Source organism: Ricinus communis, chromosome 3 (genome assembly GCF_019578655.1).
Source record: "Ricinus communis isolate WT05 ecotype wild-type chromosome 3, ASM1957865v1, whole genome shotgun sequence".
Taxonomy (NCBI): domain Eukaryota; kingdom Viridiplantae; phylum Streptophyta; class Magnoliopsida; order Malpighiales; family Euphorbiaceae; genus Ricinus; species Ricinus communis.
The window spans coordinates 5,617,055-5,689,143 of NC_063258.1; the positions used below are offsets into that span (position 1 = coordinate 5,617,055).

Genomic DNA, 72,089 nt, shown 5'->3' on the forward strand with positions numbered 1-72,089 from the left:
TAAACACATAAATTCTATTTTTTTTAACCTTTTAAATATCTTTAATTTTTCTTATTTATCCTAACAGACACCTGAATTTTATTTTTTAATAACATTTAAACACTTATGAGCTGTGCACATGAATGTGTTGAATAAAACCACATATGTCGAAAAGTGTTTAAATATCACAAAAAATAATTTTGAGAGTCTATTAGATTATATCAAAAATTAAAATATTAAAGTGATCAAATTCATAAACTTTAGGTGTGCATTTAGCATTCAGAACATAATAGCGTAAAATAGATTAACAAAAGAAGACCTCATATATTCATATAAAACTATATATGGTTGTTCTTTTATTCATTGATGCCATCCTACTTAAACATTTAGTAGATGTCGAAAATGTGTGCATAACCCATTAAATATGTATGAATGTTTGATTTTAGTTTGAATTTAGACTAAGTGAAAAGGAAAAATGTTACCTACTAAATATAATGGTATTTATCAATTTTCATTATTCAAGTGAAGGAACTTAATTAGATTAAGAAGTTTATCCTATGGAAAATTAACTTGATAAACTAGATCAAAATGATGATTTTTAACATGGGTGAAAGCTTACATGTAATATCAACTAAACATACCCAAAGAGAAGAGGGAAAAAAAGAAAACAAAAATTGAAAACTTTATCTCTCTCTAAAATAGCATAGTCAACCTCATGTCATGCTCTCTCTCACTTTTTGATGTTCCATAATAAACCAACACATATGCACCATTTTTCTTTCTTTATCTACCTCAGTGTGGATGTAGTTGCAGAAGTAGAGTGTGATCAATCCCCATCTCTTTTTGAAAATCCTCAAAACTCAAAAACTATAATAATTATAATAATACTACTTACTACTTACTACTTACTACTACTACATCATCATTTCACCCTCATCTAACCCATTCCAAAACAAGGACTCTCTCTCTTTATTAGCATCAATATACATACTATTTATAAACAACATCCACCACCCTTTGTTGTAAAGGTAACCACTTCCATTTCTCGAATCACCTCTTTCATGCTATTCTTGTTCCTGCTCAACCCAACACCATATTCTGAGCCCCATCCCATCTCAGGAAAAAGCAAGGAAAGAGAAGCAAATTTACTCCATTTTTTTTCCCTTGTATTTTGCTATCCACTTCCGCACCTAAACTAAATCTCTCCCCACTTTCATTGATAGAGGATCAGAAAATAAAGAAAAAGAAACTAACCCCTTTTTTGTTTATATATATATATATTTTTTGTTTTACTACTTCAAAACATGTGGATGATGGGTTATAGTGATGGTGGTGAGTTCAACATGACAGCAGATTCCTTCAATGGCAGGAAGCTTAGGCCTCTCATTCCAAGGACACCAGGGCCTAATTCTACAAACAACACTTCTAACTCTAGCCCTCCTACACTTAGCCGTCTTCATGGCACTGATTTCTTTTCACTAAATCACCATCTGGGTATGCGATATTTTCTGCACTTATATATCATTTTCTTGAGTTTGAATTACTTTGAATCTAATACATATTTCATGCCATTTTTCTTGGTGCAGCAACTATGGCTGATCAAAGCAAAAGAGATTTCCATACACAACCAGTTGTAGTGAGTTCAAGATGGAACCCAACACCAGAGCAGTTAAGGGCACTTGAAGAATTGTATAGAAGAGGGACTAGGACTCCAACAACAGAACAGATTGAACACATAACAAAGCAACTCAGAAGATATGGAAAGATTGAAGGGAAGAACGTATTCTACTGGTTCCAAAACCACAAGGCAAGAGAAAGGCAAAAACGTCGCCGTCAAATGGAATCTGCAGTCCCTGATCACGACCAGCAGCAGCAGCAACAACATCATGACATAGAAATCTTTGAAAGTAAAGAATCAGGTTTTGGATTCTATAAGAAAAACCTTTTGCACAGTTATTTCAAAAATCCTTGCTTGAAAAAAGATAGAAATGTTTTGATATGTATGGCTTTTTTCAAAATTCCATTTTGTTGTTAGTTAGAATTGTTTGATGGGTTACCTTTTAGAATTCCAATTGTTCTTTAGAGAGAGAGAGAGAGAGAGAGAGAAAGAGAGATGCTAAAAAAGTTGCATTCTTTTTGTTTTTCTTTTTGTCTACACAGAAGCAAATAGGACAGGTTATGAAGGTGAACAGACCAAGAACTGGCCTCCCTCTACTAACTGCAGTACACTACCAGAGGTCTATTCTTTTATCTTCCTTTGTCTTTACTTTCCCTATTGGAGTGCACTAACACAGTAAATACTCCTCTTTTCCTACTTCTATTATCTATAATATCCTCAAAAAGCCCACATAACATATGCAATTAACCTTTGATATAATCATAATTACCTTATGATTAAAATTCTTTCTTTTTTATAAATTTTCTTTTGTTCAAGAAAAAGAAAAGGAATATTATCAGAATTGAAAGTTGAGGTAGAGAAGAAGAAGATATGTCTATGCAATGATAGAAGCAACACAAACTTTGTATATGTTGGGAAATGAAAAGGGTTTAAAAGCTGCATTACTTCCTTTCTGTCGGGGCTGCTGTTATGAAACAAGCTAGGTTTTTTTTTTTTGGTTTTCTTTTTGGTTTTGTGCTTATTAGGGATTCATGGCATGGCATGGCATTTAGGCTAGTCATTTGGGAACCCTTTTATATTTTTTGGATTTTAGGGGCACCCATGATGCTGAAAAGACACTGCTAACCCCAAGAAACAATTTGGCTTCTACTTTCTCTGCACTAATTTTACGGCATTTGTAAGCTTATATAAGATTATTATGAATATATAATAAGTTGAAAGAATGTCCAAAAACTTTGTGCCATGAGTAATAAATAAAATGAGGAGAGGGAATTTGATGTGTTGCATGGTCATTTATTAATTTTCAGGAATCAATTTCAATACATAGAGCAGCTAAAGCGGCAGTGGCAGAATGTAGAGCAGGCGATGGATTGATCCAATTCGATGAAGTAGAATTTCAGCATAGAAGGAGCTTTATGGAGAGGAATGCCACGTGGCAGATGATGCAGTTGTCTTGTCCATCTCCCACCCACCTCATAAACACTAGCTCTAGTACTAGTACTAACACTACTTCTACAACTGCTACAACCCTAACAGCAGCAGCAACATCAACAGCCACAACAACAACATCGACAGCTCCAACAGCAGCAGCAACAAGAAGAACAATGGACCCAAAACTCATTAAAACTTCCCATGACCTTAATATCTTCATAGCCCCCTATTACAGAGAAAATGGGAATGGCCTTATTTACAATTATAACAACTTCAACAATAGTCATGTCATCAACGAACAAGATAATGGGTGTGGGGAATCTCAAACACTTCAACTCTTTCCTCTTCGTAGTGGTGGTGGTGGTGGTGATGGTAATGAAAGCATTAATGATAAAGAGACTGAGACATCAGCAGTTGCTGCAGCTATGAATGCCAACTTCACTCCTTACCAGTTTTTTGAGTTCCTTCCATTGAAAAACTAATGACCCACTAAGCATTTCTTTCTTTCTTTTCTTTTCTTTTTTTCCTTACCCTACTTTATGAGCATCCTGCTATGTATGTAAAAACGATGGGTTAGGCTATGGATTTTTGTATTTTTGTTGGAAATTGGGAACTGCATGAATGCCTTCTTTCCAAGCTGATAATGATGTTTACATTACATGGAATTGTAGTAATGGTTGATGTGGGGGTATGAAAGAAGTGGTTGCCCTAAAATGGATTTGGACCATGTTGGTTGAAGCAATGAAGAAACTACATTTAAGAGGGAATTTCATTTCAGAGATGTTAATGTTTGACATGATAGGCCTCATTTAGGTAACTGAAATGTGCATGTGTGATTGTTATATATGTTCTGTGTGAGAAAGAGAGAGAAAATTGTGTTCTTCAATGCAGAGAGTCCAAAATAGAATTAGATGTGAAAGTTTGATCTTGAAACTACTATGAATTTGGCTTGTGTTTCTCAGTCTTCTGTTTCATGTTTGGGATGTAACATATGTGATCTATATTCTATTACAAGCTGAGCATTTCCATCTCTTCTCTCTCCTTCTTTTGGAAAATAAGTTGTTTATACATTCTAAAAATTCGTTAGGAATTTAAAATTCATAGAATTGTCATAATCCATGGAATTAAGAACCTACGTTTTTGTTGAAATTCTCATTTCATGGACTTATATATCACTTACCCTCCACCCAGGAGTAATTGATTTTTTTTTTTTTAAATTAAGAATTCAAATCAGCTGTTGTTCTTGTGAAATTCAGTAAATCTTTTTCTATTTTATCCTTGTGTCAATCTTATTTAATATTAATTAGTTTTGCAAAATTTTATAAATCTTTCAAATATTTTTAAACTATAATTTTGTTATCATGACAATGTGTGAATGGAATAAGAGAATGTGACACAATTATTTCTATAACAATAAGTAATAATATTGAATATATCAATAAAAGGGTAATTTAGTTCCAATTATTATTTTTTATTTACAAATATGCATATTAAATACGTTCTTAATTCAAGTGAAATACCAAAAACATTAATTACTCTGAAATAAAGGTTGTAATATCATAGATTTTATCAAAACTCACATCCTATGCAGGTTTTTTTAGTCTCTTAAGACATTATGGTAGATAATATATTTTGAGTAGTTCATCCACATAAATTTATAGATTATTTTTAAGAGAAAAATCAAAGTTCCTCATAACAAATCAATAGAATTCGCAATCTATATTTAGATTAGGCGTAATGCATATTTAAATATCTAAACTTTGGTCAATTCAACTAAGTTAACAAACACTTGAATTCTATTTTTGTAACATCTTAAACACTTTTGATTTTTTGTTTAATCTACTAGACGTGATAATATTAAACACTTTGAGTAATATACGTGAACGTATTAAATATAGTCACGTGTCAAAAAGTGTTTATATATTATAGAAAAAATAAATTGAGATGCCTATTAAGTACTATAAAAAATGAAAGTGTTAAAAGCGATTAAATTGATAAAGTTCAATATATAAATATTCATTTAGCTTTAGATTAATTACATAATTAATTAATACAAAAATCTTGCTTATAAGAAAATTAATTACATGATGGATGGAGATATTTACACTGGTCTGTTTATTTATAATGTTACAAAACTATATGGAATATATGAAAAATAATGCTTTGTAATAGTAGCAAGTTGCAATCCAACGATCAACAGGCAATCTCGCAATCAAGCATCTTTTTTAAAAATGATATGTAAATAATTAATATTTTTTTTAATAAGAGATATAGTTAATTGAGTTAAATACTTTCAATGAATATATTAATTGGCACCTCAATTAAGAAAATAAATCTATCACTTTATCGCATATTGACTGTATCAATAATAGACTCTAAATATTATATTTGGTCGTTATGATTTTTATAAAATGTCTTTTTAACAATTTTAAATTTCTTTGATCCCTCAAAATTTTTTATGACAATTTTTGAACCCTCCAAATTTCTTAAAATATATTGGCTTAGATTTATAAAGTTGAATATTTTATTTTAATAATGAAATCGAACTTCTCATTGTGTATAACTAATTGTATTAATTATTTTATCACTAAATTAAATATATATATATATATTGATTATTTTTATTAATATTGTTTTATATGATAAAAATCTTAATTTCATTATAAACATATATCATTCAGCTTAAAACTCTGAACAAAAATTTGAAAGGATTGAAAAGATATAATTTATGAAATATTAAAAAGATCCGAGGGGTCAAAATTAAAAATAAAAAAATTGAAGAGACAATGAGATATTTTATAAAAATTAAATAAAATATTAGTACTAATTTTGCTAACATACATACATGCGTATCCACATTATCACGGAAGTATTTAAAAATAGTCAAATATATAATTTAAATATACAACAAGCTTCTCCAAGTAGATATATTTAGTCAAAGTACTAACGTAATAATATTAGTAAATAAGAAATACATATACCTCTCCCTTGGGGTTTATCAATTAAATGAAAAAGGAACTCATTATTTTTGCCAACTATAATTAGATTAAATATGTAAAGAAAAAGAATATCATATACACAAAAGAAACATAAGAGATTAAGAGTTGAACTTCTATATATAGCCAAATATATTCTCTATTATAATAATATTTAACAATAATATAATAAAGCAAAACACATATTTGATTATCTAAAATTTAATCATTAATCACTTGAATATTTTAACTAATTTTTAATTTAATCTAATAAATATTTAAACTATATTTTTATATATATTTTTTAAATACTTTTAGTTACTGTTTTAATATAACACACATATAAAATCTTTTCTATATAATATTTAAGTATCTATATACAATATATATGAAATTATTGAATAAAATTATATATCAAAATATATTTAAATAACACAAATGAAAAAACAAAAAAATTTCATAAAAAAATTAAAGTATCAAAACAATAAAATAACAAAAGTGAATGTGTCAAAATATGGATTTAACTTGTTATTAATAATAATAATAATAATAACAAACAAAGCCATGCAGAAATGTTATGAAAGGGCATGCAGACATTAGTTTTTGCTTATCTTCTGCAACCCTTGTAAGGAAAAAGAAGCTTATTTGCCTCTTATAGATCAGAGGTCCACTTACGTTGCCTCACTCAGGTCAGAAGTAAGCAAGTAATTAATAATACATATTTATGTGTATATATATACACACAGTGAAAGAAGAAAGAAGAAAGAAGAGAGAAGAGTGTCTGTAAATTGGAATGAAAATTGAATGCTTTTTATAACAATGAGAGAAGGGCTAAACATAGAGAGAGAGAGAGAGAGAGAGAGAGAGAGAGAGAGAGGCATATCTTTTGTAAAGATCGCGGTCGGTTCCTCGGCAATACGCATTGTCTCACTCCTCCTCCTACACTAATGATCTCTCTCTCTCTCTCTCACTTTCTTTCTTGCTGCAGCAGTCCAGCAGAAGGCAGCAGCAGTAGAGAGCAGCAGCCAGCCAGCCAGCCAGCCACAGGCAACCTTTCTTTCTTTCATGCATGCTATTGCTGGCTTGCTTTTTTCTTCTTCTTTTATTTTATTTTATTTTATTTTATTTTATTTTTTCCCATCCTTCCTTCCTTCTCTTACCTTGAAAATAGGGGTGATGATATCTCTCTTTTCTTATTACAAAATCCAAAAGTGAAGTCAAATGCTAACGTAACAGATTCTGAATGTGGGTCAAAAAGTATTACATTTTTATTTCTATATGATACATACCCTTTTACCTGGAAGTACTCCTTGCCAACTAGTTTTTATTACCATTGTCGTCATTGTTGACCAACTACTACTCTTTCTTTTTCTTTCTTTAAAAAGTTAAACATCTCATTTTAATTTATTATAATTTTTACCCATCTAATATGATATATAATATTCCTATAAAATTATGTTAGTAATTGTAATTATAACCTCAAAAAATTTTATAAAAATATTATATGTCACATTTAATAAGCAAAATTTGATATAAATTAAAGCGAGTTATATAGTATTACTCCATTTTCTCCCCTTATATATGCACATATTTCACGACAATGATAGACATAATAAAGGTTGGGGAGTTATTAGTTACTCTAATATATTGTATTTGATTATTGAGAGTTTTTGAATTATATAGTCTAATCTATATGGATTATTTATCTAATGGTAAAATTAGCATAGAAAATTCATTAAGATAGAAAAGCTTGAGCATTATGAATATGGTTTCAAAGTCTATAAACTCTTACCAACTCATACAAATAAGATGAAAATATGATTCGATTAGTTATTGTGACTAAATAAAACTACTAATGGAAGAAAAAGAAAAAGAAAATAATTTATGAAGAGTTGAAATTAGTTACCGTCCATGGTAAAAAAAATATCGATAACAATAAAAGAAAAAAAAGAGATGTCTATAGGTAATTGAAGTTTAATGATACATAGAACACAAACGTATTACCATAGTGTTACAAATTGGAAAGCTGACTTGCACTTGGCAATCCGACCTGACTTATTTGAAATCTAAATTGATATGGAAAGTTTACTATCCAAACACGAATAATTATGAGATTACAAAGAAATTCAGATTTAAAGCAATTCAAATTGAAGTGGTCTGAAAAGAAAGCACAATACAAAGCTAAGATGATTTGAGCTTTAACACTTTATTAGTAAAAACATAATAAAGTAATTCACATAGTATCTTTTTATTATGAAAAAATCACAATCTTTGCTAAATTTATACTCTTAAATTCTTATACTTTATCTATGTGTCTCTATTTATAAATAAGTAACATATTCTAAGTAGTTTTAAATAATGAAATATGTGCTAATTATTTAATACTAGACTATATACCTCATATATTTATTATAGAAATTATAAATGTTAGTCTATTTTTAAAATATTATTATTTAATATTAAATATTAAATTGTATTTATCAATTTCTTTTTATAATAGAAATAATAATAACGGTCATACAACGCACGGTGAAACGACTACTATATATTAATTTTTGAAACCTAAAATATTTTTGACATCTATTTTAATTTTTGACACATAAATCTTTTATTTTGACATGTATACTTATTTTTGACACATGAAATTTAAGCTTATATGTAATTTTTTAGATTTTTCTATTAATTAATTGATTCATAAGTTACATCTAATCCTAGAAAATAGCATATTGATTATATTTTAATATTATATTAACTAATAATAGTTTCCTAATCACATAATGATACTAATTATATCTTACAAATTTAAATACATAAGATTAATGAAACTTAAAGTTAAGAAAAAATTAATTTATATATTTAAATAATAATATTTTAGTAATGAAATGAGTTAACAACTTTAATATTGACACAACTCTTTTTTTGTTGTTGTCAGAATTCACACTACCTTAATAAATTTAACAGATAATTTTATTTAATATTAAAATTAAAAGTTGATAATGTTTTTTGGCAATTACGATTTAATGATTTGCAATTGTTGGATCCAAAGCTAAGGAATGAACTCAAATTCATTTTTTTTTTTTTTGCTTCTTTTTTTTCTTTTGTAAGAAACTATTTTGTGTTTAGAAAATAAATAAGTAGAAAACTAAGTAATGGAAACATAAAGTAGAAAATGAAAGCCGAAAATAATTTTTAGAACTAAACAATTTATCTTCTTTTATTTATTTTTTTTTGTTTGGAAGTGGACTTGTTTAATCAAGCCTTTCCCTTCTTATATTTTAAAAGTAATTTATTATTTATTTCATAATTTTTACTTTAATATACAAATTGCTTCATATGTTGATTTTTTAATAAATTAAATTCCTTTATTATCTTTTCAAAACTAACTACTAGTCTCCTACATTTAAAATCAATACAGGTAAAGGACTAAATTAAAAAAATAAAATTACAACTTAATCTTTAATTTTTAACAAATATGAAATTCAAATAAAATTAATCCTTTTATTATATTAAAGTGAAATTATTAACTTTAATGGAAGTAATGGTTAGTTTTACAATAATTTAATTTTAGTACTTAACAAAATTAATTAATTATCATTTTTACTTACTCTAATATTTAGCACAGTTCAATCTTAAGAATTTAAATATTTTAAAAATACTTATATTTAGAACCATATTATCAAATTAGCATATGATTTAATTTAAATTATTAAAATACAATACATATTTACAATTAGAGATACTTAATTGTGTTATTATTTTGATAGACACTAGAATTAAACTATGCTAAAAATGAAAATTTTACTTGACTTTAATAATAAAGATTAATTTTAAATGATCTTAATACTTAAGAAGTTTAAAGATCAAATTGCAATTTTATTTTTAAATTTAGTACTTTGACTGTATTGACTTTGACTGCATAATTTAGTAGTTAGTTTTATAAGAACATAAAAGAATTTTAGCATAATAAAACCAACACAGAAATCAATTCGTATAATAGAGTAAAAATCAGAAGGTAAAATGTATTTACCCCTAGTGATTTCAAAGTAATTTAAAAGTTAATACTCTCTTCATTTCTTTTTATTTGCCGTTATTTTGGAGTTGCACAAGAATTAATAAAACTACTTCCTCCATTAATTAGGCTACATTCTAAAAATAATTGTCTAAACTATCCTTTTTCTTTTTAATAGAATCACTCAAATTAAATGCATTACTTATCTCTTATGTTTAATAAGAATAGAATTGGAAAAAATGAAAAAGAAAGTCTTATCGGATTGGTAAATCCTAGAAAATGAAACTTAAAAGGAAACGGAGGGAGTATTAATCTAGGAGAAAAAAAGATAAACTATCCATTTTTTTTTTATAGAAATACTCAAATTAAATGCATTAGTTATTTCTAACTTTTATAAGGACAGTATTGGAAAGAAAAATTAAAATGTTATTGCAAATTATAAAATGATAAATATTTAAAAAAATTCTAAAAAACGTCACTTAAAAGAAATAGAGAGAGTATTTAATAAAGTAAGATTTAAGCATAAAATATCAAATCCGGCCAAATCAAGTATTAATTCAGCTTGGTGTTTATGACACCCGAAACTAATTCGTCAAACACGAAAGAAGATATGGGTTAAGGTTAAGATCTAATAAGTCCGGGTCAGTAAACAAAATGACTTGTTTATTACAGCTTGAAACGAGTCGTGTAACGGATTGACTCGCTAACTCATTGTAATCCGTTTAATTTTTCGTATCATATGTCGGGTCATATCAACCAGATCCAATTTATTTATAATTCGTAAGAATTTTAAAAGATAAAAGATAGAATAACTATATATAAATATAAAAGTAAATAAAAATAAAATAGCTAAAAAATAAAATATGACAAATAAAAACTAATTAATATGATAATCCTAATAAATTTTTTTATTTCTTTACTTTTGTATCACTCCTCTCATAAAAAAAATTCTAACAAAATAAATTGGTACTATTTATATAAATTTTAAAGATGCTCCTTGTAGTAGCTGAAAATTTTATTTATAATTTGATACTCTCTATACTAATTTGAAAAAAAAATGTAATTTTTCATATTAAATATATTAAATCTTATGTCATTTGTATAACACGTTAAACGAGTCAAGTTTATGATTCATACACGACCCATTTAAATAAACGTGTTATGCGTGTTCATGTCACCCGTTAAAAATTCGTGTTGTGTTAGGATTGAGATAAATTAACACTATTACTAAATTGGTTTTGTTTGTGTTGACCCTAATCAGGTCACCTGAATAGGTCAACTCGACAAAAACACGACCCACAGACACAATTTCACACTCCTAACTTGGCGTGGCTGTATTTGAACTTATTTAATGAAAATCATTTAATAAATAATTTATGCTTAATCTACAAAAGGCTCAGCTCACTATGCTGATGAGTTGATTCGTTTATAAACTGATAGACTAACTCGTAAATATAAAATTATAACTTGATAATGATTTTCATTAGAAAAAAATTCATATATTTTTATGCATAATAATTATAAAAATATTTACTAGGATAAAGTTATAAATTTTATTAAGTATATACCATAATTTGTATACAAATAATTTAAGTTTATTGATAGAAATTTAATTTTTAATTATAATCAATAAGTTTGTATAGTCCCCATCAAATTCATTTGTTATCATATAATATGAAACAATTTACTGAATTATACTCGATAAATAAAATTAAATCTAATTGGTAAAAGATTCATAATACTAACCGAAAATCTAATTAAAAGAAATGTTAAACTAATATTCAGTAAGAAATTCTTATCCAAAAGTGCTTAGACAATTTCTTACACGTAAACATAGGTTTCTACTTTCAAGTGGTCCCTTAGTAATGGCAGTATTATCAACATTAATATCAGCTGGCATCTGCCTTTTTTAATTGTTTCTCTTTTTTTTTTTCTTTTTTTCTTCAGAAGAATTATTGTTTCTCTCATAATAATTCCAAGTAATATATTTATGACCAATAGTACTATGTTGAATTGTGGGTTATTTCTATTGGAAGCCTTAACTGTAATTGTCTATCCAATACTGTCTATAAAACAATGGCATAAATATTATTTAATAAATTTTAAATATTGTATGAATATTTTACACTTGATATAGTAAAAAAGTTAAAAAGTCACATGAAAAATATAATTTTTAAAAATTCAAAGAAAATTGAATAGTAAAAGTATTTGTGACAGCCTGACTTAGAGAAACAGTCTGACGAGGGCGGAAAATAGACACTGGGGCAAAGATAGAATGTCTGGACAATGAGTGGCTTTTGGCAGGCTTCTAGGATAGCAGCACTCTAAGGTACGGGAGTACATGAATGAATCGAATTGCACATCGAAATAGGATGGGGAATGATTGATAACATATATGTAAAGAGTTGGAACTAATAACGTGAAACGCTTTTTGGTTGTTTGGCTGTGGAGTTATAGGAACTCCAAAATTAAACGTGTTTAATCCAGAAAAATTTTAAGATGGGGAATCTCCTGGAATGTTCTTGAACCCGGCAAAAAAATAAAACCGTGATGCCAGTAGGGGCTAAAACGAACAATATCTAATGTAATATAATTTATATAATTTATTTAAAAAAAAGCTAGAGTAAAAGTATTAACATATTCTAATAGTATAAATTCATGCAAACCCATCGAGGACTAGTCTTCATCAAGTGAAAAATGTGCTGTTTAAAATGCCAAAGAAGAAGATAGGAATTGAAAAGGGAACATCAATGCAACAAAATTGAAAGCCAAAACAGAATTGGGAGACAGTATTATTAATAATAATATGATTCTACGTATGCAATTGGCACAAAGATGTGACAGGTGAGTGGATGGGTTAATTGTACAATGGAAGCCATGGGAATGATTTTCAGCAAAGAAAAAAAGAAAATTATGAAATTGAGTAGGAAGAAGGGGAATGTGGAAAGTGGCAGAGTGAGAAAGAGACTGGCATAGGAAATTGACAACACCTAAGACTGTTAGACATATGTAGAGAAGCAGGTGGACCAGAAAGTTTCCCTCTTCTAGTTAAAGCCATCATGTGATCTTTCCTTTCCTTTCTTTTTTCCCTCTCCACTTTTATTTTTGAGCTTCTTTCTTTCCTCTCTGTTCTACTCTTATGATTTTTATATATCATGAGGTCATCATGTGATCTCTCATTCCCCTGTCCAAATTGCCAAACTTCAAGGTCTTCCTTCCTTTCTATTTATTTATTTGTTATATTCTGTCCTTTTCATAATATAGCACCCATGGAATTTTATGAACATTACTATATGGTCACTTTTTCTTTGTTTCTCTCTTTCTTTCTTTTTGTCTTTGTAGATGTCCAAAGAGTGAAAAATACAAGGCATTCCTTTACTTATATTTTACTCCATCTTTCTGCTATTTCCAGTTTTTTCTTTTACTTTTGTAATCATATTGTGTACTCCCCAATCCATAACTAATATACACCATAACTAATTAAAAAAAAATGATATAATCGGTTAATCACTTTATATATATTGTTTATTTATTAAATAAGATATACATATATTATAGATAGATATTATTGATGTAATTGAAGCTTTAATAAGAAGAATAAATAAGAAAATCAAAATTAACTTCTTATAAGTTTGTTGATTGAAACATGAATATCAAATAAATCAGCATCAAAGATATATTGATTCTAAACATTAGAATATTGAAAATAAAAAAAGAAGATAAAAATAATTCATTCTGTTTTGATCATGAAAAGAATGGAATGCAATTTTTATTTGTATCAACTAGAATCTAGGTTATTACAAATCAAAACAACTCCAATTAGATCATAATGACTATTCCGGCCGAGAATAATGAGATGTATTGAAATAAAGGATAATTTTATAAAATGAAATTAATTGTTAATAACTCTAGTAATTTAGTTAACCTAATTTCTAGATTATATGTTAAATTCTTTCATTCATTTTTAAAATTAAAAATAGAATCCTTTTTTTCTTCAGAAAAATATTCTATCGTAAATTAAAATTTAAAAGCTCCAAGAATCCAAAAACTCTCCAAAATCATCTCTTTTATCTTATCTATCACTTCATTTTGTCTATACAGTTTATCTAGGTATTATTTGATACGATCAGCAACTGATTGAAATTAAATCAACTATCAGCTAATGATTCCTAAATTTTTACTAAACGCTTTAATATAATTATTCAGTGAGAAACAATTATCACCTGCACAATTTAGTATGCCCGAAATCAAACTTGTTTTAACCAAAAGTCCCTGACAAGTACTGATGTGGTTCAACTAGCTGTCAATGCGCTTAATGAATTCCAGCAATGTCGTAGGAAGGAGCAAACTACAACTCATCAATCTTATTTTTCGCATGTATGAATGCTCCTGCTCATGGCTGAATAAAATTAAACATCACAGTCAACAGTACTTGATAATATAAGAACTTTGATTTCTTCTAATTCTTAATGCAAATCACTTCTTTCCTCAATTTCTTTTTTGGTAGTTTGAACTCATCTGGTGGAACTTTATGGTTGCTTATTTAAAATTTGAGATTTTATAATATTATATTTTGGTGATTTAACACAGACGCTTCAGAAATATTTTATTTCAATGACAAATTTAATGGTTGTGACGAAGTTCACGTTTTTTTGATATGCCTGAATTAGAACTTAAAATATTTAATTATTTTTTGGACAAACTTAAAAATATTATCTAGTTAAGATCTATCCAATAAGGCGTTGAGATAGAATGAAAAATCTAATCCAAATAAGAGAACTCTCAATTTAGTCTGGTTTGATTTTGAACAGTACTTGGTTGGATAAAGGTGTGCTTTGGCTAGGGAACATGTTTAAGCTTTGGTAAGTTAACATTTTCAAATAATACATAAATACTTCTTACTATTTAAATAATGTAAAAGTATTTTTTAATGAATTGTGATTTAATGGAACGAAGAATTTTATCCTAATTTTAAAAAAAATTGAGCCAATTTGGACATCAGCCAAAATGTCAAGGGTCTTTGTTGAACTTTTGTGTAATTTTGATATCAGGATGAACTAGGCGAAGCTAAAATAAGTTTATTCGAAATGAAGCCCAACCCATAAGTGGGCAAACTCTAACTATGGACAAATGGTCAATTTGCCCCTTAAATTTGTGTCAAGGGATCAAATAAATCCAATTTCATCTTTTTCCAATAATTAGACCCACAACTCCTATTTTGAGGTCAAATAAATCCAAATATTGACATATACAATACTTGCATTATAGGCATTTGTCAAAGAGCGTGAATTGAGTGTTTATTAATAAAACTGATTTTATTGATGTTATTGGTTTTACTGATTTGTTAAATGAAAATGGCGGAGTGTAATGGTGAATATACAGTTGCAACAGTGGTGGAAGTAAAATAATGGTGGCAGTGTTGCAAGAAAAAATTAATTGATTAAAGAAAAAAATAAAAAAAAATATGAGTGTTTTGTTATTTAAGAAGAAAAAGAAAACAAAAAATAAATATTTTAATATATTTTAATGTATCAAAAGAAAGTGAGATGCACATATAGAGATGAGCTAAAATTTGGGCTGACTTAGTTTTTAAATAGAAATTATGGATTTAATTGTTAGACAAAATGAGATTGGAGTAATTTGAGCTAAAAACACAACTTTAACGTCATATTGTCCTTTTGTCTCTCTATCTTTTATTAAATCTAAAAATTATTTTTATTGAGCTATTATAATCTTACGCTATGGATGGACCGAAAATGTTTTTAAAAAGAAAAATTTAAGAATATAAATTATTTTATTATTTTTAATACAATTTTACTTAATTTTAATGACCATTGCAAAAGTGTTAGATCAAAATCTTCTTTTTTTTTTTCTTAAATTCAACCCATTGGTGTAGTATTTTATTTAAAAGCAGTCATATGGTGTAACATTGTTCTGAAGAAAAAATGGAAAAGTAAATGCTGCTGTTGGTTTTTCTTTAATTTGTATATTTGTTTGTTTAAATGTTTAATAAGACATGCAATTGTAAAAGACATATACATCCTCTCGTTGTTTAATTTATGTACATAAGTTTCTAAATAAGAAGGGGAGAAAGGAGAACACATAAGAGTTTTTGCTGTTTCACTGAAGCTAACCTTTCTAAATCACAAATGAAAATTAAAAAAATTAATTAAAATTATAAAAAAATCTATACTTAGTATACCTCACAACTAATAGGAAAATAACGTGTATTTAGTACTAGATCATTGACACATATTATATTATTTAAAATTAATAAATATGTATCAATCATTTATCAGTTTCGTATATAGACGTGGACATACGCTAAGCTAAAATTATGTGTGTTTCAGCCTTTTAATTTTGATACATGACACCACGAAGAATCTGATTAAAATTAAGTGGCATGATAATATTTCATATTTATTTGATTGTCATGTGACTGCGACATTGCTCTTAAACTACTTAGATTGAATTATATTTCTTAACCCTAATCGCCATATATAATTACTTTTGACCGATCTCTTCCACTGGCTATAATTACCGTAATGGTTTAAAGTAAACTATTTCTTCACAATTAGAAAGATATAACAGCATTATCAAGGTACACGTTTGAATTTTTAGAGTTAGTTAGTTCTTCATACAAAAGTTCTTTCTGGATCTACTAAAACAAATTTCTTGTTACTTGATAAGTCGTCGGTTGAAATTTTTTCTAGCTCGATCCTGATTGGATGAGAGCGCTTGTGGGGAGACCTGATTGGATGAGAGCGCTTGTGGGGAGACCTGCGACAATCAAGTCGAACAGAGAAATAATAAAACAATAATAATGAGATTAAGGCTAGAATGAGTAATTTAAGATTTTATTTTGTATATCATATTTTTTTATATACGAGAGCAAATAGAGTTTTTTAGGGACCTATCTTTTTATTGGTTATTTGTTCTTTATTTTTATTGTCTTGGAGATCTCCTATTGGCTATGGTACAATGTTGTATGTTAATCCTCGCTACATGTCCTGTACTTTTTTTCTTCTCCATCAAATTGGGTCATGGACCACTCGATAAGTTTTTTAAGTTTAGATAGTACCAACTGTTCCTTTCATGATGAATAGGGATGATGGTTTGTATTTTACGGGAACCTATTAGATCTCATGGACTAATGTCTGGTCGTCATATATAACCAACCTTGATCTCCTCAGAAGATTGGTCGATCAATTGATACCTAGCTTCTATATTCAAGAGAGATAGTACAATAATCATTATGTTCTTTTCAACTATTATTTTTATGTATCGAGTTTAAAACCTAGCTATCACAATAATAATATCTTAATTATGTGTAACTTTACTAGAAATAATATGTGTAAAAACCATGGAACAGGACATGATAAAGCATGCATCTTCCTCTAGTCCTTCAAGATTTTCAGATTTTTACAGCAGCTTGCAAGTCTTTAAAATACAAACATATTAAATTTCTCATGCACCATTAACTCATATATGATATATACATGTCTAGAGAATTTAAGAACAATATTTAATTATTAAAAATCGAGAATAATTATATACGTTTTTGTTTATTTATTAGTTGAAGCCAGAAAAAATTAATGTCTATTTTCATTGTTTATTAATTAATTTGGACACAGTGTGTTCGTTTTGCAGTAGCAGCCTTATGCTTATGAGAATGAACATAACAAAACCTTTTTATACTTTTTTTTTAAATATATAATCTTAGGTTTTTATTTTGTTCTAATATAGAACTGTGACACCATGCTTAGAACCAATTATCTGCATTCAATTACTTAGCTGGTCAAATACTAAATTGAGGAGAATTAGTCCCTACATGATTATGATTTTCTTTAATATTATATTTTTCTTAAGAAATTTATTATTTAGAGTTTTGAATTCTCATTGTCTATGATCATTTATGGGGTATTGAATTCTTCCTCTATAGGAGTGGTGAAAAAAATAAAAATTAAAACAGACATTCAACAATCGAACTCGTTAAAAGATATTTATAAAATCGATATGTGGCTTAGAACCATCGAATTTTCGCAGAATTACAATCTATTGCTTCATCAATACAATCGATGACTGTTACAAGTAAAATTATTTATATGTACGTTTTGATGTTTGATGTCTATTTTTATCTTTTATATTAAAATATCCTTTTCAATTTTCATTTAATAGAATATTCAATTTTTTTTCTAAAAGAAAGTAAGACTTGTGACTAATTTGAAAAAACAAAATTGAAATTTTAAGATTTTCTTTTACCTTATTCCTCTATTTTTAGACACATCCATGTTTGCAACATGGAGAATAAATATTTGAAATTGAGCCTGAATTTTTAAGTCATAAATTATAAATGTAATTATTAATACTGGGGATTAAAGAAAGTTGGTACTAAAAGAAACCAATGAATCATAAAAATTGGTCTCTTGAGCCGGCATCAATATTCATGCCATTGCCAATAGCTACAAATGGCAAGAAAATTCCACTTGCAAACAGACGCTTGACTCATCTTTCACTAGACGGACAATTCTCCACCGTTGGATCACTATCCATAAAACATCTGGATCATTTTTCTTCTCCAATCACATATATAAATACCCATCATCACCCATGAGTCCTGCAACCCTAATTTGTTACGCCTTTAAAGGGAGAGTTAGTTAACAGTTAGAAAGTCCACTGGCATTCCCATTTTGCCCTTGGGCTGAAAACATTCAACTGGGCCGAACATGCGTGAAATTCTTCACATTCAAGGAGGGCAATGTGGGAATCAAATCGGATCAAAATTCTGGGAAGTTGTTTGTGATGAGCATGGGATTGATCCCACCGGCCGGTACACCGGAAATTCAGAATTGCAGGTGGAGAGGGTGAATGTGTACTACAATGAGGCTAACAATGGCCGGTATGTGCCGCGGGCTGTGCTTATGGACCTTGAGCCAGGCACTATGGATAGCATCAGGACAGGCCCATATGGGCAGATTTTTCGGCCCGATAACTTTGTTTTCGGACAGTCCGGGGCTGGAAACAACTGGGCCAAAGGCCATTACACTGAAGGTGCTGAGCTAATTGATTCAGTTCTTGATGTTGTGAGGAAGGAGGCAGAGAATTGTGATTGCTTACAAGGTTTGCTTTCTTGATTTCCTTTCATTCCTCCTTTGTTATAATTTTTCTTTTTATAAGGCATCTTTGTCAAATATGCAACTAGGCCTGCAGAGTAATGCTATATTTAATCAAGGGGTGACCAAATTGTAATGGTTAATTAAACATAGTGGGTGGCATTTTTATATGTGTGCTTACTTAAGTGTGCATTATTTGACTAATTGTAATGTTTAGCATAACTATAATGAGGAATTAAAGCATAGGTAATACTTACTAGGAATTGATTGAAGTCTGTTGCTTATGTAGAATTATAGATTTTCTTATAATTATAATGATAAATGTCTGAGATTATTTATAGCAACCGCCGGTAGTTGTTAGGACATTGAACAACTCGAGTTCATAATTACAACTCTTAATTTTAAAATAAACAGACTTAATATTTTTATTGTTTTTTTTTATTAATTATTCTTTTAATTTTTATTTATAGTAACTTAATTTGATTTTTTTTATAAAAAATTAATAAATTAAGTTATTTCTCAGATCTCTTCAAAATACTAACTTTTATTTAAACAATTCAATAATTTTTTTATTATGTTCTTTATATAATTAAAATAATATATGATGCCATATTTAATATCCTTACTTATTAATATAAAAACTACTTATTATCTAAATATAAATTTTATATGTAATATATGTTTAACATGTCTCATTAAAATTGTAATATATATTACACAATAAATAAAGTTTTAATTTAAAATCTATATCGGCAATTAAATATTTTATCAATAATAACTTATAATAATCTATCAAATACTTAATATTAATAATTTATCAGTTATTAATTATCGACTATCAACTATTTACTAACTATCAGTTATCAGCTACTAGCAATAGTTACTAGTTATCGACTATCAGCAACAGCTTAACCAAACAAGCCCTTAATCTTGGTTGGTTAATGGCAGTTATAATCAACTAGTATTATCATGCCGCTCAATAAAAGTTATTAATGCTTCCTTTAATTATTTCTTTTTCTTCCCAAATTACAGCATTAATTTGATTTAGTTAATTATTTTCGATGAATCAATGCAGGATTTCAAGTATGTCATTCTTTGGGCGGTGGGACTGGTTCTGGCATGGGAACTTTGCTAATTTCAAAAATGAGAGAAGAGTACCCAGATCGAATGATGCTTACATTCTCTGTTTTTCCATCTCCAAAGGTATCAGACACAGTGGTTGAGCCCTATAATGCTACACTTTCTGTTCATCAGTTGGTAGAGAATGCTGATGAATGTATGGTTCTTGATAATGAAGCACTCTATGATATTTGCTTCAGGACTCTCAAGCTCACTACTCCAAGCTGTAAGTAGTTCAATTCAACATCAACACAAGTCAATTAGGGCTCTTCATGAATTGGGTTTAGTTGGATTTTATACAAATTCAATCCAACCCAATTGCAAAAGATAATATCCAAATTTACCATCAAATCAATCTAATGAAAAGAAGAAGAAGTTACTTTGATGATTATGTTTAATCAATTCTTTTTCCCTCCACAGTTGGAGACTTGAATCATCTAATTTCCGCAACAATGAGTGGTGTAACCTGCTGCTTGCGGTTTCCGGGTCAGCTGAACTCAGACCTAAGAAAGCTAGCAGTAAACTTGATCCCATTTCCAAGACTTCACTTCTTCATGGTAGGATTTGCACCCCTGACATCTCGAGGATCGCAGCAGTACCGTTCACTTACAGTCGCCGAGCTAACACAGCAAATGTGGGACGCCAAGAACATGATGTGTGCAGCTGATCCTCGCCATGGGCGTTATCTCACAGCATCAGCAGTGTTCAGAGGCAAAATGAGCACTAAAGAAGTCGACGAGCAACTGATAAATGTGCAGAACAAGAACTCTTCCTACTTCGTCGAATGGATACCCAACAATGTCAAGTCTAGTGTCTGTGATATCCCGCCAAAAGGGCTCGCCATGGCCTCAACTTTTGTTGGGAATTCAACTTCCATTCAGGAAATGTTCAGAAGGGTGAGTGAGCAGTTCACTATCATGTTTAGAAGAAAGGCGTTCTTGCATTGGTATACTGGAGAAGGAATGGATGAAATGGAGTTTACAGAAGCTGAGAGCAACATGAATGATCTTATTGCTGAGTATCAACAGTATCAAGAAACTACTACTGATGAACATGATGACTACGAGGAAGATGACGGTGGCTCTGAGAACTGAATTTGTTCGGCTAATTTGTTGCTTCGTATGTTTCGAGCAGTGATCAATCAGTAGATTGAAGTTGTTTTCATGAAAGTTTTTATGGTGATGATAATGGATCGATGCTTGAAAAATTTTAAGTAATTTCTAATAGCTTTCCTCCAGGAGTTCATTGGTTATGTAAGACTTCCTCAAAATCATAAATGAAATTGCAATATTACTGTTTATTGGCTATTTTTATTGGATTTGTTTATTTTGTTTAAGATATCCCTTTTCCTGGATAGCTTAAAATTTTTGTTACTTTATGTACAATAAACAAATTGATTGAAGTAAATTAGTTTATCAAGAAATGCTAAATATAAGGGTGAAACATGCATCTTTTCCCTTGAGAAAGAACGAGTGAAGTGAAGAATAATATATTAATGAGAAGAACAATAAATGAAAATATAAAAATTAACAAAAAAGCTTAATACAAATATAACACCGTGATGACAAAAGGAGAAAAATCTTCACATCGAAAAGTTAGTATATGAATTTATTTATCACGTCATTAATAGACTCATTTAAAAAAATTAACAATATTTCATTTTGTCATTTTCATATCATTTTTATCTCTAAAATTAAATATTTGTTAATTTTTTAACTGTTTGTTAATTTTAGAGGTAAAATTTGTAGAAACTAATACAAGGAATAAGAAGAATAGAATATAGACATTTTTTTATTACTTTTGGAAGAAACAAGATACAACTATATATAGACTAATTAGCTTAACGAGCAAATAGTTTTTTGGTTATCCTACATTAAATACAATGCAATAAATAACCTATATATACTTAGCCACTAAGTATACTTAGTCAACAAGAACTTGATAAATAAGTACTTGATTAAGAAGTACTTAGACGTTAAGTATTTACACCACACAAATATCTATGTTCAACACTCCCCCTCAAGATGGAGCATAGATATCTATCATGCCCAACTTGTCAATCACTTCATTAAATACTCGTCCACAAACTCCTTTCATAAGAATATCTGCAAGTTGATCTTCTGACTTTACGAATGGAAAACTTATGCACCCTTTGTCAATATTTTCTCTAATAAAGAACCAATCTATTTCAACATGTTTAATACGGTCATGTTGAATAGGATTGTGAGCAATCATAATTACTGCTTTATTGTCACAATATAGATCCATTGCTTTGACAAGATTAAAACTAAGATCCTTCAATATATTCTATACCCAAAGTAGTTCACATACTCCATGAGCCATACCATGAAACTTAGATTCTGCACTTGATCTAGCAACAACCTTTACTTCTTGGCTCTGAATGTCACCAAATTCCCACATATAAATGTAAAATGGCCTGAGGTTGACCTTCTATTCACCATATCTCCTGCCCAATCTGCATCAGTGTATCCCATTACTTCCATATTACCACCTTTTCTGAATAAGAGACCTTTTCCTGGAGTTTTCTTCAAGTATCTAAGAATTCGAAAGATCGCCTTCATATGATCTTCACTGGGATTATGCATGAACTAACTTACAACGCTAATGGCATATGCAATATCAGGTCGAGTATGAGAGAGATAAATCAGCCTTCTTACCAAGCATTGGTATCTTGCTTTGTTACAAGGAACTTGATCAGGAAACGTTCCCAAGTGATGATTTGCTTCAATCGGAGTATCTATCAGTTTACAGTCAAGCATCCCAGGTTCTGCAAGAAGGTCTAATATGTGCTTCCGTTGAGATATGAAAATATCTTGATTTGACCTTGCAACTTTAATGCCTAGAAAGTATTTTAACTAACCCAAATCCTTCATCTCAAATTCTCGAGATAAATAGGTTTTTAGGGCCTCCATTTCTACTTCGTCATTTCCAGTAATAACCATATCATCAACATAAACAATAAGAGCAGTAAGCTTTCCTGATTTCCTTTTTATAAACAAAGTATGATCAGGATTACTTTGTCTATATCCAAATGCCTTCATGCTCTTTGTGAATCATCCAAACCAAGCTCGTGGCGACTGTTTTAACCCGTACAATGCCTTTTTTAATTTGCATACTTTTCCTTTCTTAGAATTTGTGACTCCATGTGGTAGCTCCATGTATACTTCTTCTTCTAAGTCTCTAATGAGAAATGCATTCTTCACATCGAACTGATGTAATGGCCAACCTTGATTAGCTGCAAGAGAAATAAGTATTCGAATAGTGTTTATCTTTGCCACCGGGGCAAAGGTCTCTTCGTAATCTACACCATATGGCTGTGTATATCCTTTGGCAACTAGTCTCGCTTTATATCTATCAATACTTCCATCTGAATTGACCTTTACAGTGAAGATCCAATGACACCCAATAATACGATATCCATGAGGTCTATAAATAAGATCCCATGTGGAATTCTTCTGTAATGCATTCATTTCTTCATTCATGGCTTTCTTCCATCGTGGATCTGATAGTGCTTTCTGCAAATTACTAGGAATAGAAACATGAGATAATTGATTTATAGTGCATGAAAATGACTTACACAACTTATTTGTGGACACATAATCAGAAATTGGGTATTTGGCTTTAGAATTGATATCTGGTTCATAGGTGAATTTTGGAATATCTTTAGTAGACCTTTCTAAACGCCTAGGTTGAATATCATTAGCAATGTTAGGATTAGGTAATACCTGAGGTTCGACATTCGACGGCATGCGCTTAATGGATGGTGTTAGAATGCAGGATTCATGTGCAACTTCTACTATTTCATCTTGATCTACCCTTGTTGTTTGATCCTCTTCATTCATATGATGTTCGTTCTTAATGTTATGATCTCCTCTTGTCATCTGTGCTACTTCACTATCCTTTTCATTATCAATTATATTACTACGCCTGTTCAAATTATTTATCAAATCCTCTAGTTCCTGAAACATATCTCTAATAATAGGGATCTTTCCTTCACCATCATTATGTTTCTCCCTTTGAAGGGAAGATTCCATAAAATACGCCTCTAACTCTCGAAATGAAACATCTAACGAGATATATATTTTCCCTTCTATAGGATCATAACACATATATTTCTTTTTATAATCAGCATATCCCAGAAATATACACTTCAGAGCACAATGATCCAATTTTCCTCGTTGATGTTTAGGTATATGAACAAAGACAACACATCCAAAAACACGTGGTTCTAGGTTTGACATTGCTGGGACAGTGATAAGATCATGAAGCTTTTGAAAAGGCGTCTGAAATTCAATGACCCTAGATAGTGTGCGGTTTATCAAGTAAGCAGTAGATTTTAATGCTTCTCTCCAATAATTCAATGGTACATTCATAGCAAAAAGAGATGCACGAACAACTTCTAAAAGTTGTTTATTCATTTGTTCAGCTAACCCATTTTGTTGAGGTGTATAAACATTAGAAGTTTGATGTTGAATCCTATTATTTGTCAAGAACTCCAACATGTCATTACTAGTAAATTCTCCTCCATTATCATATTGATATACTTGTATTTTTCTTTAAAATTGAGTCAAAACCATATGATAAAAAGTTTTAAAAACTTCAAAGACTTCATTCTTATGAGTAATTAGGGATACCCACAGCATACAAGTACATTCATCAATAAAGGTCACAAAGTAACGAGCTCCAGATAATGAAGGAATACGTGCAAGACCCCATACATCTGAGTGAATAATGCTGAATGGTGCTGAACTTTTATTAAAGCTTGGTGAGTAAGTAACATGATGACTTTTGGCAAGTTCACAAATATCACACTAAAACTCTGAAACAATACAATTCGAGAAAATAGATGAATTTAATTTCTGAAGATACCCAAAAGAGGGATGACCTAGTCGTCGATGCCAAAGCTACACATTAGCTTTGGCTTTTTCAATTCCTTCGACTTTATTTACCTGATGAATTCTCTGCTCTCCACTATTAGTCAGGTGCAAATAGTAAAGGTTGCCTTTTCTAATACCACAACCAAGAACGTGTCGAGTCACTATGTCTTAAAAAATGAAAAATTGAGGCCAAAACGTTACAGTACATGTAAGTGCAATAGTGATTCTACTCACAGACAAGATATTATACTCAAGAGCAGGAACAACAAGGACAGATTTTAAAGACATGGATTCAGATATATCAGTGGAACCTTCTCCAATTACAGGAGAGGAACCACCATTTGCTGTTTATATAGAGGTTTGGGTTGAAGGAGTAAAGGATGACAATATGCTAGAGTCATTTACCATGTGATCTGATGCACCAATATCAATTAACCAAGTTCTATTCAAAGAATTTACTGATAAAACACTACCTTTAGTTTTCATACCTGACTGGGTAACATTTACTGAATGAGAGTTTTTAGTCGCATCCTTCTTCGCAGCTATGTTCTTCTTTGGTCTCCTTGTAAAATCCCACCATTCTGGATACCCAATGACTTCATAACACTTCTATTTTGTGTGTCTCTTTTTCTCTACAGTGAGTACATTCAAGATCAAGGCGGAGAGGTCGAGTATCTCTATGAGAATTCCAGGAACCTTGAGGTTGTCCCTTTTTGAATGCCATGACTGAAGACTCAGTTAAAGGTGTTTGAGCTCCCATAACTTGTTTATGGACCAACACCCTTCGTACCATCTAATAGGATTGTTCTAAGGTAAGTGAGGGGGTCCTTTTGAAGAATTTTACCACGTACTTGATCATACATACTATCCAGTCCAGAGAGAAACATATGAACCCTAAGTCGTCCTACATATTTTTGTAGAAGGGCGATAGATTCAACACTTTCTCCTTTCACCATGTTGCGCTGGTCAATCTCTTGGAAGATTTCTACTAATTCATCATAATAAGTTGCAAGAGATCGACCCGTTTGTTTAGTTGAGAAACACTTCCTATGTAACTCAAAGATTTGAGTTTCATCAGATGTGTCCCTATACATAGCTTCAAGAGAGCCCCAAACTTCTTTTGCAATTTCCAAACAAACATACCTGTTCATTAGTGTTGTTGACATTAAATCATACAACCATCCCTTTACCTTATCGTTCTCTGAGCACCAATTTTCATATTCTTCACTTCCTTCTGCAGGCATTGTTTTAGCACCACTGATGTACCCCCACATCTTCCGACCATTAATACGCATCTTCATAACCTTCGACCAAAGAGTGTAATTATTCTCATTGAGAGTATTCCCCATTGGGAAGGGTGCATCGATGTGGTTATGAACAATGTGAGGATTAGAGTTTGAGTTTGATGGCACCATGGTTGTATCATTATAAGAACTCATTGAGCTTTCAATTTTGAGATTTGCCGCGGAATTCAATTCGATAAAAGAGTCAGGTTAAGTATCGAACCCGCTCTGATACCATGTAGAAACTAATACAAGGAATAAGAAGAAGAGAATATAGACATTTTTTTATTACTTTTGGAAGAAACAAGATACAACTATATATAGACTAATTAGCTTAATGAGCAAATAGTCTTTGGTTATCCTACATTAAATACAATGTAATAAATAACCTATATATACTTAGCCACTAAGTATACTTAGTCAACGAGAACTTGATAAATAAGTACTTGATTAAGAAGTACTTAGCATTAAGTATTTACACCACACAAATATCTATGTTCAACAAAATTAACGTATGAAAATTAGATTAAATGTGATTATATAAATTTTTTATTACATATCATCAAATTAATGGAACAAAGTCACAAGAATTAATGCAACAAACAAAGGAAAGAACAAGTTATCAAATTAAACAATTAATGCAACAAAGGAAGGATAACAAAGATCTAAACAAAAAAAAAAAAAAAAAATCATTTTGGAGGGTTTAGGATTAAGAGGTACAAAAGCAGGTTTTCTTCTCTCTCTTTCTCTATATATTCACATCTTCTTCTAATGTCATCGTGCAAAGATTACAGGTATATTACGCACAGAGAGAATTGGCTAGTCCTAAGGCAAAAGGCCGAGAAACTCAACACCACATTCTTGAACAACTTGGAGTCGGGCCTTCCATTCGCACCATTACGGACACGAAAATAATGGAAAGATTGGATTTAATTGTCTAACTCCTGTCAGAAATAGAATTGACTACTGATTCGGGCCATAGCACGTGGTTTCATAAAAGTGTATTAATATGATCCTTTTGTTCCTTAAATCTCAAGGCACTTTGCATTGGGATGAAGTTGCTGTCACTGAGAATCTACACAAAACAATTCTGATCAGACTGCTTTTTATTCTTGCTATATACTTTCTGCTCTTGTGCCTTCCTCACCATGTCCACAAAGTCGGACGTTTATCACTGCCTTTAGCCATTTCATTTATACTCTCCATCATTTTGCCACCAGGTCATATCTGGAGGATCTTTCCAGTGATCTTATTAATTTCTCCTTGCTATGTATTCTTTTTAACTTGTTTAAATGCTTCATTCAGTGGCTGCACCATGTCTTAGAGCGGTCAGCTTCACACTCAGAGTTCCATTCTCCAGTATGAAATGTTCCTGAAAGAAGAGTTACTATGGGAAATAAAAGTGTTTCTCTCTCGGACAATGCATCCCGCGTTAAACATATCTATTACTAGCAATGATATTAATCTGCTAAATTACTTGCTTGTCGGAATAAGAGATTCTGTTGCCAAACAGGGTGTTCCAAGGAATGAGCACCATGCGGTTCCTCTCATTCTCTGTTTTGGATGCAACTCAACTCAAATATTAATATTAAAATTAAAAATTAATATTTTTAATTTTATTTTATTAATATATTAATTAATATATTTATTATTATATAATACTTTATTAATAGAATTATTGCAAGTGAATTATTTAATATAATCAATAATTTTTATATATTTTTATGAATTTTTACTGTATGATAAAAAAATATATTTATAAAATAAATAAATATTTTTAATAAATATTATATTATATATTAATTTATTGTAAATTTTATTATAATAATTTATATGTGTGACGAGCAAATATCTATATATATATATATATCATATGAGGCAATGTACTAATATTGTTATTTTAATTATAAAAATTAATTAAAATTAATGGTACAAATATAATAAATCATTACTTTTATTTTCATCCGATTATAATTTCAGATAAATTAATAAAATAATTTAATTTTAAAATATTTATCATGTTTTAGAAAATAATCTATAAAGATCCAATAGAATTTTTAATATATTAAGATTATCTAATTATTATTAGAATTAAATATTATTAGTTTATAAATGAATAAAATTGATTTATATGTTAATAAACTCTATTAGATATATGTTAGAATTTTAACTAAACACTTCTAAAACTTAGTTATTATATATATAAATATAGATATTCAGTTCTAAATATTCTCAATTCAACTAGAAGACTAAAGTACCTTAGGCACTATGCATAAATGCCGGAAACATACCAGTAGTGGAAGCAGTAGAAGCAATGATGGACCCAGCAGCCTTCTCAGCCATGCGGTTTGTGATGTCTGCCATCCCATTTTTTCCCTTTGTGTTCCAGGCAAGAGATGATGTTCAGATCCGTAATGCAGGGATAGAGTTGGGATTTTGGGTCAGTTTAGGCTACCTTATTGAGGCACTTGGTCTACTTACTTCTGATGCTGGTCGTCCTTTTTTTATTTCGATGGATGGCATGTATATTTTAGTATATTTTAATATATTTTAGTATATTTTTTTATTATCTAATCAGGTACTAATTAGGCACTATTTTTCTATTGCCTAGGCACTAATTAAGTATTAATTTAGTTTTTTTATTTTAGCTAAAGATGTGTATATAAACAGACATTAGCACTCTCATTGTAAAATACAATTTAGAATATAAATTTAATTTTATTATTTTCTTCTACATGGTATCAGAGCCTCCCTTTTAAGGATGGTTATATTTTCTGGCATTTATTCAGCTACCTGCAGTTTTTGATTCCTAGTTTGTAGCTGTCCAGTTCAATCAAACTAGTTAACCGAACCAATTAACTTTGGTCAGTCCGGTTCATCCATTTTCTGGTCAGTTTTTTTCCAACTCGGAACGGTTCCTAAGGTTTTTTGACCCTTCTGAATCCTTTTTTGAGGTCTGTTTTATCAAAATTAGACTTTCTATCTCCGGTTTGGTTCAGATCTTATTATTTCCGTATATTTTCTTTGATTTATGACAATGGCTGCTTCAAATAATTCAAGATCTATTACTCATCCTATTACTGTGCTTTTTTATGGTTCTAAATATGATTTATAGGCTCAAGAAGTGTGTAGCTTTTTAAAGGAATGCCTCCTTTGGTGTAGCATCACTGGTGATAGTGTCAAACCTATTAAACAGGTTGATGAGACTGACACCAGATTTATCGAGAGATTAAACCAATGGGAAAGTAAAAACCATCAGATTCTCACTTAGTTTCGTAATACTTGTCAGCCTGGTATTAAATTGAAAATTCGTCGTTTTGATAGTGCTAAAGATGTTTGGAATTTTTTAAAAAATCGCTATGCGATTTCTGATGATGTTCATCAATTCCAGCTTTATCGTCGTCTTCATCGGATGTACCAACAACCTGGTTAGACTATTCACAGTTGCATTTCTGGGTTACAGATTGTATGGGATTAATAGGCAGCTTGTGATCCTGTTTGGCCCGATATAGCTTCTGCAGCGATTTATGATGCTCTTCGTGATCGTCAACGTGTATGGCATTTTCTTATGACTCTTCGTATTGAGTTTGAGTCTGTTTCTGCCTTTCTTCTACATCAGAGTCCACTACTAAAACTTGATATAGTCATCCGAGAGGTACTTTCTGAAGAAACTTGAATTAATACCATTCGTGCTGAACAATCTATCCTTTCCACAGATACTGTTATTGCTGTCTCATCATCTAAAAAGGGATCTTGCAAATACTGAAAATTATCCGGGCATCATATTTCTGCTTGTCCAAAACTTGATGCCGAACGTAAGAATTCTGATCAAGAGACTTCAGTTAAATCTCACATCTCCAGGTCATTTTATACTTCTTTCACTGCTGCTACAACCGAGGGTTCTTCTTCTGAGGATATTTCTCCTTGTTACTCTTTAGAGGAGATACAAGGTCTACTTCAACAACTTCAGCATAACTCTAGTATTTCAACTTCTCTTGTCTTGTCTATTACTCGAGGTAAATTATCTTCTTGGTTTTTTGATTCTGCCTGTTGTAATCATATGAACTCTGACTCTACATTGTTCCATACTGTTTCTACTCCCTCACATACACCAGTTGTTCACACGGTTGATAATTCTATTTTACAAATTAAGAATGTTGGAATTATTTTCAATTCTTCTTTTTCTCTGGTAGATGCCTTTCATGTTCCTAAGTTACAACTTAATCTTATTTCCATTGGTTAACTATGTGAACTTGGTGCTGATGTAACTTGTTTGAGTCGTGGTTGTATTGTACAGGATACACAAACTAGGAAGGTTCTTGGGACAGGGCGTAAAGTTGGATGACTGTTTGAGCTTGTTTCGCTTCAACTACCATCTAACATTGTTGCTGTTGTTACCTCTTCCATTTGGCATTCACATCTTGGTCATGTTTCCTCCTCTAGATTAGAATCTTTAATTTCCAATGGATGCTTAGGATCTGTTAAAAATGATCATTTTAATTATGTCCCATGTCAACTTTCTAAACATAATGCCTCGCCGTTTAATCTTATTAATTCTGTTTCTTTTGCACCATTTGATCTTATTCATTCTGATATTTGGGGACCTGCTCATATTGCTACTATAGGTGGTTCTAAATATTTTATTATATTTGTTGATGATTACTCTCGTTATACATGGATTTATTTATGAAAAATCATTTTGAATTGCCTCAAATTTATATCAAGTTTGCTAATATGATTAAAACTCAGTTTTCTTGCAATATCAAAGTTTTTCGTACAGATAATGCTATGGAATACAAAGACACCCTTTACCAATTTTTTACCAGTTGTGGCACAGTTGTACAACGTTCTTGTCCTGGTACCTCTCAACAGAATGGTTGTGCAGAAAGAAAATATCGGCATATTTTAGACATTGTTCGATCTCTTTTGTTGTCATCTTCTTGTCTTGAATCCTTTAGAGAGAAGCATCTCTTACTGCGTTTTACACTATTAATTGGATTCTTTCTCTTGTTATCAATAATATTTCTCCTTATGAATGTATTCATGGCCATTGTACTGATTATCACAATCTTCGTATTTTTGGTTGTGCTTGTTTTGTCCATCTCCAATCTCATGATACACCAAATTGGAGTCTTGAGCTAGGTTGTGTTATTTTTTGGGGTATGGTATTGAACATAAAGGTTATCAATGTTGGGATCTCATTTCTCAACGTCTTCGTATGTCACACCCTCATTACATGCTAACCAATAGACATTAGCCAGGAAGCATACAAGCGTCGTAGAATATATACTACATGTAGATAGGTCAATATACAGGTTGTTAAGAATCAAGACACAAGGTTATTAACATATAAACATATGATTATACTTAAACATCATTGAACAAGTATTCAAAACATCTTCTTATGCCTTATAAGGCATACTTCCATATATATCACATAACTGCATACAAAATGCATCAGGAGGAGACTCCATAAAACTGGCCCAACCTGGCAGAACTGCTAAAAGCTAGACTTCAGATACAACCAACAGATGCACTACTATTTATAAACCTGAAAAAAAAATTTTGGAGAGGGGTGAGCCTTCAGCTCAGTAAATAAATAATCAACATAATCTATATCACATACACTTCATACAATTTCCACCCAATCACATAACTTACCATGATTCATAGTTTAGGTATAAATTCATACCATTCTACTCAATTCATTACAACCATCATAGAAGAAATACAATTCAACAATTATGGTTAGTTCTCAAGGCTTGTGGATCCCCTTTAATGTGCTGCTCCGCCTCATCCTTACCCATCGCACACGTAAGCTGCTCCGCCTCATCCTCACATTATACACTTTTATAGTCTCTCTAGGCTTTAGCCTCCCAAGGCTTTATATATATATATATATATATTTTATTTGATACAGGAGCAGACCTCAACTGTATCAATTATGAGCTGGTTCCTAAAAGGTATCATCAAGAAACTAAAGAAAGACTTACTTTAGCCAATAGTTCAAAGATTAGGATTGCGGGAAAAACTGAAGCTGTAATTCTAAATAATAATATTGCTTTAAAAAATATTTTTATTCTTACAAAAGATCTTCAGCAAACTGATACCAAGATAGAGGAAAATAGAAACAGATCAACAAGTTTCTAGTGTGCAGGATCCTCAGACGAGGCAAGCACAGAGCATACGCTTGTTAAATCTTAAAATGGTAGATAAAGAAGGGCAAGCCCCTAGATTGACCTGGCATACTCCTAGGAATACTGCCCCAGATCTAGGAATAGAAAATAGGAACAATATCCTAACCCAATCTAGATTCAATGCCTCATCCGTCTATGAATGGAATATAGATGGAATGTCAGAATACAACATTCTTGGTCTCTTACAACAGATGACCATGGCAGCCAATGCTTACAAAACCCAAAGTGGTACCTCTGATAGAGCCATTGCCGAACTCCTCATAGCTGGATTTTCTGGCCAGCTTAAAGGATGGTGGGATTACCATCTCACACAAGCACAACAACTCCAAATCCTAGGTGCTATCCAAACCACAATAGAAGGGACCCCCATCTTAGATGAACTAGGAAATCCAATTGAGGATGCTGTGTCAACCTTAATACTAACAATTTCCCTCCACTTCATAGGAGACCCTTCTCTTCTGAAAGACAAGAATGCTGAGCTTCTTAGCAATCTAACCTGCAAAAAGCTTAGCAATTTCCAAGCCTACAAAGACACCTTCCTGACCAGAGTCATGCTTAGGGAAGATTCAAGCCAACCTTTCTGGAAAGAGAAATTCTTAGCTGGTTTACCTAAGATTCTAGGTGAAAGAGTTAGGAATACCATAAGAGAAGCCCATAATGGCCAGATCCCTTATGATTTCTATACTTATGGTGAATTAGTTAGCCTTACCCAGAAAGAAGGTCTGAAAATTTGCCATGACTTTAAACTCCAAAGACAACTCAAATGGGAAATGAAAAAGACTAGGCAAGAACTAGGAAGTTTTTGTAACCAGTTTGAGTATAACCCCATAGAGCCTTCCTCTACCTGCAAAGGAAAATGCAAAGAAGATTTTTCCAAATCTTTTAAGAAAAAATGATTTTTCAAAAATAGAAAGACTCCAAAAAATAAGGAGAATTTCTACAAAAAGCCATCCTCTTCTAAATTTGCAAAACAAAATTCCAAAAGAGATTTTAGCACAATTACCTGCTATAAATGTGGCAAGAAGGGCCATACTTCAAAGTATTGTAAGTTTTCTAAAAAGCTCCATGAGCTCCAAATAGAAGATGAAATTTTAAGCAAAATTTCAGCTCTTCTTGTTGATTCCTCTGAATCAGAATTTTCGAATAATGAGGAAGAGTTTCAAATTGATGAAATCAAAACCTCATCCGATTATTCTGAATCAGATTCTGAAAGTATTTCAAAAAATATTAATATGCTCACTAGGCAACAAGAAGCTCTTTTTGAAGCCGTCAAGCATATTAATGATCCCCAAATCCAAAAACAAGTTTTGAAAGAGATTTTAAAAACTGAAACCCTTGTCCCCTCTTCTAGTAAGAATACTTATGATCTTACTATGATATTGGATAAAGGGAAAAAGCTAAAAAACCCTCTTTCTACCGTTCAAGAACTTCAAAAAGAAATCAAAGCTATCAAAACGGAGCTCAAAGATTTGAAAGAAAAACAATAAAATGATTCTGTTTTGCTCCAAAGTCTGATCCTCAAACAGAATAGTGATTCTGATTCTGAGGAGGAAAATGATTTCTAAAATCTTGAAGTTTCTGAAAATGTTCCAGAAAACTTCATTAATGTTTTAAAGGAAATTACTTTAAGAAAATATTTGATTCAAATAAAGCTCATTTTCCCTGGTGATTTCCAAATAGAAACCATCGCTTTATTTGATACAGGAGCAGACCTCAACTGTATCAATTATGAGCTGGTTCCTAAAAGGTATCATCAAGAAACTAAAGAAAGGCTTACTTCAGCCAATAGTTCAAAGATTAGGACTGCGGAAAAAACTGAAGGTGCAATTCTAAATAATAATATTGCTTTAAAAAATATTTTTATTCTTACAAAAGATCTTCAACAAACAGTTATTTTGGAAACTCCCTTTATCAATTTAATTACTCATTTCAAAGTAACTACTGCTGGTATTATTTTTAAAGCCAAAGATTCAAAGATTGTTTTCCCTTTTATAGAAAAACCCAAAAAGAGAAATCTCAATCTTATTAAAGCCCACTCAATTTATAATTTTGAGATAAATGCCTTGATCAAAGGAAAACAAACCCAGCTTTCCCACTTGAAACAAGATATGGGTTTGAAAAGGATCCAAGATCAAATGCAAAATGATTTTGTCCAAAGAAAAATCTCTGATTTGCAAAAGAAGATTGAAAATGAATTTGTTCTGATCTTCCTAATGCTTTTTGGAGACGAAAACAACATATGGTAGATTTACCATATGAAAAAGATTTTTCTGATAAACAAATCCCTACCAAAGCAAGACCCATCCAAATGAATGAAACTCTAGAAAGCCATTGTAGAATAGAAATAAAAGATTTAGAGCAAAAAGGTTTGATTACCAAGTCTAGATCCCCCTGGTCATGTGCAGCTTTCTATGTCAACAAAAATAGTGAGATAGAAAGAGGAACACCTAGGTTGGTGATTAATTACAAACCTTTGAATAAAGCCTTGAAGTGGATCAGATACCCAATTTCAAATAAAAAAGATCTTCTTCAAAAGCTTCATTCTGCTTTTATTTTTTCAAAGTTTGATATGAAATCAGGATTTTGGCAAATCCAGATTCATCCAAAAGACAGGTACAAAACAGCTTTTACAGTTCCATTTGGCCAGTACGAATGGAATGTAATGCCCTTCGGAATGACATTTTTAATCCTTATTCAAAGTTTTGCATTGTCTATATTGATGATGTGTTGATATTTTCAAATTCTCTAGAGCAACATTTCAAACACTTGGAGACATTTTTCTATGTTGTTAAGAAAAATGGTTTAGTAGTTTCAAAATCCAAGATATCTTTATATCAAACAAAAATTAGATTTCTTGGACACTATATCTCCCGGGGAACTATCACCCCAATTGAAAGATCTCTAGCATTTACTTCAAAGTTTCTAGATAAAATTTTGGAAAAAATGCAATTACAAAGATTCCTTGGTAGTTTAAATTATGTTATGGATTTTTATCCAAATTTGAACTGTCTTGCAAAACCCCTTCATGATAGGTTAAAGAAAAACCCCCATGCATGGACCGATGAGCATACAAAAATTGTCCAAAGCATAAAAAAACAAGTTTCGGAAATACCATGTTTGCACCTAGCTGATCCATATGCATTCAAAATTGTTGAAACTGATGCATCAAATCTAGGGTATGGTGGGATTCTTAAGCAAGTTCAAAACAACAAAGAATGTATTGTCCAGTTTACTTCTGCACACTGGAATGATACACAAAAAAACTATTCAACTATCAAAAAAGAAATTCTTTCGATAGTTTTATGCATTTCAAAATTTCAAAGCGATCTTTTAAACCAAAAATTTCTTTTAAGGATTGATTGCAAATCTGCTAAAGAAGTTTTACAAAAAGATGTTCAAAACATAGCTTCCAAACAAATTTTTGCCAGATGGCAAGCAATTCTTTCTGTTTTTGACTTTGAAATCGAATACATCAGAGGAGATTCGAATTCAATTCCAGACTTTCTGACCAGAGAGTTTCTTCAAAAACAGGAGTGAAAATGCCAAGAAAATCAAAAGCAAAAGAGGAAAAGTTGACAGCAAGTTCAAAGCCTGTCCAAAGTCCAAAGAAGGAAATTTTGCCTTCCTCTTTAAAGCCCATCAGAACCTGGACTGAAATCATCTAGGAAGAAATTGACCAAAGCAAGGCTGATCCGGCCCAACAACAATTGCAAATTTCGGAATGGCTTGCCCAGCAAGATCCTGAATTCTTGAAAAGGGTTGAAGAATATTCAAAGCAAATGGTACAGCTTCAGCCTGAAGCCTCTCCAAAGTCATCCTCCTCCTCCAACAAGGGTAAAGGTATACTTTCTATCCCTTTTTCAAAACCTGAGATAGAAATTTTCCCTCAAAACCTATCTCAGAGCTCTAAAAGAATTTCAAAACCCAACTCTCAAGAAATAGTTTTGTCACAAACAAAACTTCTTAAATCCAACGAATATATAAAAAAGCAAAATTTTTAAAACATTTTGACTATTGAGGAAGGATTCTGTACAGAAAGCCCTTCAAAACTGATTTCAAAAATTTTCCCTCCATGATGGTATTTCAAGCCCTGGAATATTTCAAAGCCTCAATCCTATTACCAGTCTATCCTTGAGGTAACTGGTTCTGCAAAGTTCAAACATTTCAAAAAATACAAAGACCATAAAGACCCTGCATATTCTACATGCACCATACAAAGAATCCTCCACCCTACAGATTGGGGAATGGATTTACACTCTTCAAGGTCCTTCCCAACTTCCCTCCAAAGAACCTACCCATCAAGCCTAAACACTTCCTTCAACTATTGGGATTACCAACAAGCTTGGTTTAATACCTTTCTTCTCCAAAATGAAGGACAAAGCCATTCTTGGCTTTTCTACTTCGATACAAGCTCAATCCAAACTTCAAAGATCCCCTATTGGTTTAAACAATGGTGGAATTTTTATGGCAATGTTCCTGAGACCATAATTCCCAAAGTTCTACCTTTGTTTAACCTTTTCAAAGCCCACTACAAACCAAACAAAATAGAAAGACGTTTTTTCCCGTTACTTCTATTTTGTTCAAACTTTTTTCTCCCATGGGTATGTGTTTGGTATTTCCATTTCAATCAAGCAACAGATGGAGAAATCATCCTTACCCGAAGGTTCAAAGTCAAATGGTGGGATAAATTTAACCACCAAAATAAATTATCACTAAAGTTGGTACAAAATTTCCTTTCCGAAAATAGCTTCTTGCCACCTCCAAAAGAACAAACCACTTTCTTGGCACAGAAGTCCTTCATAATTCCAAAGCTAGCAGCAGCCCAGACAGAAGAGAATTTCTTACAGTTGATCAAACAATTGTCAGAAACCACTTCTTCCAAAGGAAAATCAAAAGCTTCATCTTCCTCTTCCAGCACCAGCTCGACAGCAATAGGCCTAGATGGTGACTCAAATGAAGATGACTATTTTGGAATTTTCAAGCCCATTAAATGACATCTCTGCAAAGCCCATGGGTTGAAAACCAAAAATGGCAGCCCAAAAATATTTTGTAATGGGCCAAAAAACCCAATGAAAAAAAAAAGGAAAAAGAAAAAGGAGTCATATAAAGAAAAGAAAAAAGACAAAAGAAAAAGCAAAAGATTCTTTCAAAGCATGGCCGACAGCTTTCTCAAAAGACGTAAAGCATCTTACTTCATTATCACAAGACTACAAGAACAAGTGGAGCCCCTTTTATTCCACTAAGAAGAGCATCCAAAGCTTGAAGACCTCTATAAATAGAGGAGTTCATCTTAGAAGAAGGCAAACTGAAAAATACGAAGAAGAACCTCTTGTATTCTTCAAGTAGCACAAAGAAGAAGAAATATAGTGAAAAGAGAGAGTATAGAGTGAGAGAAACACTTTCATCTTATATTCTTATCTTCCTCTTGTAAGTTATATTTCTTTAGTTTAAAGCTTTCATTTCTAAAGCTTTCAAAGTTTGTATATTTGTTTAAAAGTTTATGTTCAAAGTTTGTGATTATCAATAAAGTTTATCTTCTTTATCTACCATTTTAATTCTTTAGTTTAAAGCTTTCATTTCTAAAGCTTTCAAAGTTTGTATATTTGTTTAAAAGTTTATGTTCAAAGTTTGTGATTATCAATAAAGTTTATCTTCTTTATCTACCATTTTAAGATTTAACAAGCGTATGCTCTGTGCTTGCCTCGTCTGAGGATCTTGCACACCAGAAACTTGTTGATCTGTTTCTATTTTTCTCTATCTTGTATATATATATATATTTTTTTTTTCATAAGGGAATCCACTATTAACATGCACATATGCACTTAACATCACAATTCAATCATTTCACTTATATCATATTCAAGCAATAACAATTGTTCAACTCAACACCAATCATTTCCATCTAATTCATTCAAACATAAATAATATTAAGCAAACGCAACCATTCGCGGAACATTTGATTAAATATATGAACATAGCAAATTTTAACTATTTACTTACTCAAAATACACTTATTCCTTCAGCATATAAGAACCTCCTTTCTCCACAACTTCCTTTCTAGGCCTTTGAGTACCTGTCAACACATTCATCAATTCACATTTCATGCATATTCCAAATATTCATGTAAATGCTAGTTCTAATGCATTACAAGATCATCCTCTCTCTAATTCATAGGTCTAACTCTTCCTCTAAGACTCTCAATTATTGTTTTAATATCATAAAAATATTTCCATCTAGTTAAATACCAATTTAATTCAAATTAACCTCAAATAAATTGCATAAAACTAATCTCCAACATCTCTGTTTTCTAGACAGAATTTAGTACCAAGGTATATTTATTGCTAGACAAAATTGGCTCAATACAAAAATCTCGTATTAAATAGACATATCCATTTATGCGTCTAGTTTCATCTCCAAGAAGAATTACTCAATTCCGACTTCTATAGATTTAATTATCTTCAAATTACTGAGCAAGGGTCATACAGCTAGTTGTACCCGAGTAGAAATCTGTTTGCTCAATTTAAGCAACCAAAACAGCAAAAACAGCAAAATCACAAAACTACAAAGTTATAGAGGGCTCTTCAAAATTTCCATAGACACCAATTAAGCTTAATTTGGACTTATATAGCTCATGTTATGCCTAAAATACAGAACATCAAGGTTGCTAGAATTTTGACATTTTTCTATCTTGACATACTTAAACTTAAATCAAGCTTAATCTCTATGCAATCATTCAATACTCTACTAATTCATGATAATCAGACCTTTAATTAATCAATGAGAGCATCAATTGAAGTTTTTCCAATTTGTAATCAAGAACCCTAATGACAAATTAATAACACTCAAGTAACAACTCACCAATTTCAGCTTTTAGGTTGCTAATATGCTTAAATCCTTTAGCTTTAGCTGGGCTCCTTCAATAGTTGGTAAAATCCTAGCTTAATCTTAAGTTTTTCTAGGTATTCCACTCCTCTCTCTTATTCCAAATTTTGTATTTTTGGCCATGTACGAATTTTAGAGAAATGAATAGGTAAAATGAGCTTGCTTATGGTTCCAATTTCCAAGATTCATCTCTCAATGCCACCACCTACTTAAACTAGTTTTATCATCCTAAATTAATTCTTACTAACCATATATAGGTACTAACTTTTAATTGTATCTTTTAAGTCCAATCTATTTACCCAACCTTCAACTATTGGTTCAATTAAGTCTTAAGGCTTAATACACATAACCCAAGTACTTAATCAACTTATTTAAATTAATAATCTAATATCATGCTTCTTATTCTCTACTTATAATTAATATATATCTGTTCTCATAAAATAAAAATATTATTGATATACCATCATATGCCTAATGATTAAATGTAAATGCACATAACATGGATGATGGGAAAATGCAGGCGTTACAACTCTCCCTTCCTTAAGAAATTTCATCCCCGAAATTTTAACAACTCACCAACATTACAATGGAATAAATGCGGATACTTCTGTCTCATATGCTCTTCCACTTTCCAAGTTGCTTCTCTTGGTCAATGATGACTCCACTTAATTTTGACCATAGGAATGTCTTTATTTCTCAATTTCTTAACCCTTCGATCAAGAATTTCTATCGGTTCTTCCACATATGTCAACTTTTCTGTGATTTCTATCTCTGGCTCTAGAATGATATGACTAGGATCTGATCTATATCGCCTCAACATAGAAATGTGAAAAACATCATGAATAGAAGACAGCTCTGTAGGTAATGCTAACCTATAAGCCAATGGTCCAACTCTTTCAATAATCTCATAAGGTCCTACATATCTCGGACTCAATTTCCCTTGTTTACCAAACCTTAATATTCCTTTCCATGGTGATACCCGCAAGAAAACTTTATCACCCATAATATATTCCATTTCCCTTCGATGCAAATCAGCATAACTCTTTTGTCTGTCCTATGCTACTTTCAAATTCTTTTTAACTATCTCTATTTTATCCACTGTTTCTTGTACCAATTCTGGACCTTCAAGCTGTCTTAAACCTTCAACATCCCAGCATACTGGACTTCTACATTTCCTCCCATACAAAGCTTCATATGGAGCCATACCGATACTATAATGAAAACTATTGTTATACGCAAATTCCATCTGTGGTATGTAATCATCCCAGTTACCCTTAAACTCAAGTGTGCAAGCCCTCATCATATCTTCTAATGTCTGAATAGTTCTTTCTGATTGCCCATATGTTTGAGGATGAAAAGCTGTACTGAAATGAAGCTTAGTACCATATGCTCTCTGTAAACTCTCCCAGAGACGAGAAGTAAATCTGGGATCCCTATCTGATACAATAGATATAGGCACACCATGCAATCTAACAATCTCAGAAATATACAATTCAGCAAGTTTATCAAGTGAATCTGTTTTCTTCACAGGTAAGAAATGAGCACATTTAGTAAGTCGATCAACAATTACCCAAATAGCATCATGCTTGTTAAATGTACGCGGCAATCCCATAACAAAATCCATAGTAATCTTATCCCACTTTCACACAAGTATAGATAAAGAATGAAGTTTACGTGCAGGTGCCTGGTGCTCTCCTTTCACTTGCTGACATGTCAAACACTTACTCACAAATTCTGCCACATCCTTTTTCATTGTCGGCCACCAATAATAAGGCTTCAAATTTTTGTACATTTTGGTACTTCCAGGATGCATTGCATAAGGTGCATAGTGCGCTTCATGCATGATTTCCTTTCTCAAATCCCCTACATCAGGTACACATACACGATTTCTATTCAATAACATACCATCATCTTTCAACACAAATTGTGTATTATTTCCTTCTTGTACTCTACCCTTCATCCTTTGCAAATAAGAATCTTCACACTGTGCGTCTTTAATTTTATCTCCAATCAAAGGCTTTACTTGTAATGTGGCTAACAGATCATCGTCATAAACATAAAACTTCACATCCATAGCTCTAAGTGTAACTAAATATTCCACATTGTAACAAATCATACTTGAAAAATTTTCCACTGACTTCCTACATAAAGCATCAGCAACAACATTTGCTTTTCCAGGATGATAATCAATAGTGCAATCATAATCCTTCAGAAGCTCAATCCATCTTCGTTGTCTCAGATTCAACTCTTTTTGCGTAGGGATATATTTCAAACTCTTATGATCAGTAAATATCTGAAATGTCTCCCGTATAAATAATGTCGCTATATCTTCAATGCATGTACAATAGCTGCTAATTCAAGATCATGCGTAGGATAATTCAGCTCATGAGGTCGCAATTGTCTTGAAGCATAAGCTATAACCTTCCCATGCTGCATTAAGACACATCCAAGTCCTTGCCTAGAAGCATCAGTATATATAACATAACCTCCATTTTCAGATGGCAATGCGAGTATCGGTGTAGTAGTAAGCCTTTTCTTCAACTCTTGAAAATTTTGATCACATAACTCTGTCCACTGGAATGGCACATTCTTCTTTAACAAAGTTGTGAGAGGCTTAGCAATAACTGAAAAATCTTTTACAAATCTTCTATAATAGCCAGCTAACCCAAGAAAACTTCGAACTTCAGAAACATTTCTAGGCGGTTCCCATTTAATAATTGCTTTAATCTTTGATGAATCTGGTTGCACTCCATGTTTAGAAATAATATGCCCTAAGAATGCAATTTCTGCCATCCAAAACTCGCATTTATTGAATTTTGCATACAACTGTTTTTCCCTTAAAATCTGTAAAACAATTCTCAAGTGTTGTTCATGCCCTTCTAGGCTTCTAGAGTAAATCAGAATATCATCAATGAACACAATAACAAAGTGATCTAAATATGGCTGGAAAGTCTTGTTCATCAGTGACATAAAAGCAGCAGGAGCATTTGTTAAACCAAATGGCATCACAATAAATTCATAATGCCCATACCTTGTTCTGAATGCTGTCTTAGCAATAGATTTCTCTTCAACCCGGAGTTTCCAATAACCTGATGTTAAATCAATTTTAGAGAACATAGTTGCACCTTTTAACTGATTAAGCAAATCATCAATTCTCGGCTATGGATATTTATTCTTCACTGTAATCCTATTCAATTGCCTATAATCAATACAAAATCGCATACTACCATCCTTTCTCTTCACAAACAGAACTGGTGCTCCCCAAGGTGAAGTACTTGGCCTGATGAAACCTTTATCAAGTAATTCTTCTAATTGCTTCTTTAATTCTTTCAATTCCAATGGAGCCATTCTGTATGGTGCAATGGAAATAGGTGTCGTGCTAGGGATGATGTCAATTCAAAATCAATCTCTCGATTTGGTGGCAAACCAGGAAAATCATCTAAGAATATGTTAGAAAATTCTCTGACCACTGGAATGTCTAATACCCCTAGACTGACCTTAGTAGTATCTACAAAACTAATATAGATATGCTTCACATCCATTTTTAACTAACTAACACGCAGTCACTGCTGAAATCAAACAATTAGGAATTGTCTTCCTTTCATCCACCATTACTGTTTTCATTTCTCCTTGTATTTCCATAGCCACTTCCTTCATTTTACAATCAACAATAGCATGATTTCTTGATAACCAATCCATCACCAAAATAACATCAAACTCTGTAAGATTAATAACAACCAAATCTGCATGTAGTTTCATACTATCTACTACTACAAGACATGATCTCACTATCGTATTTACTGTGATAATACCCCCAGCAGGCATAGATACATATATATCATAACCTAATGCCTTTATATTAGCATGAACATGCGATGCAAAATCATGTGATATGAATGAACATGTGGATCCAGGATCAATAAGAACATGTGCATCAGAATCATGAATAGAAAGTATACCAGTAACAATTTTAGGTGCTACAAATGCTTCATTTCTAGTAGTAGCAAATACTCTAGCTTGTGCTTGTGGTTGACCAATCTGTTCTGATGGTGTTGCTGAAATAGTTAAACTTCCTCTGCGACCACTTCCTCTGCCTCTGCCTAAACCAATTGGAATATTTTCACCAACACTACTCTGACCCACTGTATAAGATTCTCCAATATTATTTCTTCTCATAGGACAATCTCTAGAATAATGTCCTGGCCTACTACAAGTGAAACATACTATTGGTCTAGGTTCCCAACATTCTCCAGTATGTCTCCTATTGCACGTAGGACAAACAGGAGCAAACCCTCTACTGGCCGAAACTTGTCCTCCCTCAAGTCTGGATGAATTGTATCCACCTCTACTATAAGGTACTGTGGAGGATCTACTAGACTGACCACCAAACCCTCGTCCATGATAACTACTCCGCTGTGAATTTGAGCCTCTGAACGAAGAAATACTAATATGTCTTGGAGGATTACTATAAGTACCAATGATCTTCTTCTTTTTAGCTTCCATAATATTCCTTTCAAATGATGTTTCTTCAGCTCTCAAAGCAACTTCAATTGAGGCATTGTAATTCTGAGATTTCACTGCCATTTTCTCACGAATGTCAAGCCTCAAACCCATCTCAAATTTCTTCCTTTTCAGTTCTTCAGTGGCTATTTCTTCTGGTGCATATTTAGATAATCTCACAAATTGAACTTCGTACTCTGCAACTGACATATCATTTTGCTTCAACTGAAGAAATTCAAGCTTCTTTTTGTCTCTATAAATTTCTGGAGTATACTTCTCAGCAAATTCTCTTAAAAAATCATTCTAAGTCAAAGTCATTGGTCGATCTTTGCTTTTTAAAACTGTTTCCTACCAATCAAGTGCATCTTTTTCTATTAAAGACACTGCATATAGAAGCCTTTGTTCTGATGTGCAATTAAATCTGTCCAACACCCTTTTTGTATTTCGTAACCATTCCTCAGCCTCAGTAGGATCAGTAGTACCCTGAAAAATATTAGCACCTTGTTTCCTAACCCTTTCATAATTCTTATCTATCACAGCCTCTTGTTGTTGAGTCTGAGGCGCCGGTGCTTGTTGTCGAGCTACCCGTTGCATCAGAAAATCCATAAACTGTTCCATAACATTTTGTACATTCGATTGTGCAGCATTTTCAGAATGTAGCTCATGCTCATCATGTTGATCATGTTCAGATGCATTTTCATGACCATGCACAGACTCTAATGACTTATCTGGGCCAGTTGCGTGTTCTCCTTGTCTCTCCATCTATATATATGAAATGCAAATACTCAGTTAAGTTCAAAGAACATATGTCATATACTTAATGATATGCAACATGAACCTACTCCCAATGAATCTAATCCCTGCTCTGATACCACTAAATGTCATACCCCCATTACATGCTAACCAATAGACATTAGCCAGGAAGCATACAAGCGTCGTAGAATATATACTACATGTAGATAGGTCAATATGCAGGTTGTTAAGAATCAAGAGACAAGGTTATTAACATATAAACATATGATTATACTTAAACATCATTTAACAAGTATTCAAAACATCTTCTTATGCCTTATAAGGCATACTTCCATATATATCACATAACTGCATACAAAATGCATTAGGAGGAGACTCCATAAAACTGGCCCAACCTGGCAGAACTGCTAAAAGCTAGACTTCGGATACAACCAACAGATGCACTACTATTTACAAACCTGAAAAGAAAAATTTTGGAGAGGGGTGAGCCTCCAGCTCAGTAAATAAATAATCAATATAATCTATATCACATACACTTCATACAATTTCCACCCAATCACATAACTTACCATGATTCATAGTTTAGGTATAAATTCATCTGAATGGGTCTGGCTTTAGTAGGGATTTGCTTATCTGAAAAATCGTTTTCATATGGCAAATCTACCATATGTTGCTTTCGATTCCAAAAAGCATTTGGAAGATCAGAACAGAGTTCATTCTCAATCTTCATTTGAAAATCAGAAATTTTTCTTTGAATAAAATCATTTTGCAGTTGATCTAGGATTCTCTTCAAACCCACATCTTGTTGAAGATGAGAAAGATGGGTTTGTTTACCTTTGATCAAAGCATTGATTTCAAAATTGTAAATGGAATGTGCTTTGATAAGATTCAAATTTCTCTTTTTTAGTTTTTCTATAAAAGGAAAAACAATCTTCGAATCTTTGGCTTTGAAAATGATACCAGCAGTTGTCACTTTAAAGGGAGTTATCAAATTGATAAACGGAGTCCCTAAGATAACAATTTGCTGAAGATCCTTTGTAACTAGATCTTGTTTCAATTTTAGTATCAGAGCCAATTGGGTTCCGGGATTAGAAGCATATCTACATTATAAAGATTTTACATTCATTTTAAACTGCATCAGGTTTCCTATAGGCAAGTTCTGTTCATTTTATGCGCAGTAGTAAGACCCGACGGACAGGGCAGTAAAGCTGAGAGCTGTGGTCCAGGCTTGTCTAGAAAGTTATTTTGGTTTAGGTTAAAATGAATTTAGAACCTTTCTTCTGTAGATCTTCTTCTTTCTCAAATTCTTCTGCCTCTGAATCATCGAGGTACAAAGGTCTAGTAAATAGTGAAGAAATCACTATTGAAGATTTTTCAAAGCATATTGACGATTGAGAAATACCCAAAGTCCAAAAGAAACAAATTTATGAGTTTTCAAAGTTCCCTCTCTTCAAGACTGATTTTACAATCAAGACTGAAGAAAGAGATATCCAAATTTCAAAGCCTTTTGAAGAGATATATCTCTTAAATCCAAAGACCCTCCAAAAGCATATGGAAAAGGATTATAAGTATATCCACATAGGTCTAGTCCAGGTAGGTATTAAGCCCCTTACTAGAGAAGGTCTAGATACTTCCATATTAGCCGTCCTTAGGGATGCTAGGTTTACAAATTTCTATGATTCCCTTTTAGGTACTGTTGAGTCGAGCCTCAATAAAGGACCTATTTCTTTCAATTGTTTTCCAAATATCACGATTTCTTTAAACGATAAAAATGTTTTAAAGAGCATCATTCTTCAAATCAAAACTCACAATTACAAAATGCTTGAAGGATCTATTCCGATAGCATTAATTTTCAAAATTCATTACAAAGCTATGATTTCTGCCTTTGGTTCCAAACACAAGCTTCACTCACCAAAATGAGAAACACTGTTCCTACAAACAGATCTATCCAAATCAAACGCAACTATTCCAAAAACCATTCAATGGAAAGACATTACACTTCCAGAAGAATGGATCCTTGAAGGTGCAACCCAACCTACTTCTCCAAAGCAAACAGAACCAAACACAAACCTTAAACACATAGCCCAATATCCAGATGGAAAGGTAAAGATCACATTCAACAGAAAGTCAACTTCCTCTAGATTTTCTGATGATGGTTCTTCAACCTCGGCCATAGATATTGGAAGGGTATCCAAAATTCCTTCTGTTATCTATGCTCCTTACAAAGAACCAATTCCATCTCAAACTCAACCCAGATTTTCAACATCTGATGTTCCAAATACACTTCAGAATGTTGATTACCAAAGCAACATCCCCAGACCAGTCTACACTGATCCAAAGAAAGATGACGAAGATATAGAGATAACCTCTACCCCATCTTCACCATCACCATCAGCCATTACCCAAAACCTTGAAGCAGAGATCAACATGATTTCAAAAGAGTTTGAAATTGATAAAAAACTCTTGCATGAAGATTTCTATTCAAAGAAAAACCATCTTAAGAAACTTTGGTTTTTTAAGAATTTTTTTAAAAGAAAAAGATAGTATTCAGAAAAAATACTATCAATTTTGCATTCAAAACAAAGCCCAAATCAAATTTTTTGATTGGTTTCAAATTTACTGCAAAGAAAATGGTATCCTTTATCCCTTTAAGGATAAGTCCATTAGTCCTGTCACAGTAAGGAACAAAGCCCCTCAATGGAAGGTAGGAGAAAACCTAACTGTCCATTCCGAGCATCCTCCCCTTAGGAAGATAACCATTCCTTATGGAGAGAGTGAGATAGATGCTACACCTTACAAATTGGTAGGCGAAGACCTAGATAGAAATGTCAAGAACATTGTTCAGTAGAACAATTTCTCAAACACCTGTCTAAACACTATAGGAAAGCAACTGGTTAGAATAGAAAACCAGATTCAAAAGCCCCCTGTAGTGGTGACATCTTCAATCCCCAGTACTGATCAACCAAAAGAGTCGAACCAATCAGAGAAGCTTAAAAACCCAGTTTTTAAGCCTTATCAGCTTACAAAGCCAAGCCAAGACCATTTCCAAAAGCAAACTGAGTTTGCCAAAGCGATGAGAACAAGTAGATTAGCAACCTCCGAGTCGTCCAAAAATCTAGTGCCGGATACTCCTCAAAGCTAGAGGGAATATCGTTGCAATAGGACAAGCCCAAAGCGATGAATCAAATGATTCAGAGCTTGAAAGCCCCATTCCAAAACCCTTCAACATCAACAGATTAGGAATCCAAGCCCCTAGATTAACCTGGAATACTCCTAGGAGTACTGCTCCAGATCTAGGAATTGAAAATAGGAACAACATCCTAACCCAGTCTAGATTCAATGCCTCCTCCGTCTATGAATGGAATATAGATGGAATGTCTGAGTACAACATCCTTGGTCACTTGCAACAGATGACCATGGCAGCCAATGCCTACAAAACCCAAAGTGGTACATCCGATAGAGCCATTGCTGAGCTCCTGATAGCTGGATTTTCTGGCCAATTAAAAGGATGGTGGGATTATCATCTCACTCGAGCACAGCAACTCCAAATCCTAGGTGCTATCCAAACCACAGTAGAAGGAACTCCCATTCTAGATGAAATAGGAAATCCAATTGAGGATGCAGTGTCAACTCTAATCCTCACTATTTCTCTTCATTTCATAGGAGACCCTTCTCTGCTCAAAGACAAAAATGCCGAGCTCCTTAGCAACCTTACCTGTAAGAAGCTTAGCAACTTCCAAAGTTACAAAGACACTTTCCTAACCAGAGTCATGCTTAGGGAAGATTCTAGCCAACCTTTCTGGAAAGAAAAGTTCTTAGCCGGTTTACCTAAGATTTTAGGTGAAAGAGTTAGGAATACCATAAGAGAAGCCCATAACGGTCAAATCCCTTATGATTTCTACACTTATGGTGAGTTAGTTAGTCTAACCCAGAAAGAAGGTTTAAAGATTTGTCATGACCTTAAGCTTCAAAGACAGCTCAAATGGGAGATGAAAAGACTAGGCGGGAACTAGGTAGTTTCGTAACCCTGAGTATAACCCAATAGAGCCCGTGTCTAGTTGCAGAGGAAAATGCAAAGTTGATTCTTATTCAAAGTCTTTCAAAAAGAAGCGATTTTTCAAATATAGAAAGCCTTCTAAAAGCAAGAAGAATTTCTATAAAAAACCATCTTCTTCCAAATCTCATTCTAAATTTCCAAAGAAAGATTCTAAAAAAGATTTTTCAAAAATTACATGCTTTAAATGTGGTAAGAAAGGCCATACTTCGAAGTAATGTAAGTTTTCCAAAAGACTTCTTGAGCTTCAAATAGAAGAAGAAGTTTTGCAAAAGATTTCTGCTCTTCTAGTTGATTCATCTGAATCAGAGTTCTCAAATAGTGATGAAGAATTTCAAATTGATGAAATCAAAACCTCAACTGATTGTTCTGAGACAGATTCAGAGAGCTCTTCAAAGAACATTAATATGCTCACTAGGCAACAAGAAGCTCTTCTTGAGGCTGTAAAGCATATTAGTGATCCTCTTATTCAAAAGCAGGTTTTAAAAGAGATTTTAAAAACTGAATCTCTGGTTCCTTCTTCTAGTAAGAATACTTATGATCTTACTATGATTTTGAACAAAGGGAAGAAGTTGAAAAACCCTCTTCCTACTGTTCAGGAACTCCAGAAGGAGATTAAAACCATCAAAACAGAACTCAAAGAGTTGAAAGAAAACCAACAAAATGATTCTGTTTTGCTTCAAAGCCCGATCCTCAATCAGAATAGTGATTCTGATTCTGATGAGGAAAATGATTTTCAAAACCTTGAAGTTTCTGAAAATGTTCCTGAAAACTTTATCAATGTTTTAAAAGAAATTACTTCAAGAAAATATTTGATTAAAATAAAGCTTGTTTTCCCTGGTGATTTCCAGATAGAAACCATCGTGTTGTTTGATACAGGAGCAGACCTCAATTGTATCAACTGCGAACTGGTTCCTAGAAGGTTTCATCAAGAAACCAAAGAAAGGCTAACTTCAGCCAATTCTTCAAAGATTAAGATTGCTGGAAAAACTGAAGTCGCAATTCTTAATAATAATATTGCTTTAAAGAATGTTTTTATTCTTACAAAGGATCTTCAGCAAACTGTTATCTTAGGGACTCCGTTTATCAATTTGATAACTCCCTTTAAAGTGACAACTGCTGGTATCATTTTCAAAGCCAAAGATTCGAAGATTGTTTTTCCTTTTATAGAAAAACCAAAAAAGAGAAATTTGAATCTTATCAAAGCACATTCCATTTACAATTTTGAAATCAATGCTTTGATCAAAGGTAAACAAACCCATCTTTCTCATCTTCAACAAGATGTGGGTTTGAAGAGAATCCTAGATCAACTGCAAAATGATTTTATTCAAAGAAAAAATTCTGATTTTCAAATGAAGATTGAGAATGAACTCTGTTCTGATCTTCCAAATGCTTTTTGGAATCGAAAGCAACATATGGTAGATTTGCCATATGAAAATGATTTTTCAGATAAGCAAATCCCTACTAAAGCCAGACCCATTCAGATGAATGAGTCTTTAGAAAGCCATTGCAGATTAGAGATTAAAGATCTTGAGTCTAAAGGTTTAATTTCAAAGTCTAGATCACCTTAGTCTTGTGCAGCTTTCTATGTCAATAAGAATAGCGAGATAGAAAGAGGAACTCCTAGGCTAGTGATCAACTACAAACCCTTGAACAAAGCTCTTAAGTGGATTAGGTATCCTATTCCAAATAAGAAAGATCTTTTACAAAAACTGCATTCTGCATTCATCTTTTCAAAGTTTGACATGAAATCAGGATTTTGGCAAATTCAGATTGATCCAAAAGATCGTTACAAAACGGCATTTACAGTCCCATTCGGCCAATATGAGTGGAATGTGATGCCTTTTGGATTAAAAAAATGCCCCTTCTGAATTTCAGAAAATCATGAATGACATTTTTAATCCATTTTCAAAGTTCTGCATTGTCTACATAGATGATGTTTTAATCTTTTCAAATTCCATTGAACAGCATTTTAAACATCTAGAAACATTTTTCTATGTTGTTAAGAAAAATGGTTTAGTGGTTTCAAAGTCTAAGATATCTCTTTTTCAAACGAAAATTAGATTTCTTGGTCATTACATCTCTCGGGGTACAATTACTCCAATTGAGAGATCCCTTGCATTCACTTCAAAGTTTCCAGATAAAATTTTAGAAAAAACCCAGCTTCAAAGATTTCTTGGTAGTTTAAATTATGTCATGGATTTTTATCCTAATTTAAACTGTCTTGCAAAGCCTCTGCATGATAGGCTAAGGAAAAACCCTCCTCCTTGGTCTGATCAACATACAAAGATAGTCCAAAGCATTAAAAAACAAGTTTTAGAAATTCCTTACTTGCATCTTGCTGATCCTTCTGCATTTAAGATTGTAGAAACGGATGCATCAGAGTTAGGATACTGTGGGATTCTAAAGCAAGTTCAAAATTCCAAAGAATGTATTGTCCAATTTACCGCTCCTTTGGAATGATACCCGAAAGAATTATTCTACTATCAAAAAGGAAATTCTTTCGATAGTTCTCTGTATTTCTAAATTTCAAAGCGATCTTTTAAATCAAAAATTTCTTTTAAGAATTGATTGCAAGTCTGCAAAAGAAGTTTTACAAAAAGATGTCCAAAATATAGCTTCAAAACAGATTTTCGCCCGTTGGCAAGTTATCTTATCCGTTTTTGATTTTGAGATTGAATTTATTCGAGGAGAATCAAATTCTATTCCTGACTTTCTAACCAGAGAGTTCTTACAAAAACAGGAGTGATACAAAATGCCAAGAAAATCGAAGTCCAAAAAAGAAAAGTCCACGGCTAGTTCAAAACCGGCCCAAATTCAAAGACCAGTGAAGGAAGTTCTCCCTTCAACTTCAAAGCCCATCAGGACTTGGACTGAGATAATCTAAGAAGAAATTAATCAACTGGATCCAGTTCAACAACAAATGGATCCTTTCAAAGCCGATCAAGCCAAACAAATTCAGGAATGGCTTGCTCAGCAAGACCCTGAATTCATTCAAAGGGTGGAAGAATACAAAAGACAAATGGTTCAATCCCTGTCTGAACCATCTACAAAGCAAATTATTCTAAAGCCAGAAGCGACTCCAAAGTCGTCCTCTTCCTCTACAAAGGGTAAAGGTATACTATCTATCCCTTTTCAAAATACCGAGATAGAGATTTTCCCTCCAAATCTATCTCAAAACTCAAATAGTTTTTCAAAGTCAAACTCTCAAGAGATTGTTTTGACGCAATCAAAACGTTTTAAATCAAATGAGTATTTGGAAAAACCTATTTTTCAAAATGTTTTAACCATTGAGGAAGGATTTTGCACAGAAAGCCCCTCAAAATTGGTTTCAAAGATTTTCCCTCCAGGTTGGTTTTTTAAACCCTGGAATATTTCAAAGCCTCAGGCTTATTACCAGTCAATCCTTGAGGTTACTGGTTCAGCCAAATTCAAGCATTTCAAAAAAGACAAAGCCCATAAAGACCCTGCATATTCAACATGCACAATCCAAAGAATCCTTCACCCGTCTGATTGGGGTATGGATTTACACTCTCCTCGTTCCTTCCCTACCTCTCTAAAAAGAACCTACCCTTCAAATCTAAACACCTCTTTCTCCTATTGGGATTACCGAAGTAAGCCCGGTTCAATACCTTTTTATCCAAAACGAAGGAAGAAGCCACTCCGGCTATTCTACTTGACACCAACATCCAAACCTCCAAAATCCCTTACTTTGGTTTAAGCGGTGGTGGAATTACTACAGTAATGCCCTGAGACTCTTATTCCAAGTCTTACCCCTGTTCAACCTCTTCAAAGCAAATTACAAACCAAATTCCATGGAAAGCGTTTTTCCCGCTTCTCCTTTCCTGTTCAAATTTCTTTTTACCCACGGGTATGTGTATGGTACTTTCACTTTAATCCCTTCCGGATGGTGAGATTACACTTATCCGTCGATTCAAAGTAAAATGGTGGGATAAATTCAACCACCAAGACAAACTGTCCCTAAAAGCCGTTCAAAACTTCTTGACCAAACATAGCTTCTTGCCTCCTCCTAAAGAACAAACAACGTTCTTGGCACAAGTCTTTTCTCCTTCCAAAGTCGGCCAAACCGAAGAAGATTTCCTACAACTTATAAAGCGGTTATGCGAGGCTTCTTCTAAAGGCAAATCCAAAGCCTCTTCATCATCCTCTTCCGATTGCTAATCTGCATTCGATTTGGATGATCCGGTGGGAGACGATTGTTATGGGATACTCAAAGTCTCATAAATATTATCTCCTTCTTTAAAAGCCCATGGGTTGAAAACCAGAAATGGTAGCCCAAGGTTATTTGTGTTGGGCCAAAAAGCCCACACTAAAGCCCAGAAAAGAAAAGAAAAGAAAAAGAAAAAGAAAAAGAAAAGAAAAGAAAAGAAAAAGACAAAAGACAAAAGAAAAAGAAAAGTCAAAAAAGCAAAAGATTCCTTCAAAGCATGGACGACAACTTTCTCAAAAGACGGTTGGCATTATCAAAAGACTCCAAAGCATGTGAAGCATCTCCACAAGACTCCAAAGACAAGTGGAATCATTTCTACTCCACTAAGCAAAGCATCCAAAGCCCGTGACAAGTATCCAAAGCTCCAAGACCTCTATATATAGAGGAGTCCTCCTTCTTCATCCCTCAGAACTTAGAAGAACTTAGAAGAGAGAAGAAAGAATTCTAGAAAGAAAAGCCCTTCTGTTATCTAGTTCTCACAGAAGAAATTAGAGTGAAAAGAGTGAGTAAGAGAGAGAGAAATCTTGTAACTCCTCTTGTAAGTCTATATTCTTCTTGTTTCAAAGTTTTACAAAGTTGTATGTTTATTTAAAGCTTTCAAAGATTGTTTATATATTTATGTTCAAAGCCTGTTATTATCAATAAAGCATTCAAAGTTTATTTCTTTGTCTATCTTCTTCTTTCCTGTTTCTTTCATCAAGCGTATGCTCTGTGCTTGCCTTGTAAGAGGATCCTGCACATCAGAAACTTGCTGATTGTTTCTGTTCAAATTTATTTTCAGATCTATAAGTTTATAGGCTGGAAAACAGATTCTGCAAGAGCATCTAAAGCTCCCACAGGCTGCTGAAAGCGTGAATCTGGTTACAACGCCACGAACTTAGATCTAAATCTTCACTGTTATCTTCGTCATCTTTCTTTGGATCAGTGTAGACTGGTCTGGGGATGTTGCTTTGGTAATCAACATTCTGAAGTGTATTTGGAACATCAGATGTTGAAAATCTGGGTTGAGTTTGAGATGGAATTGGTTCTTTCTAAGGAGCATAGATAACAGAAGGAATTTTGGATCACAATTCAATCATTTCACTTATATCATATTCAAGCAATAACAATTGTTCAACTCAACACCAATCCTTTCCATCTAATTCATTCAAACATAAATAATATTAAGCAAACGCAACCATTCGCGGAACATTTGATTAAATATATGAACATAGCAAATTTTAACTATTTACTTACTCAAAATACACATATTCCTTCAGCATATAAGAACCTCCTTTCTCCACAACTTCCTTTCTAGGCCTTTGAGTACCTGTCAACACATTCATCAATTCACATTTCATGCATATTCCAAATATTTATGTAAATGCTAGTTCTAATGCATTACAAGATCATCCTCTCTCTAATTCATAGGTCTAACTCTTCCTCTAAGACTCTCAATTATTGTTTTAATATCATAAAAATATTCTCCATCTAGTTAAATACCAATTTAATTCAAATTAACCTCAAATAAATTGCATAAAACTAATCTCCAACATCTCTGTTTTCTAGACAGAATTTAGTACCAAGGTATATTTATTGCTAGACAAAATTGGCTCAATAAAAAAATATCGTATTAAATAGACATATCCACTTATGCGTCTAGTTTCATCTCCAAGAAGAATTACTCAATTCCGACTTCTATAGATTTAATTATCTTCAAATTACTGAGCAAGGGTCATACAGCTAGTTGTACCCGAGCAGAAATTTATTTGCTCAATTTAAGCAACCAAAACGGCAAAAATAGCAAAATTACAAAACTACAAAGTTATAGAGGGCTCTTCAAAATTTCCATAGACACCAATTAAGCTTAATTTGGACTTATATAACCCATGTTATGTGTAAAATACAAAACATCAAGGTTGCTAGAATTTTAACAGTTTTCTATCTTGACATACTTAAACTTAAATCAAGCTTAATCTCTATGCAATCATTCAATACCCTACTAATTCATGATAATCAGACCTTTAATTAATCAATGAGAGCATCAATTGAAGTTTTTCCAATTTGTAATCAAGAACCCTAATGACAAATTAATAACACTCAAGTAACAACTCACCAATTTCAACTTTTGGGTTGCTAATATGCTTAAATCTTTTAGCTTTAGCTTGGCTCCTTCAATAGTTGGTAAAATCCTATCTTAATCTTAAGTTTTTTTAGGTATTCAACTCCTCTCTCTTATTCCAAATTTTGTGTTTTTGGCCATGTACGAATTTTAGAGAAATGAATAGGTAAAATGAGCTTGCTCATGGTTCCAATTTTCAAGATTCATCTCTCAATGCCACCACCTACTTAAACTAGTTTTATCATCCTAAATTAATTCTTACTAACCATATATAGGTACTAAATTTTAATTGTATCTTTTAAGTCCAATCTATTTACCCAACCTTCAACTATTGGTTCAATTAGTCTTAAGGCTTAATACACATAACCCAAGTACTTAATCAACTTATCTAAATTAATAATCTAATATCATGCTTCTTATTCTCTACTTATAATTAATATATATCTGTCTCATAAAATAAAAATATTATTGATATACCATCATATACCCAATGATTAAATGTAAATGCACATAACATGGATGATGAGAAAATGCAGGCGTTACATCGTATATCTCGTCATATCACTTTTTGGGAACATAAACCGTTCTCTTCATTATCCACCTTCAAAGTCCCATTGTCTCCTTCATTTTTATCCGACCCCACTATTCCTTTATTTCATGATGATTCTTCTACAGGTTCAGTTAGCTCTAACAATTCCACGGCACCTCCGCCTGCGCCTGATGACCTTCCCTCTGTGGATCCTCAGACTTCTTCTACTATTCAACCTTCCAACGAGTCCATACTTCGTCGTTCTAACCATGTAAGTCAATACTCTTCGTAATTATCATTGTTATTTTGGTCTTGTTTCTTTATATGAGCCTCACACTTACAAGGAGGCTAGTACTAACCCTTTATGGCAGCAAGCATTGGTAGAAGAACTCAAGGCACTTACGTCCTCTCATACGTGGGATATGGTTGATTTACCCTCAAACAAGTCTATGGTTGGTTGTAAATGGGTTTACAAAATAAAGACTAAAGCTGATGGGTTAGTAGAATGATATAAAGCTCGGCATGTGGCAAAAGATTTTACTCAGAAATATGAGACAGATTATGAAGAAACATTTGCCACTGTAGCTTGTATTACATCTGTTCGTACTCTTATAGCCATTGCCAATGTGAAGAGTTGTACTTTATTTTAAATGCATGTCAAAAATGCCTTCTTGAGTGGAGATCTTACTAACGAAGTATACATGCAGCCTCCTCCCGGCTATGATCATCCACCAAACAAAGTATGTATTCTTCGCAAGGCCTTGTATGGACTGAAACAGGCTCCTCGTGCTTGGTTTGCGAAATTTAGTTCCATCATTTGTCGGCATGGTTTTTAATCCAGTCCTTATGATCATGCCTTATTTCTTCGCACAACTAAGCATGGTACTATACTGTTGCTCCTATATGTTGATGACATGATTATTACTGGTGATAATACACAGAGTATTCAAGATCTCAAGAACTTTCTCAGTCGTCAATTTGAAATGAAAGATCTTGGTTGCTTGAGCTATTTTTTAGGTCTTAAGGTTACTTCTGATTCTACTGATCATTATCTATCTCAAGCTAAGTATGCTACAAATCTTATATCTCGTGTTGGACTTACTGATGATAAGATTGCCAACACTTCTATTGAGGCCAATGCTCATTTCTCTGCTTCAGATGGCTCTACTCTTCCTGATTGTACTTTGTACCGCCAACTTGTTGACAGTCTTATTTTTCTTACTATCACTCGGCCTGATATTTCTTATGTTGTCCATATTATTAGTCAGTTCATGGCAGCTCCTCGTACCACACATTATGTAGCAGTTCTTCGTATTCTCCGCTACATTAAAAGGACTCTATTTCATGGACTTCATTATTCGAGTTCATCATCTCTTCAATTGCAAGGGTATTCAGATGCTGATTGGGCAGGTGATCCCATTGATCGACGATCTACTACTGGTTATTGTTTCTTCCTTGGCGATTTACTAATTTATTGGCGTTGTAAGAAGTAAACTGTTGTCTCTCGCTCTAGTACCGAAGCAGAGTATCGAGCCCTTGCAGATACGACTTCCGAGCTTCTATGGCTCTGTTGGTTACTTCAGAGTATGGGAATTTCTTCTCCATCTGCTACTCTTTTGCACTATGATAATCGAAGTGCTATGCAGATTGCCCATAATGATGTATTTTACGAACGGACAAAGCACATCGAGATTGATTGCCACTTTATACGTCATCATGTTCAAAATCACACAATTGAGCTTGTTCCTATGTCCTTTCAAAATCAGGCTGCTGACATATTCACTAAGGCGCATTCTGCTCCTCGGTTTCGCGATCTTATTTCCAAACTCAAGCTTTTTGATTCTCATTCATCTTGAGTTTGAGGGGGAATGATGATATGTATATTCTAGTATATTCTCATATATTCTAGTATATTCTCCTATTGCCTAATTAGGCACTAATTGGGCACTATTCTTCTATTGCCTAATTAGACACTAGTTAGGCATTAATTTAGTTTTCCTATTTTAGCTAAAGATGTATATATAAATAGACACTAGCACTCTCATTGTAAAATACAATTTAGAATACAAATTGAATCTTATTATTTTCTTCTACATCTATGTTTACAGTAAGCTCTTCACCTTTTTTTACACATATAATTATTATATCCAAAAATTATTTTCATTTTTCAAATTTTGAGTGAATAATGTTCAATGAACATGAGCTTCAGTAGATCTTTAAAACCATATTTAATTGTGAATATGAAATTATAAAATATGATTGAATACTTTAAAGATCGGATTTAACTGATAATTCAATCGATTAAATTAGAAGTCAATTCACTTTAATCCTAAAAACAGTAAACCAATTAAATATAATTGATAAAATCCATTAAGACTGACTTCAAATGTTTTAATTATAACGCTAGTTGAATCAATGACTAAATTCTTAATTGATTCGATGACTTCCGGTTCAATATTTAAAACACTGATATGAACAGTGTTGATTGGATCAGGTTGTTGTGGTACCATTGCTTGATGGAATGTTAGGAGCAATAATACCTGCTCGTACTTGGTTTGGAGTTCTAATGTCAGTACTGGGAGTTGCTATGTTGGAATGCAGTGGTTCTCCTCCAAATGTCAGATACTATGTCACTATTTCTTTACTTTGCCTGTTTCCTAATGTTCATCCATTTGAATGTATGTTTGGTTACTAGGGCATATATATTTCCAGGTTGGTGATCCTTTTGAACTTTCTGAGTGCAATATTTTTTGGGATTCATATGCTCAGAAATGAACATTTTTCAAGATGTACAAAGAAAGAAAACTTCTTGCCGCTACTTGGATATTAGGTATATAAATATAAATATAAATATATATATATATATATATATATATATATATAAAATGCTCTTCGTGCCTTGACAGATTTCATGTTCTAAATCTACAGATTTTTATGTTGTCACTTTAGGTGTGTGTTGTTGTTGTTTTATCCATAATTTGGGTTATTATTGGAGGATTGTTCAATGGCATACAAGAGAATGACATATCACCATGGACATGGGCAGTGATGTGGGATTGGATTGCTGCATTTCCATGGATACCTGCTCTATATACTGGTGCATTCTCAACTGGATTATGCCTGTGGGTCTCTACTTGCTATTCTTCCTTCAATCTCATGACAGTTAATAATCAGCTATTTCGTTTCCTTAAAAAACTTGGTGTACTCATGAGCACCATTGTTAGGTATGGCTCATATACCAGTTTAAGGGACAGATGCTGGAGCGGAGCGGAATGAGCGAGTGGAGTACAATGCAATGAGCGAACGGAGCGGGGTATTTTTATAATTGTAACAAAATTTATATATATATATATATTGTATCTATAACCTAATTGGTGAATTATTATCAAATAATAATATATACAGCCGCTCATCGCTCCCGATGACGTAGGCACATTGTCGAACCTCGTTAAATTTTTATGTTCTTATTTTTCTTGCTTGTTTGTTCACATTCCTGTGATTATTAGCCTTATTTCTCAATAACCATCTTTTTCATACAGATTGCTGCAATGCGTGATGTTTCTGCGACAGAAACAACCATAATTTATGGCCTGGAGCCACTGTGGGGTGCTGGGTTTGCATGATTTCTCCTTGGTGAAAGGTGGGGGACTGCTAGATGGGTTGGAGCTGCTCTCGCCATATATGCATGCACTAGCCTTAACATTACCAAAATTCTATAATATAAAAGAAATTGAGAAAATAATAATTAAAATTAAAAACTTTAAAAGAATTGGATAATTTAGAAAAAGGAGGATTTATATATAATTAAGCTTTTTCTTTGATTTCAAAAAAAGGGTTAGATCTTCATCGAAATTTATATATTTTCACCCAATCACCAGAGTAAGCCTCTAGGTGCATTAATGTTAGTAAGTATTGTTAGTAAATATAGTATGTAACTTCTCTAAAAGAAATTACCAATCCGGTCGACCATACAGATTAACTGGTAGATGGAAGCTTGATGGTGCAAATATTTGAAACATCAACACCCAATAAATTACCAATAGAGACTAAAGAAAATAAACAGAAAAATGATATTCTCCTTCTTCCAGATAAGCAAAATTTGCATAGGAGCCTCTCAGCTTCACCAGTAATGGTCAGATCCAGGAAAGAAGTAATGGATATGTTAAAGTGATACATTTCTTTAAATCTTACCTATATTCTCATTCAAGATTTGTATATATTTCCAATATTGTGTATATATATATATATATATATATATATATATATATATATATATATATATATATATATATATATATATATATATATGCCATGACCTTAAACTTCAAAGGCAACTCAAATGGGAAATGAAAAGACTAGGCAAGAACTAGGTAGTTTTTGTAACCAGTTTGAGTATAATCCAATAGAGCCTTCCTCTACTTGCAAAGGAAAATGCAAAGAAGATTTTTCCAAATCTTTTAAGAAAAAATGATTTTTCAAAAATAGAAGGACTTCCAAAAACAAGGAGAATTTCTACAAAAAACCATCCTCTTCTAAATTTCCAAAATAAAATTCTAAAAAAGATTTTAGCAAAATAAGAATGAATCCTTGAAGGTGCAACCCAACCTGAATCACCAAAGCAAACAGAACCAAATACAAATCTCAAAAATATAACCCAGTTTCCAAATGGAAAGGTAAAGCTCACACTTATAGTCCTTTTCTTTATGCTTCTGAAGGGTCTTTGGATTTAAAAGATAAATTTCTTCAAAAAGTTTTGAAATCTGGATATCTCTTTCTTCAGTTTTGATAGTAAAATCAGTTTTGAAGAGAGGAAACTTTGAATACTCATAAATTTGTTTCTTTTAAACTTTGGGTATTTCCTAATCATCAATATGCTTTGTAAAATCTTCAATAGTGATTTCTTCACTATTTACTAAACCTTTGTACCTTGAAGACTCAGAGGTAGAAGAGTTTGAGAAAGAAGAAGATCTACAGAAAAATGGTTCTAAATTCATTTTAATATAAACCAAAATAACTTTCTAAATAAACAATAAACTTTTCTTTGAAGGGATAAAGAATACTATTTTCTTTGCAATAAATCTGAAACCAATCAAAAAATTTGATTTGGACTTTGTTTTGTATGCAAAATTGGTAGTATCTTTCTTGAATACTGTCTTTTTCTTGTAAAAAATTCTTAAAAAACCAAAGTTTTTTTGAATGGTTTTTCTTTAAATAGAAATCTTCATATAAAAGCTTTTTATCAATTTGAAAATCTTTTGAAATCATATTGATTTCTGCTTCTAGATTTTGTGTTATTACAGATGGTGATAGTGAAGAGGGGGTAGAGACGATTTCTATATCCCCATCTTCTTTCTTTGGTTCACTGTTGAGTCGAGCCTCAATAAAGGACCAATTTCTTTTAATTATTTTCCAAACATTACAATTTCATTAGATGATAAAAATGTTTTAAAGAGCATTGTTCTTCAAATAAAGACACATAATTACAAAATGCTTGAAGGATCTATTCCAATAGCATTAATTTTCAAAATACATTACAAAACCATGATTTCTACTTTTAGTTCAAAACACAAGCTCCATTCACCAAAACAAGTACAAAACTACTTTTACAGTTCCATTTGGCCAGTACAAATGGAATGTAATGCCCTTCGGATTAAAAAATGCTCATTCTGAATTTCAAAAAATCACGAATGACATTTTCAATCCTTATTCAAAGTTTTGCATTGTCTACATTGATGATGTGCTGATATTTTCAAATTCTTTAGAGCAACATTTCAAACACTTGGAAACATTTTTCTATGTTGTTAAGAAAAATGGTTTAGAGGTTTCAAAATCCAAGATATCTTTATTTCAAACAAAAATTAGATTTCTTGGACACTATATCTCCCAGGGAACTATCACCCCAATTGAAAGGTCTCTAGCATTTACTTCAAAGTTTCCAGACAAAACCTGAGATATAAATTTTCCCTCAAAACCTATCTCAGAGCTCTAAAAGTATTTCAAAGCCCAACTCTCAAGAAATAGTTTTGTTACAAATAAAACTTTTTAAATCCAACGAATATATAGAAAAATAAAATTTTCAAAACATTTTGACTATTTAGCAACTTCTGAGTCTTCCAAAAATCTAGTGCCAGATACTCCTCAAAGCAGTAGGAATATCAGTGCTATAGATCAAGACCATTGCGATGAATCCAATGATTCAGAGCTTGAAAGTGTCATTGACAAACCCTCAGGCTCTAATACCATAAGAGAACAAAAACAGAAAATAGATAAACAAGTTTCTAGTGTGCAGGATCCTCAGATGAGGCAAGCACAGAGCATACGCTTGTTAAATCTTAAAAATGGTAGATAAAGAAGATAAACTTTATTGATAGATACAAACTTTGAACAAATATACAAACTTTGAAAAAGCTTTAAAATGAAAGCTTTAAACTAAAGAAATATAACTTACAAAAGGAGAATAAGAATATAAGAGGGGTGTTTCTTCTCACTCTCACACTATACTCTCTCTTTTCTCACTAGTTCTTTTCTTTATGCTTCTGAAGGGTCTTTGGATTTAAAAGATAAATTTCTTCAAAAGGTTTTGAAATCTGGATATCTCTTTCTTCAATTTTGATAGTAAAATCAGTTTTGAAGAGAGGAAACTTTGAATACTCATAAATTTATTTCTTTTGAACTTTGGGTATTTCCCAATCACTACAAACCAAACAAAATAGAAAGACGTTTTCCCCCGTTACTTCTATTTTGTTCAAACTTTTTTCTCCCCTAGGTATGTGTTTGGTATTTCCATTTCAATCAAGCAGCAGATGGAGAAATCATTCTTACCCGAAGGTTCAAAGTCAAATGGTGGGATAAATTTAACCACCAAGATAAATTATCACTAAAGTTAGGAAATGAAAAAGGCAAGAACTAGATAGTTTTTGTAACCAGATTGAGTATAATCCCATAGAGCCTTCCTCTACCTGCAAAGGAAAATGCAAAGAAGATTTTTCCAAATCATTTAAGAAAAAATAATTTTTCAAAAATAGAAGGACTCCCATAAACAAGGAGAATTTCTACAAAAAATCATCCTCTTCTAAATTTCCAAAACAAAATTTTAAAAAAGATTTTTAGCAAAATTACTTGCTATAAATGTGGCAAGAAGGGCCATACTTCAAAGTATTGCAAGTTTTCCAAAAAACTCCATGAGCTCCAAATAGAAGAAGAAGTTTTAACAAAAATTTCAGCTCTTCTTGTTGATTCCTCTAAATCAAAATTTTCGAATAGTGAGGAAGAGTTTCAAATTGATGAAATACCATGTTTACACCTAGCTGATCCATCTGCATTCAAAATTGTTGAAACTGATGCATCAAATCTAGGATATGGTGGGATTCTTAAGCAAGTCCAAAACAACAAAGTATGTATTGTCCGGTGGTTAAATTTATCCCACCATTTGACTTTGAACCTTCGGGTAAGGATGATTTCTCCATCTGCTGCTTGATTGAAATGGAAATACCAAACATATATCCAGGGGAGAAAAAAGTTTGAACAAAATAGAAGTAACGGGGAAAAACGTCTTTCTATTTTATTTGGTTTGTAGTGGGCTTTGAAAATGTTAAACAGAAGTAGAACTTCTGAAATTATGGTCTTAGGAACATTGCCATAAAAATTCCATCATTGTTTAAACCAATAGGGGATCTTTGAAGTTTGGATTGAGCTTGTATCAAAGTAGAAAAGCCAAGAATGGCTTTGTCCTTCGTTTTGAAGAAGAAAGGTATTAAACCAAGCTTGTTGGTAATCCCAATAGTTGAAGGAAGTGTTTAGGCTTGATGGGTAGGTTCTTTGGAGGGAAGTTGGGAAAGATCTTGAAGAGCGTCAATCCATTCCCCAATCTGTAGGGTGGAGAATTATTTGTATGGTGCATGTGGAATATGTGGGATCTTTATGGTTTTTATATTTTTTGAAATGTTTGAACTTTGCAGAACCAGTTACCTCAAGGATAGACTGGTAGTAGGATTGAGGCTTTGAAATATTCCAGGGTTTGAAATACCATCCTGGAGGGAAAATCTTTGAAATCAGTTTTGAGGGGCTTTCTGTACAGAATCCTTCCTCAATAGTCAAAACGTTTTGAAAATTTTATTTTTCTATATATTCGTTGGATTTAAAAAGTTTTGTTTGTGAAAAAACTATTTCTTGAGAGTTGGGCTTTGAAATACTTTTAGAGCTCTGAGATAGGTTTTGAGGGAAAATTTCTATCTCAGGTTTTGAAAAAGGGATAGAAAGTAATACCTTTACCCTTGTTGGAAGAGGAGAATGACTTTGGAGATGCTTCGGGTTGAAGTTGTATTAATTGCTTTGAATATTCTTTGACCCTTTTCAGGAATTCAGGATCTTGCTGTGCAAACCATTCACAATTCCATTGTTGGTAGGATCGGCCTTGCTTTGGTCAATTTCTTTCTGGATGATTTCGGTCCAGGTTCTGATGGGCTTTGAAGAAGAAGGCAAAATTTCCTTCTTTGGACTTTGGACAAGCTTTGAACTTGCTGTCGATTTTTCTTCTTTTGCTTTTGATTTTCTCGGCATTTTCACTCCTGTTTTTGAAGAAACTCTCTGGTTAGAAAGTCTGGAATTGAATTCAAATCTCCTCTTATGTATTCGATTTCAAAGTCAAAAACAGAAAGAATGGCTTGCCATCTGGCAAAAATTTATTTTGAAGCTATGTTTTGAACATCTTTTTGTAAAACTTCTTTGGCAGATTTACAATCAATCCTTAAAAGAAATTTTTGGTTTAAAAGATCGCTTTGAAATTTTGAAATGCATAAAACTATCGAAAAATTTTCTTTTTTGATAGTTGAATAGTTTTTTTGTGTATCATTCCAATGTGCAGAAGTAAACTGGATAATACATTCTTTGGTGTTTTGGACTTGCTTAAGAATCCCACCATATCCTAGATTTGATTCATCAGTTTCAACAATTTTGAATGCAGATAGATCAGCTAGGTGTAAACATGGTATTTCTGAAACTTGCTTTTTTATGCTTTGGACAATCTTTGTATGCTCATCGATCCATGCAGGGGGGTTTTTCTTTAACCTATCATGAAGGGGCTTTGCAAGACAGTTCAGATTTGGATAAAAATCCATTACATAATTTAAACTACCAAGGAATCTTTGTAATTGTGTTTTTTTCAAAATTTTATCTGGAAACTTTGAAGTAAATGCTAGAAACCTTTCAATTGGGGTGATAGTTCCCCGGGAGATATAGTGTCCAAGAAATCTAATTTTTATTTGAAATAAAGATATCTTGGATTTTAAAACCACTAAACCATTTTTCTTAACAACATAGAAAAATATTTCCAAGTGTTTAAAATGTTGCTCTAAAGAATTTGAAAATATCAACACATCATCAATGTAGACAATGCAAAACTTTGAATAAGGATTGAAAATGTCATTCATGATTTTTTGAAATTCAGAAGGAGCATTTTTTAATCCGAAGGGCATTACACTCCATTCGTACTGGCCAAATGGAACTGTAAAAGCAGTTTTGTACCTGTCTTTTGGATGAATCTGGATTTGCCAAAATCCTGATTTCATATCAAACTTTGAAAAAATAAAAGTAGAATGAAGCTTTTGAAGAAGATCTTTTTTGTTTGGAATTGGGTATCTGATCCACTTTAGGGCTTTATTCAAAGGTTTGTAATTAATCACCTGCCTAGGTGTTCCTCTTTCTATCTCACTATTTTTGTTGACATAGAAAGCTGCACATGACCAGGGGGATCTAGATTTGGTAATCAAACCTTTTTGCTCTAAATCTTTTATTTCTGTTCTACAATGGCTTTCTAGGGTTTCATTCATTTGGATGGGTCTTGCTTTGGTAGGGATTTGTTTATTAGAAAAATCTTTTTCATATGGTAAATCTACCATGTGTTGTTTTCGTTCCCAAAAAGAATTAGGAACATCAGAACAAACTTCATTTTCAATCTTCTTTTGCAAATCAGAGATTTTTCTTTGGATAAAATCATTTTACATTTGACTTTGGATTTTTTTCAAACCCATATCTTATTTCAAGTGGAAAAGCTGGGTTTGTTTTTCTTTGATCAAAGCATTTATCTCAAAATTGTAAATTGAGTGGGCTTTAATAAGATTGAGATTTCTCTTTTTTGGTCTTTCTATGAAAGGAAAAACAATCTTTGAATCTTTAGCTTTAAAAATAATACCAGCAGTAGTTACTTTGAAAGGAGTAATTAAATTGATAAAAGGAGTTCCCAAAATAACTGTTTGCTGAAGATCTTTTGTAAGAATAAAAATATTTTTTAAAGCAATATTATTATTTAGAATTGCAGCTTCAGTTTTACCTGCAATCCTAATCTTTGAACTATTAGCTGAAGTAAGCCTTTCTTTAGTTTCTTGATGATACCTTTTAGGAACCAGCTCACAATTGATACAGTTGAGGTCTGCTCTTGTATCAAACAAAGCGATGGTTTCTATTTGGAAATCACCAGGGAAAATGAGTTTTATTTTGATCAAATATTTTCTTGAAGTAATTTCTTTTAAAACATTAATGAAGTTTTCTGGAACATTTTCAGAAACTTCAAGATTTTGAAAATCATTTTCCTCTTCAGAATCAGAATCACTATTCTGTTTAAGGATCAAACTTTGGAGCAAAACAGAATCATTTTGTTGTTTTTCTTTCAAATCTTTGAGCTCTGTTTTGATAGCTTTAATTTCTTTCTGAAGTTCTTGAAAGGTAGGAAGAGGGTTTTTTAGCTTTTTCCCTTTATCCAAAATCATAGTAAGATCATAAGTATTCTTACTAGAAGAGGGGACAAGGGTTTCAGTTTTTAAAATTTCTTTCAAAACTTGTTTTTGGATTTGGGGGTCATTAATATGCTTGACGGCTTCAAGAAGAGCTTCTTGTTGCCTAGTGAGCATATTAATATTCTTTGAAATACCTTCAGAATCTGATTCAGAATAATCGGATGAGGTTTTGATTTCATCAATTTGAAACTCTTCCTCACTATTCGAAAATTCTGATTCAGAGGAATCAACAAGAAGAGCTGAAATTTTTGTTAAAACTTCTTCTTCTATTTGGAGCTCATGGAGTTTTTTTGAAAAACTTGCAATACTTTGAAGTATGGCCCTTCCTGCCACATTTATAGCAAGTAATTTTGCTAAAATCTTTTTTGGAATTTTGTTTTGGAAATTTAGAAGAGGATAGTTTTTTATAGAAATTCTCCTTGTTTTTGGGAGTCCTTCTATTTTTGAAAAATCATTTTTTCTTAAAAGATTTGGAAAAATCTTCTTTGCATTTTTCTTTGCAGGTAGAGGAAGGCTCTATGGGATTATACTCAAACTGGTTACAAAAACTACCTAGTTCTTGCCTAGTCTTTTTCATTTCCCATTTGAGTTTCCTTTGAAGTTTAAGGTCATGGCATATCTTCAATCCTTCTTTCTGGGTAATGCTCACTAATTCACCATAAGTATAGAAATCATAAGGGATCTGGCCATTATGAGCTTCTCTTATGGTATTCCTAACCCTTTCACCTAGTATCTTAGGTAAACCAGCTAAGAATTTCTCTTTCCAGAAAGGTTGGCTTGAATCTTCCCTAAGCATGACTCTGGTCAGGAAGGTGTCTTTGTAAACTTGGAAATTGCTGAGCTTTTTACAGGTTAGATTGCTAAGGAGCTCACCATTCTTATCTTTCAGAAGAGAAGGGTCTCCTATGAAGTGGAGGGAAATCGTTAGGATTAAGGTTGACACAGCATCCTCAATTGGATTTCCTAGTTCATCTAAGATGGGGGTCCCCTCTATTGTGGTTTGGATGGCACCTAGGATTTGGAGCTGTTGTGCTTGTGTGAGATGGTAATCCCACCATCCTTTAAGCTGGCCAGAAAACCCAGCTATAAGGAGTTCAGCAATGGCTCTATCAGAGGTACCGCTTTGGGTTTTATAAGCATTGGCTGCCATGGTCATCTGCTGTAAGAGACCAAGAATATTGTATTCTAACATTCCATCTATATTCCATTCATAGACGGAGGAGGCATTGAATCTAGATTGGGTTAGGATATTATTCCTATTTTCTATTCCTAGATCTGGGGCAGTATTCCTAGGAGTATGCCAGGTCAATCTAGGGGTTGCCATCCCAATCTGTTGATGTTGGAGGGTTTGTCAATGACACTTTCAAGCTTTGAATCATTGGATTCATCGCAATGGGCTTGATCTATAGCACTGATATTCCTACTGCTTTGAGGAGTATCTGCACTAGATTTTTGAAAGACTCAGAAGTTGCTAATTTGCTAAGTTGTTCTCTGACTGCTCTAGCAAACTCAGTTTGCTTTTGAAATTGATCTTGGCTAGGCTTTGAGATTTGGTAGGGTTTGAAGACTGGATTTTTGAGCTTTTCTGTTTGGCTTGTCTCTTTTGACTGTTCAGTGTTGGGAATTGGAGACGTGAAGACTATATGAGGTTTTTGGATATGGCTTTCTATCCTAACAAGTTGCTTCCCTATAGTGTTAAGATAGGTATTCGAGAAATTGTTCTGCTGAACAATGTTCTTGACATTCTTTTCAAGATCTTCTCCTATAAATTTATAAGGTGTAGCCTCTGTTTCATTCTCTCCATATGGAATGGTTATTTTCCTAAGGGGAGGATGTTCAGACTGGATGGTTAGGTTTTCTCCGACCTTCCACTCTGGAGCCTTGTTTCTTATAGTGACAGGACTAATAAGCTTTTCTTTAAAGGGATAAAGAATACTATTTTCTTTGTAATAAATCTGAAACCAATCAAAAAATTTGATTTGGACTTTGTTTTGTATGCAAAATTGGTAGTATCTTTCTTGAATACTGTCTTTATATTTTTTTAGTTTAAAGCTTTCATTTTAAAGCTTTTTCAAAGTTTGTATATTTGTTTAAAGTTTGTATCTATCAATAAAGTTTATCTTCTTTATCAGAGAAAACCTAACCATCCAGACTGAACATCCTCCCCTTAGGAAAATAACCATTCCATATGGAGAGAATGAAATATAGGCTACACCTTACAAATTGGTAGGAGAAGATCTTGAAAAGAATGTCAAGAACATTGTTCAGCAGAACAATTTCTTTGTACCTGTCTTTTGGATGAATCTGGATTTGCCAAAATCCTGATTTCATATCAAACTTTGAAAAAATAAAAGCAGAATGAAGCTTTTGAAGAAGAAAGGTATTAAACCAAGCTTGTTGGTAATCCCAATAGTTGAAGGAAGTGTTTAGGGTAGTAAATCTGGTGGCTTGGTTCATGTTTGTTTAGAAAGTTATTTTGGTTTATATTAAAATGAATTTAGAACCATTTTTCTGTAGATCTTCTTCTTTCTCAAACTCTTCTACCTCTGAGTCTTCAAGATACAAAGGTTTAGTAAATAGTGAAGAAATCACTATTGAAGATTTTACAAAGTATTCCTTCTTTGGACTTTGGACAGGCTTTGAACTTGCTGTCGATTTTTCTTCTTTTGCTTTTGATTTTCTCAACATTTTCACTCCTGTTTTTGAAGAAACTCTCTGGTTAGAAAGTCTGGAATTGAATTCGAATCTCCTCTTATGTATTCGATTTCAAAGTCAAAAACAGAAAGAATGGCTTGCCATCTGGCAAAAATTTGTTTTGAAGCTATGTTTTGAACATCTTTTTGTAAAACTTTTTTAGCAGATTTACAATCAATCCTTAAAAGAAATTTTTGGTTTAAAAGATCGCTTTGAAATTTTGAAATGCGTAAAACTATCGAAAGAATTTCTTTTTTGATAGTTGAATAGTTTTTTGTGTATCATTCCAGATATATATATATATATATATATATATATATATATATATATATATATATATCCGATGGCAAGTACTGATATCAAATATAATTTCTTTCTGATTCCTCTATGAATATAACACTTCCAAGATCCTAGAAGGGGGGTTCTGTAATTGTCTTTTTGTATGATTCAAGAACTTCACTTTCTTTGACTCTATGATGAATGTATGTGTAAAGTATGCAGCTAGAACTGGGATCAATAATGGTGATTATGGCTTATTGAGTTGAGCTAACTTGTGAGTTAGTCGGAATCGATTCAAGAAATCCGATTTCAAGAAATACTTGAGATCGACTCATTTTAACTGAATTGAGCTACTTGAGTAATTTGACAAGACAAGCTATTGTTAAGCCTGTGAGTTTTTATTATTTTAGTACTTTATTTTTATATGTTAATAGAACCAAGCCAAGTCAAGAAATAAGGCTTAATCGAATTTGAACTTTGACTATTTATGATTTTATCTTTTTATAGAGTAATCTAGTCGCGCTCAAACTCGGTTGAGTTTGAGTCGAGATTTAAATTTCTGAATCAAGTAAAGCTTCGATATTCAAGTTTCAAAACTAATCCAAACTCGAACCTAATAATGTTCCTATTTGATTCAGCTTGACTACATCCCTATTGGCGCTACTCTTGAGCTCACAATACATTTTGTTAAAATATACAGATAAAAACATCAGTTAGACTTGAGTGATTAACTTAGTAATGCTTTTAACAGAGAATCATAGTAGTGTTCTTAATCATCTTGAATTTCTCAGTTCTTTTGTCTCTCTCTCTTCTTTGGAACTCATGAATTCCACTGCAGTTATTAATACGAACATCTCTGGCACAGATCTTGTTTCCAAATGAAAGGATAATCAATTAAAGTCATAAAAATACTACAATAATTTAATTCAAACATCAGCCATAATATCACCAAGGACATATGGTTCATTGTTCATAACATTTTATTTAAAGCCTTAGAGGTAGGAGCATGTTATGAAGATCTAAATCAATTTTTCTTTGCAATAAACAGGCCCCATCTCTGCTCACCAGATGAACTCCTGATCAACTTTGCCTTCCATCCACCAACGATGTCATTATAGTCTTCCTGGATAGAGATAACAAACAAAGACAAGCAAAAACAAAAGAATCAATTCACAAATGAATGATGAATCAACCAAATAAGACCGATCCCCCGAAAAAGAAAAATGAGACATAAACACACCTCAGAGAAGTCATGGATGAACTCATCTTTCTCCTTCTCAATAACATCCAATTCGCGCTTAAGAACTTGATTGAACTGCAGCAGAAGGTAAACAAGTTGGTAAGACTGCAAAGCCAACAAAGTCAATACTCAGACATGATTTAAGTGAAAACAATAGGTTTCTACAAAACCTGATCAGTTCTGTCCTCCGCAATGACATCATCAAAACCAGCATCCTTAAGCATCTGCATATCATTTAGAATGGGATAAGAAGATGGCATGAGGAACTGTGAAACCAAACAACCACCAAAAGAAATGGCAGGCAACAGCAAGTTATAATAGATGTAAATATACCTGGCCATATGCTTTTACATCATGAAGATCATATCCTCTCTGCTTAATATACTCTGCAAATTCTGAGGATGGAGTCCCAGCACTCTTACAGTAATCACTAATAAGAACTTTACCTCCAGGCTTCAACCACTTGTAAAATGATCTAAACAATGCAGGTTTGTCCTACAATACAGGATAAGCAGAATATATACATGTAATGTCAAATTAATCAACTCAGAAATCTGAATAAATCAATCAGACAGCTGCCTAAAGTTTGAGACAAAAGAGTGCACCAAACAGCTAATATTTATGAATCTCGTTATCACTGGGAAAATAAAAAGGATTCCATAAAGGTGTATGCTTGCTTATGTATATCATGTGCATCAATAAGTTTGAATATAAAGAAGCTAACAGAAGACCTCCAGGAAATTAATAAAACAGAATAGTTATTACTTGAATGTGAAGAATGGTGTCACGGCTATAGATAACATCAAATGAGTTATCAGGATATGTCTTCTTTGTGCAATCAGCAACTTCAAACTCAACTGCGCATTTGAGTCCAATGGCCCGTTCAAGAGCAAATGAAATCATATTGATGGAGAGGTCAATGCCGATAACTTCTACATCGAAGTTCTCAGCCATGTAAAAATCACCTCCCCCAATACCGCATCCAACATCTAGCACTTTCTGGCCAGGCTTAAGATCAAGCTTTGCAACAAATTCTTTAGTTGTTTCTGCAGGGAGGCAAAGGTACATTTACAATAACTTCTATAAATACAAAAGAAAAGATCAGTGTGTAGTCCTCAAATATCCTTTTAGATTGATCATTCACATGCATAAGAACATTTTCCTGGAAATCATTTATACACCAAGCAAACATACGCAATAACCATTAAGTATAGTTGTGAAAATATATACTACAGAATTTCGTATGCTGATATTTTAAGATCTAAAAATTTTCTCTAATAAACAGTAAGCATATACTTGTGCGTTTGTGTGTCTCTGTGTATGTGTTAGTGAAGCTGGAAGCAAAATTTCTTCAGGCAGGCATGTTTATGTTTGTGCTAATCCTTTAGGTGGCAAAATCTAACGACAGTTTCTT

General features: G+C 32.5%; 3 protein-coding genes and 1 pseudogene across 5 annotated transcripts in view; 3 read left to right on the forward strand and 1 right to left on the reverse strand.

The window, feature by feature from the left end:
- Positions 1-441: 441 nt before the first annotated feature.
- LOC8286328 (WUSCHEL-related homeobox 1) lies at positions 442-3,800 on the forward strand. 2 transcript variants are annotated; one of them, XM_015727167.2, is made up of 4 exons: positions 442-1,473; positions 1,566-1,886; positions 2,140-2,216; positions 2,905-3,800. In XM_015727167.2, the coding sequence occupies exons 1-4, from the start codon at positions 1,284-1,286 to the stop codon at positions 3,508-3,510; spliced, it is 1,194 nt and encodes a 397-aa protein (XP_015582653.1). In that variant the 5' UTR covers positions 442-1,283; the 3' UTR covers positions 3,511-3,800. The 2 variants fall into 2 exon arrangements, with proteins under 2 accessions (XP_015582653.1, XP_002532093.1); XM_002532047.3 differs by having other exon boundaries at positions 443-1,473; positions 1,566-1,898.
- Positions 3,801-18,629: 14,829 nt separating this feature from the next.
- Positions 18,630-21,570, forward strand: LOC8286327 (tubulin beta chain). Its single transcript, XM_002532048.3, has 3 exons — positions 18,630-19,132; positions 20,201-20,470; positions 20,665-21,570. The coding sequence occupies exons 1-3, from the start codon at positions 18,739-18,741 to the stop codon at positions 21,336-21,338; spliced, it is 1,338 nt and encodes a 445-aa protein (XP_002532094.1). The 5' UTR covers positions 18,630-18,738; the 3' UTR covers positions 21,339-21,570.
- A 6,275-nt stretch (positions 21,571-27,845) lies between these two features.
- Positions 27,846-59,843, forward strand: LOC8286322 (annotated as a pseudogene).
- A 10,460-nt stretch (positions 59,844-70,303) lies between these two features.
- Positions 70,304-72,089, reverse strand: part of LOC8286323 (phosphomethylethanolamine N-methyltransferase) — a 9,609-nt gene continuing 7,823 nt past the window's right edge. For both annotated transcript variants that reach the window (XM_015727168.2, XM_002532051.4), the window contains 5 exons: positions 71,441-71,721; positions 71,009-71,170; positions 70,846-70,899; positions 70,676-70,750; positions 70,304-70,558 (listed from right to left, as the gene is read on the reverse strand). In XM_015727168.2, the coding sequence (XP_015582654.2) occupies positions 70,460-70,558; positions 70,676-70,750; positions 70,846-70,899; positions 71,009-71,170; positions 71,441-71,721 (671 nt within the window). In that variant the 3' untranslated portion in view covers positions 70,304-70,459. The remainder of the gene's footprint in view (positions 70,559-70,675; positions 70,751-70,845; positions 70,900-71,008; positions 71,171-71,440; positions 71,722-72,089) is intronic.

What these genes read in the sequence shown, in the direction of transcription:
- LOC8286327 (XM_002532048.3), top strand. Translation starts at nt 18,739, where the DNA reads ATGCGTGAAATTCTTCACATTCAAGGAGGGCAATGTGGGAATCAAATC. An exon ending in GAATTGTGATTGCTTACAAG is followed by an intron (nt 19,133 to 20,200) that starts GTTTGCTTTCTT and finishes GAATCAATGCAG; the next exon opens with GATTTCAAGTATGTCATTCT. An exon ending in CAAGCTCACTACTCCAAGCT is followed by an intron (nt 20,471 to 20,664) that starts GTAAGTAGTTCA and finishes TTCCCTCCACAG; the next exon opens with TTGGAGACTTGAATCATCTA.
- LOC8286328 (XM_002532047.3), top strand. Translation starts at nt 1,284, where the DNA reads ATGTGGATGATGGGTTATAGTGATGGTGGTGAGTTCAACATGACAGCA. An exon ending in TTCACTAAATCACCATCTGG is followed by an intron (nt 1,474 to 1,565) that starts GTATGCGATATT and finishes TTCTTGGTGCAG; the next exon opens with CAACTATGGCTGATCAAAGC. An exon ending in ACTGCAGTACACTACCAGAG is followed by an intron (nt 2,217 to 2,904) that starts GTCTATTCTTTT and finishes ATTAATTTTCAG; the next exon opens with GAATCAATTTCAATACATAG.